Consider the following 72,089-nt stretch of genomic DNA (forward strand, 5'->3'; position numbering starts at 1 on the left):
GGTAAAAGTAGGGTGGGGTCAGAGCCCGACCTTTAGGGAATGGTATGTGTGTGTGTGTGTGTGTTCTTTCCCTGATCCCTGGCCCTGTTCAGTCAGATGCAGAGCCCCCCGTCAGTTAGTCCTCTGAGGAAGGATCTGACCCTGGACACCTTGGCAGGCTGCCCTGACGTGGCTGCGCGCCAGTGCCACTCTCTTGCCAGCCTGGTTGTAAGTTTCTTTGCCTCCACCTGAGTGACCGTGGGCACTGCTGCTTCTTCTCGAGCCCCTGGGTGCTGCGGGGACCACAGCCCCCCCGTTGGAGATATGAAAGGCGGACTAGAAACACAATCAGAAATAATTGTTCTGCGGGGTTAACCATTAACCCTGCTCCAGCTCTGCTCTCCGCCGGGTCCCCCCACTCACTCCCCCGGGGCTAGAACTAAACCGCGTTCAGTCCCGTCAGTGACGTCCGATCCCGTGTAGTTCACACGGCGGCTCCCGCGGAAGGGGGCTCCTGGCTGGGACCTGCCCCTCTGCAGGGAGGGATGGGGGCAGAGCAGCGCTCCTGGGGCTGCCGGCCAGCATAAAGGGCGTGCAGGCAGCTGGGCGTGTGGCGCGCGCGAGGCGCTGTGAACGGGGGCCGATCTCATTGGGATGGAGGAGCCATGCAGCCTCCTGGGACTATAGGTTAAGCCAAACTGCCCCCGACATCCCTCTCCTGCGGCAGTCACTCTGCTTCGTGGCTGGGGTGGCTGATCTGCAAGAGTGGCAACCGGAGTCTGACTCCTCCAGGGCACCAGGCTGCTTGGAGGGGGAGGAGGAGGGCTGGCCCAGGGGCTGATGTCCTTGTTGGTGCCCCCTGCGCCCCCAGCCCTGCTGAAGGCGTGAGACGCCTGTCTGCCCCCCGGAGGGGGCTGCTGCTCGCATGGACGCGGCTGGGGAGATGTGCCAATGAAGAGCATGGCTAAGGCGCCGGAGGGCGAAGGCGACTCCTTCCTGCAGCCCTCTCAGAAGGGGTCCCCCGGGCTCCAGGAGGATTGCTATGCGGGCCTGCTGGGGAAGGCCTTGCTCTCCTATCCCGACCAGGGACTATGCGCCCCGGCGCTGCAGCAAGCCAGTTCGCTGGACAGCCGAGAGCAGGGCGACCTGGAGCCTGGACTGCCCATTGGGATCAAGTCAGGTAAGAGCGCTGCACCCGCAGGGGAACTGCTGTGTACCTGTCCTCTGCAGAGCATCGGATCGTGCCTCCATCTATCCGCTCTCCGCTCCCACCTGCAGGCAGAGGGTCTATTGCAGTGTCTCCATAGGGCGGGGTGCGAACGGCGGGTTCCCTGCGCCCCAGGAGTCTTAGCTAGAAAGGTGTAGTCCTGGATCTGAGATTGTCTGTGTCATCTCAAAGCCAGAAGTGTAGTGCCTGTGCTATACCATCCCTGGCATACACAACCGGCCACATTACACAGATATCGTTCGTGGTTGGCAATTGTATCGATAAATTAGATGAACTCGATAGATCTCTCTACCTAACCTAATTCATCTCAGAGTAAAGGTTATATCTACGTAATACACCCGCGTGCGGATATCTAGATCAACGTACATACAGAGATATAAAATCAAAGGAAGGGAATTCAGGATTGAAGCAGGGAAATCGAAATACTCTATAAAATGGAAATGTGATAAACAAATGTAATGATGCACTTGGGTTTATTTTCTTTTCCCCCGACACTCAGAAATACATTTTAACAGTGAAGCCCTTTCCTCGGAAGAGGAGGATACAGATATTCATGACAGTAAAATAAAATCCTTCGACAAAAACCTGTCTCCGAAGAAAACCATCACGCAGATTATGAAGGATAAAAAGAAACAGACCCAGCTCACCCTTCAGTGGTAAGGCTCTTACCCATCTACACACAGAACACACCTGGACTACAAGGAGTTTCTTTCTTTCTTTCTTGAGGGGAAAGCTAATAATTAGTTACAAAGTCTGAGTGCATAAGGGTGGTAAAATCTGTGTAAGGAAAACGTTTCCAAAGGAAGTTACGTTACTACTTGCAGAAAATGCTTCTATTGCTGCATATTGGTAAAATGAATCAACAATTAAGATTTCGGGCCACAGAGGGAATTTAAGTATTTGTTTATCCAATAATGAAATTGGTCTCTGTAGCCCATTTTCACAAGATTTGCCATTTAATCTGGTGCTGTTCTGGAAAAAAAAAAACATCTAAAAACAGCTCACAAGATATCTGAACTAGATGTGCTAGGGAGTATATAGGTGGCTTTTATCAGCTTTAATGCAGACTGCAGTAAAACGTGGTGGAACTCATCTTAGGACCCTGTCTCTGGAAGTGTAAACCTGTTCACGAATACTTTCAATGCTACTGATTTATCGCAGCTGAACATACAGTCTGATCCAAACCTCCGAAATAGAAATCAATTGGAAGCATAAAGATCCCAACGGAAATATTCTCTTCTGGTTACCCAATAATTCAATATTAACCAGCGTCTGATTTACAGCTGCCGAGCACCAGTTTATTTCAATACGGTACTGTTATCCCTCCCTCTAAAAATAAATAGCCGATAACCTTGAAAATCACGAAGATGAGTAATTAATTAAGACACACATTTCTGAAAGGAGGGGTTAATTGTCATGCCTTTGGTAGTTTTACTGAATTGTAATGCAGCTGGTCATTGTTCCCAGATTGGGAATCCTGATGTTACTGTATTTTATTTGGCTAAAGAGAACACCCACGTAACAGCCCTTATTTGGGAAATATTCCCTTCGGAGCATTGTTGAAGTCAGGGAAATATCCCACTGAAGTCAGCGAGATCTTTGTTACAAAGTGCAGATTTAGCTCTAGATTACTTCCTCTAATGAAAACCATATAAAGTAAACACAGGACTGCATTGCTACCGCAGATTTCTAAGGCTAATTTAACCTAGGGAGTGAGATGTAAACCGATTCAATAGAGGTTTCTACAGAAAGTCCTTTTATGCATGTATGTAATTTGAGCGAAGAGGAAGCTGTTATGCGGGAATGGTACTGACAGTATGAAGGGTAGAAATGGGCCGGGGTGAAATAGCTCCCAGACTGTGAGCTCACAGGTACCCCCACACGCCATATTCACCTAGTACAAGATGAAAGGACCAGGCTTCGTTTCTTTCTTTGAAGTACCACCTCGGTATCCATCACCGCTAGCCTCTGTCACTTTTAAATGACGTGGCAAGATATTAAAGAGATGCAGGCTCACACCCGTTCAAATACGAGTCTGGGAAACAAAAATAACCGTCCTCTAGATGAGGTTGTGCCTGAATTCCAGTTCAGCCTCTCTCTAAATAAGCATTTCCAGTTTCTCCTAACGCTGGATTTTTAGATAGAAGTTGCATATTGAACTAGCACAGGCAGGAAATCAGGATCTAGATTTAGGCTCTGGATCAATCAAGAGTGATTGGGTTAAAATGATCCTTCGGGGTAAATCTATTGCATTTCAGTGAGTAACACCAAGGGGGAATTCCTCCCATCATTTTGCAGTGGTGATTTAATTTTCTTTCTTGCTGGAGAAGAAAGCTGCAGTGCTCGTTGTCATACATAAAGCACAGCAGATCAGAATAAGCCTTTCAACTCCTCCATCTTGCCGAAGGTGCTGTACTGTAAGTTACTGACTAGTAAGCTGCAGTGAGAGTTCTCAGTACATTTTGCAGAAAGGGCAGTGGAGAAGAATGGAGGAAAACGAAATGGGGAAACATAAGGGGTGGCTTTTCATTCTGGTTATTGTTTTTACTCTGCAGGCTGGAAGAAAACTACATCGTGTGTGAAGGAGTTTGTTTACCGAGGTGCATCCTTTATGCACATTATTTAGACTTCTGCAGGAAAGAAAAGCTAGAACCTGCCTGTGCTGCAACATTTGGGAAGGTAAAGAGCAACTGTCTGACTGTCCATTGTTTGTTAGACTAATTCTTCTACCAAATCATGTTTAACTCCTCCCATGTTATCATGACTCTCAGAAATGAACAAATCCTTATGCTTTCTACAGCCCCTGTGTCTTTGAATTAAATTGGGTCCAACTAAACCTACATTGCTCCCTCTGAACAGGGACTTAGACAACAACTTCAAAGGGATGAAATTAAGATTCTTCTTGATTTGCACTGTGAAATCCGGAAGAGACATTCTCTCTCTGGGCCGTTGCTTTGCAATGAGATGGATGTGGTTCTTCATAGAAAAGGTGCAGCCTGTGGATCTGGTATAGAACACATGGCTTTATACTTGGCAGCCTTTAGTGCAATTACAGAGAGAAATGCTGTGAGGTTTAGTAGGAGAAGAGTTAAGAGCAGAATGAGTTTCTAAGAGGGAAAATGTTGAAACCCCCCCTTCAACCTCACCCACCCAATTAGTCCTAAAATCATTTAATCAGAATCAGAGATATGGACTTTCCAAATTAAATCCCATACAGTTAGAAAACCAAGAAGGCATCACAGATCAATTTTGTAAAACACCACTGATCCACTCAGTTTGCTTACAAAAATGCATTCGTCTAATGAAATACAAGTAATGGAAATCAACTCCAGATCATAAAATGTTCACTCCTCACATTTTGTTACCTGCATTGGATGTATTTGAGGAGTTCCCATCTCACATTGATTAAATGATTTCAATGTTATTGGGAGAAACAACAACTTTCCACTTAAATAGTACTTTTGTTGTGAATTTTATTTCCTTGTCTTATGGGATCAAAGGACTTTTCATTTTGTACATCTACTGCCTTAAGCCTCATTGAAACAATTATTGGTGAGGAAAGATGATTAGGGCACTAGCCTAGGATTTGGGAGACAGGGTTTAAATCCCTGCTCTGCCACAGACTTCCTGTGTGACCTTGGGTAAGCCACTTAGTCCCTCTGTGCCTCAATTCCTGAGCTATAAAATGGGGATAATAGTACTTCCCTCCTTCACAGGGGAGTTGTAAGGATAAATACATTAAAATTGTGAGGCACTCTGATACTGTAGCAATGGGGGGGGTCATTTAAGTATGAGAGAGAGAGAGATTTATATGTCTTAACCTTCAGATTGCACATTTAAGATGAAAAATCAATCCATTACAAAACAAAATATCGAAGGGCCAAATCCTGCCATCCTTACTTAGGATTAATGGCAGTTTTGTTTGGGCCATTTTTTTTTTAACCACTGTCTTGTCAGGTTTCCATTAGTATTGTATAGTATGCATCAAGATGAATCCAGAGTGATTGTGTTTGAGTCATCAATGAAAGAGAATTGGAGCCAGGCCACCTGAATCTTATTTCTAGCTTTGTCTCTGACTCTCTGTGCAAGCTTAGAAAAATTACTTGCCCTTCTGTGCCTCAGATTTGTAATAATACTACTTCCCACTGACTGAAAAACTAAACCAATCAGTGTTCACAACATGCTTTGAGATCCTAGGTTCTATCCAAATTCAAATATTCACCTGCAGAGAGTGGCATAGCACACCCTGTGGATCTGTGATACCCTGTCAGAGAGATGGAAAGCATTCAGTCATTTTATCCTACTGTCAATGGAAATCCTTCTGTCACTGTATTTTATTCAGGCAGAGATTACAACCAATAAAGAGCACCCCCTCCCATAGCCTGGCCACAATCCCATTGGGAAGCATAGGCCCTGCTCCCTGTTAGCACCCCCATTTGGCACTATCTGTCTGAAAGGGAGTAGGTGGGGGTGAGGACATAACTCTTCTCCCCCTCTTCCCCCCCATATATACCAGCCAGAAAAACTGGCCTGCCAGGGAAAGGAGCGCCCACTGCATCCTCTTCTCAGGCAACAGAGCTGTCCTGCTGCTGGCATGAGTCGGTCTCTAGATCTGACCCCGAGGCCCCAGCAGGTGTAGTAGGGCTAGGAGTGGGTGTTAAAAGCTACCCCCATCTGCTGAAACCTGAAATCAGCACAGTGTGATGTCATTTCTCATGTGGGTGTTATTAGATCACCCCAGCAGTTTCCTCCCACCCTGAACTGCTCAGGTGGGACAGACATGATTTTAGAGGTCTGACCTGCTGCTGCACTGAGGTGGGGTAGTTCTCCCTGAGCTGGCTTTCTCCAGCCTTTGCAGTATTGCAGCTTAGGGCTGGGGTCGGGGGAGTGAGAGGAGCCATCACAAGCAGCCATTTGCCCCTTCCCTATTTCCAATGGTCCCCAATTCTGTCATCCCCTCTACACAGCCTTGACTCACTCTCCAGAACTGCTGCTTCCCTCTCTCCTCCCCTGTCCAGAAGCACTCTCAAGTACTTTCAGTCCCCTGGTGCGCTCCCTGGTCAGGCCTCTCCTCTTTCCATTTCCAGTGCAGACACCTGGTACCTACCTTTCTTCCCCAGGCCCTAAACACCTTCCAGCCCACATAGGCTTGGTGCCTTCCTTTCTCTCCTAGAGCCCAGACACACCACACAGTACCTGCCGGAGTAGAATCCCTGCTACTGGTCCTTTTGTTCCACCTGACGGCCTCCCTAGAGGCTTGGGGCAAAGGATCCAGTGCATCTTGTGCAACTCATTGAATGGGTTTCTCCTGAAGACAACTAGGCTTTGTGGTGACACCTAAGAGTGAGACTGGGAAGGAGATCGTGTGTGTGTGTGCGCGCGCGCACACGTACACACTTATGGGGAGATCTGGAGTTACAAAGTGGGATGACCTAGGTATTAAACCCCCTAATCTTTCAAGTCACCTCTACTCTGGGCTCTAGAAAGCATAAGCAGTTTGTTTGATTGTTTGAGGATCTTGATAGCATTGAAGTAACGCTTCTTATTCATGAATCACAAATGTAACAGTTTTTGGTCTCTGCAGTCTCCTCTTATACTACAAGTCTACTCTTTATTTTTAATATGTTCAGGAGTAAATATTTATCCACTGTTCAACATTTGCTTTTTCAAGACAAACTTTTCAGAGCTGCTGACAAAGGAAACATGCCCTTGAGAGAAACTAATATACCTGACTTTCTCATTAGACCATTCGCCAGAAATTCCCCCTGCTTACTACACGGCGGCTTGGGACAAGAGGCCATTCAAAGTAAGGCACAATTATCCATGCATCCACATAGCGTATAGGCTGTACAACATGCAATACTTCTGTGTCTGTATTTTATGCATTAAGCCACAAAATCTGCATTCAAATTACTAGAGCTACCTATGACATTTGGTGTGTGTATGTGTGTGAGAGAGATGGAACTGAAAAACAGTCTGAATTTTAGAAAAATTATTGCGTGCATGATTTTTAAATGTAATTGCTTTTTTCCAGATTTTCCATTTTTGTGGTGTTTCCAAACTTTTGTCAGATATTTGTTATTCTTGCTCATTTTTGCTGGGAAAATTGCATCATTGAATTATGATTGTTATTATTCCGGTTTCCAAACCTGGCAGCTTTTCACTCCCACTTCCAAATTACAGTAAAGCTTCAACTGAAACTACTAGAGACAGGCATCTAGTGCTAAACCTAGAAGAAAATATACAAATGACCTTTGTTAAGGACAGTTTTAGAAGGACTGTGAGAAGTTCACAATTGTAACTGCAGACTTCTTCAGTCTAATCAACCGGTTGATTTGTATAGCTGGTGTGTGGACTGTTGTGCTTCAGGAGCACAGCATGTTGGTTTTTTACATGTGTGTCTATGATAAGTAAGTATGATGCCTAGTGTGTAAATGATGTCAGTGTTCATCCTGGACTTACATTTTTAGCCCTAGGCAGAGCAGGTGTAATATTATGGTGAATCTCATGGTATGACAACACCTTTTCCTTTTGAATATCCCAAGAGCTTTGAGGAAGTGTGACTGAGTTTCCACAATGTGATTTTGGTTCAAGAATGTAAAAAGTGTGTCTTTCCATGGATTGTGTATGTTCTTAAGGACATAATGAGCTATGTAGTGAACTGATACACTAATACATGATGAAAAAGCAAATTGGACAGATGCAGAGTGGTCTAAATAATTCCATGATGCCCAATCAGTGAATAACCAGGAATCAGGTATTTCAATAAACTCTCTTCCATTCAAAGTAAGGCACAATTATCCATGCATCCACATAGAGTATAGGTGGTACAACAGTGGGAAGTTAATGATGCAACATTCTGTGTTGTTTAAAGCTGACTGTCTATGAGGCTGTACTACCAGGGAAGACTTAAGATTGTTAGAGTGATCTTAAAAACTAACTTCCATACTTACCAATATTTGGGTTTTGTAAAGTTTACACTTAAATTAGAATTTTGGGGATTTCAAAAGTGAGGGGGACACTTTTCTGAGGAGAGGGGGTTTGGTTAAACTTTATTGTTCTTAGAAGACATTGTTCAAAAAAGTTAGCAGTCCTCAACCTTGAGTTCAATTTAGTCAAGTTCTTATCTGTGAATTTCTATTGGCTTCAGAAGAAATTTTTCCTAAGAATGCCCATGTTGCTATGAGGAACGTTATGGGATATAAATGGTATCCATGTTTCTGTGAATATATCTATCTGCACTAGTCCATAGTTATTCAGGCCCTTATTCAAGCAAGTGCTTAAGAATGCATATGCCTTCAAATACAGGCACAGTTCCAGGATTACTTTCATGCTTAAAGTTAGGCATGTGTTTAAGGGCCTTCCTGAATCAGAGTATAGGAAAATAGACTTGACTCAAAGAAGAGATCACAATAAATTGATGTTTTATTGAGGCAAGACTGAAAAACAGAGACAAGTAACAAGGAAAAAATTAACAAAGATGGAAAACCATAACAATAATAGTGATAAAAAAAACTCTTGGGAAAAGACTCTGTGTGAAAAATTCTTACCTTCCTATTTAGTAACCTGTGAAACGAAGCACAGGAAATAAAGGTGATTTGCAAAAGGAAAACATAAGGTTGTGTTCTTCTTGAATTATTTATACTATATGGCCTGAAGGATGTTTGGTTTGTTGTTTTTTAAAGGTTTTTTTCCCCTGTTGCTTATTTTTTTGCTTTAGACTTTAACTTAGAAATGTCAGGAATGGCAAGTCAGTTCCCTGGCTTTTTGGAGCGCTCACTGGAGATATCATATATGGAATTTAGCTTTGGGTTTAATCAAAGGTGGGGATGAATTTCAATTTCAAATAGTTAATAACAATATATTTTTTCTCTCTTGAGTGTTTCTCAGGCACTAAAGTTAAATAAGCATTAACAAAAACAAACCAAACCAAAGTGTTTTAAATAGTCTGAATAAAAATCACTTCCCATCTCTACCAACTCTACTACACTAGCCTCATTTCTCTCATGTCATAATCCTACCAGTTTTCCAATGGTCCATAGAGTTTTCCAGAAAAAATAGGGTAGACAAGACCTAAATTTCTATTGTAAAATGACGGGGGGAGGGGGGAAGTTAGAGTTGAGGGAGGAAGCCCAACAACCTTTCAGGCTTTATTTACCTATCACAAAGAAAAATAACAAATGAAACACAAATTCATTTTTTCCCCATTGCAGGTCACCTTTAAATGCTGAAAGGAGGTTTTTGGAGTAAAGTTGTTATTGGAAAGAAGCCTGTGTTGGTTAAATGTCCTAGGGGCGTGGGGGAAGGGGGAGGAGGGTGATCGTGCATTGTCTGTTTTAGTGAAATCTCTTATTGTAGTAGTAGCTCAGTCATGGCTACAGGCATCCTAATGTAAGTGTGGACTGATGTATTGTCCCAGAACTTTGTTTTGTAACTGATCTCATACAGACTTCTAAATTTATGGTCTTGGCATTGTATGCATAAATAACTAAGGCCTTGGCTACACTTACCCGCTAGTTCGGCGGCTGGCAATCGAACTTCTGGGTTCGACTTATCGCGTCTAGTCTGGACGCGATAAGTCGAACCCGGAAGTGCTCGCCGTCGACTGCGGTACTCCAGCTCGGCGAGAGGAGTACCGCGGAGTCGACGGGGGAGCCTGCCTGCCGAGTGTGGACCAAGGTAAGTTCGAACTAAGGTACTTCGACTTCAGCTACGTTATTCACGTAGCTGAAGTTGCGTACCTTAGTTCGAATTAGGGGGGTAGTGTAGACCAAGCCTAACTAGCTCACAAATTCCCCAGACTAGTGAAGTTCTTCTAAAGGCCGACATAGCCCAGTGAATCTGGAGCTTAGGTTCATCCATTCTATTGCTATTATAAACCAGAAAATACTAGAAAAAAGTCCCCAAACTGCACCTCATTTTTTTGGACCTGTCATATTTTGCCCAAAACCTTCAAAAAGGCTTACCAGATTTTGCCCCAAACTTTCAAAAAGGCAATTCTGCCTTAAGTAAATATCAAACATCTGTGAAATGTCAGGTGGTTTGATTTCTGTGAAGTTGAGGGGGGTGTTTAAAATATGTATTTATAAATGGGGATCTAGCTCCAGCATTAATTGTGTAGAGACGAGTGTCACTGCCCAGACCTCTTTTCTACGACACGGTACAATATTAGTACAGAAATACAGCTCATCCAGCATTTACTCAGCAGATTGCACAGGCTCACTGACCTTGACAGTATTAATGAGTGATGTTTTCATATGGATTATCTGCTCTTGAACAATTTCTTTGAATGGGTAAGGTGCCAAGAGGTTTCGCTCAAACATCTGGCATTGGGATCTTCTTTTTTTATCTTCTTTTTTGTTCTGAAAACATCATGGGCCTGATTTTCATTTACACTGAGACCTGGTCTACACTTAAAAAATAGATCGACCTACTCATGTTGCTCAGGGCTGTGAAAAATTTCACTCCCTGAGCACCATAGTTGAGTCAACCTAACCCCCGTTCTAGACCTGGATAGGTTATTGGAAGAATTTCTCCATTAACCTAGCTACACCTCGCAGATAGGTGGATTAACTAGATTGATGTGAAAAATTTCATGCCCTGAGTGCCATTGTTAGGTTGACCTAACCCCCACTGCAGATGACAGCTAGGTCAGTGGATGAATTCTTCCATCAACTTAACTATCGCCTTTCAGAGAGGTGGATTACTCTGATGGAAAAAAAACACTGATGGGAAAAAACCCTTCCATTAATGTAGGACTCTTCCATTAATGCTGTAGCGCTTGTAGTGTAGACATAGCCTAACTGCTCACTAATGAAAGTAAGCAGGTCACCACCTGGGCTTGAGTGAGGTTAGGGACTACTGGGCACCACATTATAATACAGACATGTTGGTGGGGAGCAAAGCTGGGTTCTTTTGATTGGACACAGTCATTTCCTTGCACTCAGACTCTTTCTTTTAAAGAATGTAACACAATGGAGTTATTCCAGTTCTAAGGTTTAAATTCTTGTTTGTTATTTTTAATTGTATTACTGTAGCATCTAGAAACTCCAGCCATGGACCAGGGCACCATTGTGCTGAGTGCTATACAAATATAGAACCAAAAGCCAGTCCCTGCCCCCGAGAGCTTACAATCTACTATTTCAAAGACCCCCCCCCCCCCACTTTCCATGAATAAATTATCTCACAATGTGCTTCTCACCTCATATATGTCAGGATAGTGATTGAGCACAGAGCTGACAGAGAATGACAATTTCATTTCTCAGCAGCTTTCGAGATCCCAACATTTGTTTTCATTTTGCACTGGAAGGTTTTTGTGACAATAGAATTGTGGCGGCAGAGAGGCAGAGATGTGTGTGTGTGTCATGGTAGGGAGGGCACCCAGGTCCAAGTCCCTGCTCTGACTGATTGAAAGCAGAGTTTTTCATCCCAGATCCCTCTGATTTAGGCAGCATAGAGTCTTTAACCTGTCTCACTCACATCCCAGGACAGTGCCCTAACTGCCCTATAGAGTGTAAGAATCTTTCTTTCTCTTCCTGGATCCCAAACCCCATTCTGATGAAATCTTTGTTGAAACCAAAACTTTTTGGCTTAGATGAAAGAGCATGTTTCACTGCAGAGCAGGCTTCAGTCAGCACTCGTCATGACTACCCCATATTTCCCATATTGCTGAAGGGGTGGGGATCCTGGCTAGATCCCAGCTAGATGGGAGGAGACCCACTATAGAAAAGGTTGTAAACACTGTCTCAGATTAGTATATAATAGTCTGTAAGCACTTTGGGGCAGGGACTGTGTCCTCTTGTGTGTTTGGACAATGCCAAGCACGATGTGGCTGCTCCCAGAATAGAAATAATAAACAATAATCACCATGATCTGTGAATTACCTGTGACAGCTACTCAGGAAAATGTACATACTGTGTAGAGTAGACACACAGGAGATTGTGTTTGAGCTCAAGTTACATTTTAATTTCTTTGTAGACTTTGATCGATGTTAAATCTTAGCTTTTATCCATCATGTCTGAAAACTATTATCTTATTTATTAGGAATGATTTAGTGGGTTAATAAAACTGATATGGCAGCTGGCCTCGTGATAACAAGTTATTGCAAGTCCCTGAACAGCTTAATCCTATCATTTCCTTATCAGCCATCATTTGTGTCAGTGTACGCTAAAATCAGGGCTACTAGCTGCACAGGAACATATGTTCCAGCAGACCTATGAAATAAAAAAGGAAAGCAGTTTAGTCTGTTTCTTTTTATAGTTCTGTTGAGAAAATCAAGAAATAAATCCTTCACCGTCATGGATCTTATTTTATTCCTAATACATCATATACAATATTGTAAATATATAGTTATGCAGTTGTATATTTTATATAATGAATGAGAATTCCACATTTGTTAGGAAAGAAGGACTATTTTTGTAGGAGGTTAGTTTGAAAATAAAAAATGGCAAGTGTTTAAAGTTGCTGAGAGATTTCGGATATTAGAATAAGATCTGAGAAGTTGCTTTAGTGACAGAGTGCAAATGAGCAAGTCAATGATGCATATATTATAATGCACTTAACATTTTTTAAATACGGGTGATATCTCTGTATAATATTTTCTCTAATCCAATGTACAACTCTTGTTATTTAATTGCTAAATGATAAAAGTTTGATTTTTTAGAACATATTCTCACACATTTCATATCAAACACTCCCAACTCTTAAATCTCATCTAAAATAATTTCAATTCAATGGGAGAAAAATGTCCATGAGCCCAGAATGAAAAATTTGCATCTGAACTTTGCTGAATGTCAGGAATGTTCAGATCCAGAAGTTTTGTTCAGGCCCATCTCTTTAATATAGAATATATGGAATCCAATGGCTGAAAGAAATTTCATTACTTCTATCCATAAGAGAGATCAGCTACAGAAGTTTATGCTATGGAGGTATGATCCTTAGCATTATGACACTGACTGGTGTTATTTAGGGCCTAAACCACCTGTTGATATGATTTTAATGGAATGGAATGATTCAAAATAATGGAATGATTCAAGCAGGTGGACATAGTTCTGAGCTATGTTAATGCATCTTTAAAATTGGGCTGCTCACATGTACTTAGTCACGTCACCGATCCTCAAACTAATATACTCATGGCAAAGAACCAAGGGACATGGTAATAAGGTAGGTGACAAAATCTTGCCCTTCTCAAGGGTCAATGGGTACCATGGTGTTTTGGTGGAGTTACTTTTACTCATAAATTTCAGGTAAACAATGAAAGCAGTAATGTGTTTAGCAATGACCATTTAGCATCACATTTCCTTAGCTATAAAACCTTGACTGCTGACAGCAAAGCTGGCCATCAGCAGAAGTAGTACTTCAGTTGGGATTTGCAAAGCCAAGTAGATAATTTAGACACATAACTCTAATCAAAATTGCCTTTCATGGGAGTTGTATCTAAATCCCCATGTCAGCTTTGAAAATATAAAACCTTCATCTTTTACTGTTCCTAGCCTTCCTCATCCCTCAGGAGAGCAAACAGTGAGAATACAATTTTATGCTAAAAAGAGCAACAGTGCTGAGTTGGGAATGCTTATCAACTTATTCAGAGACATCCAGGGCCGGCTCCAGGGTTTTGGCCGCCCCAAGCAGCCAAACAAACAAACAAACAAACAAAAAAAGCCGCGATTGCGATCTGCAGCGGCAATTCGGTGGAAGGTCCTTCGCTCCGAGCAGGAGTGAGGGACCGTCCGCCGAATTGCCGCCGAATAGCTGGACGTGCCACCCCTCTCCAAAGTGGCCGCCCCAAGCACCTGCTTGGTAAGCTGGTGCCTGGAGCCGGCCCTGGAGACATCATCAAAGAAGTACCACTTTGTGGAGATAGCTCCTCTACAAAACACTTAAGCATGTGCTTAGTCTCATTGAAGTCAGCAGGACTACTCATGTGCTTAAAATAAGCATGTGCTTAAATATCATACTAGATCAGGGCCCAAATTATGTAGCAGAGCACAGCAGTTTGGTATAGATATACTGTCCATTGGTAGATTGGGATCATCTGTAGCAACACAGGGATCAAGTATTTCATTAGTAATTGTATCTATCCCAACACATTGAGGCTTATATGGTAGCAACAGGTTCAACAATGGTTTTCATCATGATATTGCTTACATTGAGTTGTTTTGTTATACTGGGAAATGATGGTCTAGCTCTGATGCACAGACTGAAAGGTCAACCCTTTTCTTGAAAAAGTTGCATTTAAAACCTCTGTGATGCCATAAAATTAGGGTCTCTTTCACCTTCCAGGACTAATAATACAATGCTGGATCACTTCCAAAGCAAATGGTCCTCTTCCTCTTCTCCTTCATATGATACTTTATGGTGCTTTTACTTCTTACTTTAAAAGTGATTTTAGTACTTTGAAAAGTGTATGTATAGGGATCCTGTTACTAAGGTGGGAGTATCAGGTAAATGAAATTCTGTAATGCTGGTATGGAAACACTGTGCTATTACCTCTCTTAGGCTTCTGAGTACATGTAAAGTAGAAGTTTCCAGGAGCCTACGTGGTCTCAGACTGAGCTAAACCCTTCAGATTGAGCTAAGCTACAGGAAGACTGGCAAGATAATATATAGGGAAAAGTGGGGTATGGACTCCAGCTCCAACCCTTTCTCACCACCGCTTACCCAGTGACTCTCCAGATTCTACCAGAGCAGAGGGACGTTGGAGAATCAGAAGACACAACCCCATTTTATACCCTCCCCCCCACAATCAGGGCCATTGAGTCTAGACATCTGTGAGACCATCTAGACTTCCCACCAGTGCAGGATTGTTTCGTCTCATACATTTACTAGAGTTTTGTCCAGTCTAGTTATCAATGTGCCATGTGATGGGACTAATCACCCTGAGATGCTTTTTCTTCCTCCCTCCACTCCACCTCTTCTGCCCATCAGGGATCTTGCTATTGCCCACCAACTCTGGCCCTTAAGAATTTCTCCATCTAATTGTCCCTCCCTCTAGGTATCGCCTTCCTTACTGAACATTTTTTAAAACATCAGGGATGAAGGGGTTAATATGGAGAGTTTGTAAACCAGGTTATAACTTTGGGATCCTTCTGGATGAACAGTGCTATATAAATGTAAGCTATTAGCTTTTATAGATGAGGAAATGATGTTGATGTAAGTGATACTAATGTGACACTAATGAGTCATTTTTGAACACATTACTACTTTTATTGTTTATACTTGAAATATACAAAGGGGAGTCAATCTAAATTTTCCCCTCAGTTAAGCTGATGTAACTCCACTGAGTTTGGAGGGTTACGCCAATGCAATTTAGGCCTGGTCTACATACAAAATTGACCAGTTTAACTAAAAATTGTGATTCTAAACCAATTTACTTAAACCAGTGCAACTGTGTATTATGTCAAGAGTGTCCACGTGAGGGGAGTTACACTGATTTAACTAGTGAATCAGTGCATGCACTGTGGGTGGGCAAGGCCTAAGAGGAGAATCCAGCCAATGTGAGGATTACGGGATAGTATTTCTAGATATGGGCAGGAGGCTGAAAACTGACTCACAGGGTAGACAAGAAGCATGATAGTTGTTTCAAGCACCTCATCTGATTGAAAATGCTGCAGCATCACATCCGGAAAGAAGTAGTCTGAAAGGTAAGCTGATTATAAACCACTTCAAACTTTCCAGGGACTCAGATACTACAGTGGTGAGCATGATATAAAAACCTAGATAGATGGATCAAACCTGACACTTTAACCTTCACCGGGAAGCAAACTGAAAGCCACTGCTGACTATAGAGCAGAGATGAGATATAACATTGCAGGACATAACATTTAATAAGTGGGGAGTTGCATTCTGCACCAGTTGAAAGTCTAAGTGGGTTTTGAGTGTATCCTGGTAGGTGAAGGAAGTAGTTTAGCTGTGGTCTTTGGGCCAAATCTTGAATACAATGGTAATATTCCCATTGCCTTCAGTGGGACCAGGATCTGTCCCAGTGACATGACAAATAATTTTAATTAAAATAGATTCTAAGGAAAAGTTGAATTAAGTACCAGTTTAGTTCCCTGTAGACCTTTATGTGTGTCCTCCACAAACGTAAGTAGCCCTTTTCTTTTTCACAGGTATCATTACTATGGAATCGGCATTAAAGAAAGCAGTGCGTATTACCACTCTGTGTATTCTGGAAAAGGGTTGACAAGGTACAGTAACATGACTTCTGAGACTAAATCTCTGCCACTGTATTTTGAAATGATGTTCCGCAATGATCTAATTTTAATCTTATCTATCTCTGTAAGGTAGTCACAGGACACCTATCACTATAGTATAGAGGCACCAGTAATATTGTTCTCTCATGTTTTTAATGCCCCTGGTTTGGGGAAGTAATTTACTCCCAAAAATCCAAGGTTAAATTTTTGGACACAGTGGGCCAGATTCCAGCTGATGTAATTCAGCATACCCCTGCTGAAGTCAAGGGAGCTATGCCATTTACACCATTTACACTAGCCCACTACATTTAGAATAGTGAAGCTCAATTTTCAGAGCATTTTGCTTACACATATTTGTGTAAAGAGAAGAACAGGAGGACTTGTGGCACCTTAGAGACTAACAAATTTATTAGAGCATAAGCTTTCGTGGACTACAGCCCACTTCTTCGGATGCATATCTTCATATGCATCCGAAGAAGTGGGCTGTAGTCCACGAAAGCTTATGCTCTAATAAATTTGTTAGTCTCTAAGGTGCCACAAGTCCTCCTGTTCTTCTTTTTGCGGATACAGACTAACACGGCTGCTATTCTGAAACCTTACATATTTGTGTGGCAGTTTTCTCCATTTGCCACCCAATGCAGCTCACCATTGTAAAACTGGCAGGGAATGGTGTGAAGTTGGCACCTGTGGGCAGAAAGGTGGGTTTCAGTGTAGATTAATATTTACTGGTTCTTTTACTGGCAAATATCAAGCTGAAACCTAAACCAGAAGCTCTAATTATATTTATTTAAGGGACAGCTAGCAAGATCAATAAATTATGATAGCTGCATGTTGGTTTACCAAACAAAGATTAATAGTTCATAAAACAAATGTCTCAGTTCACATATGGCTTGAATGAAGTCTTTCATTGTCGATGAAAATACAGACATGATTGGGATTGTGTTAAAGGAAAAGGGAAAATGAGTTCATGGGCATATATAGAAAATTCAGCCGCTGGCAGCTTCAGGTTATCGCCCAGAGTCCCTGACATAAGAAATAGGGCACAACAGAAAACATGAGGCTAATGGTGGCATTGGTCATCTAAAGAAAGGGGGATCTAAAGAAAGCAGTTGCTGGATATAATAAATCTGAACCTGCCATTTCCTTATCCAGTATTTATCAAGGGCTGCGGGGGTGTTTTTGGCACATTTGTAGATGAGGTTATTTTGTAATGCAGAATTATCTTGAACAAATTGCTCATTTAATTGAGTGAGAGGTACAAAGGGGGCCATATCACTAATGGCGCTGGGCAGTATCTCAGCCAGAGCCATGCACCATTAGGTTCAAGCCTGTAGCCTTGCAAGCTCCATTGCTGCTGAGTGAAAGAAAATGGAGTTAATGCAAACGTACCCAGGGCCAGCTTTTCAAAGGAGTTTAGGTGCCTAACGGTGCAGATAGGTGCCTGGTGGGATTTTCCGGCACTACCAGGTGTCTAACAACTATTGATTTCAGTATGAGACTAAAGTGCCTTGGTGCTTTTGAAAACCTCACTAAGCACCTTTCTGCATCTTTAGGTGCTTAAATACCTTTAAAAATCTGCCCCTCCCACCCCCGTCGTTCAAAGGAGGAAGCGTAGCACACTCCTACCAACAGCACTGTGGGAAGAGCAGCTTTACCTTGTGACTGGGGCTTTGGAGGAACACACCCAGCAAAAGCTGCCCAAGTTATGTGCTAAAATGATGGTGTCCCCTTGTTGCTCTGTCCACAATATACATCTAGCTGTGAGGCCACTTAGCTCTATCTCTGTAGGCAGTGGAGTGCTTCTGCCTACCCACCCTCTCTACTTGCCTTCTGGTATCTGGCATCAGACATGAGGTTTGGAAGGAACACACATTTCCCCTTTCCAAGACACTCACTGCCACTCCCCTGAGCCATTTTCCCTGAGTCTGGCCTGTGCGGGCCTTGGGTCACCTCTGGCCATGTCAGCTCCACTCCCTGTCCCCGGCACATCTCAATGGCTTGAAACCACAATACCTCTCCTGTCACTATAAAACTTCATGTTGTCATTGTAATCTTACTGCCTTGCAGCTAAAATAAGGGGGAATTCTATTAATTAAACAAACCACAGCTGACTTGTTTTCATCATTGTGCAGATCCTTGTAAAACCTTGCTACCCGGGATTCTCTAACGTAGTAGATCTAATTCAACTTGAGTTTTCTAGTGGCTGCACCTAGGGTTTGCTTCAACACCCAATGAAGCCAGTGGGAGTCTTTTCACTGACTTCTGTGGCCATTGGACCAGGCCCATAGTACACAGAATGGTGTCTATACTGTTACATATTCCTGACAGTTATTAATGATCTTTTTTTCCATCAGAGATACATCCCTCTTGGATTGAAACCATTCTGAGTTCTAGGAAAGTAGCTAGTTTCTGGCAAACACTATTTTATGCTGTTAACGTTCTTCTCAAAGGGGAAAGTCAAAACTCTTTTTTTCTTTCATTTATTTTTTATTACTCTGATTCTCTGCTAGGGCAGTTCTAAAATATTCTAGATTTGGGGCCAAATGCTTCCCTGACTTACAACCTTTTGTGAGGTTCTGACACAGGTTTGAAGTCTGAATGGAACCTGGGCCTTAGACTTTTCTGTTTGGTCACTGCCCTAAATTCTTCACTTTTAAAAGACTGTCTCCCATGGCTTTAATGATGTTCTCAGGAGCTTGGAGACCAGTAGAAGTTAAGGAATAGAGCTAATTGTCCAGGCATGTTTATTTTTCAGGCTCGCCATGATCATTTTTCCATCCAGTGCAGTGTGTGTGGGCGGAGTTGTTGTTGTTGTTTAATTAAAATAACCACAATGCTCAATTTTGATGTATTAATACAATCTATTTGTTTTCAAAGGTTTTCTGGAAGCAAGTTGAAGAATGAGGTAAGCACTGTGCCCTGTTTTCTCTTACTTGTAGTCCCATTATTCATAATAGTACTATTGAATAGGGAGTGGTTCCCCCCAGCCCCAGTTTGCTTGAAAATTGCAACAGTGCATTATAGGGTAGATTGTGTGACCTTTAGTCATGCTGCTAAGCATGTGCTCCCAAGAGAAATCCCAAAGAAGTCAATGGGATTACACTTGTGAATAAGGGGTTTCAATGTAAGGGTTGTATAGTCTAGCCCTGGGTGTCTGAGACCATGCAGTCAAGTTTCAAAACAAACTAAAATGAATGTGACCAGTCAGGATTTAGTGAAAATTTTGCAACTCTCCTTCCATTAAACTATATACTGTCTTGAAAATATCATAGAATCATAGGACTAGAAGGGACCTCGAGAGGCCATCTAGTCTAGTCCCCTGTACTGAGGCAGGACTAAGTACTAGACCATCCCTGGCAGGTGTTTGTCTAATCTGTTCTTAAAAATCTCCAATGATGGAGATTCTACAACCTCCCTAGGCAATTTGTCCAATTAGTTTTTGCAGAAAGGATTTACAAAGATTGCATGAGATGTCACTCTCACCAGCAACATGGAAACATTGAAAAGATTGTAAAATCTTATAGGTACAGTCTAAATGAAACTTGGATGAACATTGAGTGCCAGGCACATTGTTTACCTCTGGTATGTTTTATCACATTTTTTAGTATTTTTTCTGTACGAGCAGATATCAGAAAAGTCTTTTATCTAAACCAGTTAGTGTGCCATTAGAGTCTGGTTGGTTAATTAGGCTGATAATATTGCTGTCATTATCTTAATGTTAAATAGCCATTAGAAACAGATGGTATTAGAATGAAAGGGCAGGTGGCAATGGGTTAAAATATCAAACCTAGACGTGGGATACAGTCATATAAATCCATTAGCACAATGAAATGGTGCAAATGTTTTTTCTTTAAAAAAAAACTTTTATGCACTAATTTCTTTTAATCAAAGCTTTTAATACATTTAATGGGTAATTGCATAATAAAGGCACCCAGATTGCTCCTGTTATCAATTTAAAAAAAAATCTTGATGCTGATAGGCAATTGGAGAACTGCAGAAATATTGACTCAAAACAGTGTTTTAACTGTCTAATGTTTAAGTCAATACAGAATTTAAACTTCTATCATTTCTTTCATTTAGCTCTTTATCTGTGTTTGAATAGGTTGATGGGACAGGCACGGTGCTGTTCAAATAACATATGTCTGTCATTCTTTGCTTTCTGTTTTGTTTTTTTAATGACAAAATAAAGACTGGAAGTCTGAAGTGTTCATTCAAATCTGAATTTAATGTATCCCAAATGCAAATGCACAGCCTCAAATGAAACAGATCAGTGTAAGAATGTAAGTCAAAAGATTAAAAAACAGGGCAAATAAGTGGTGGACAACACCTAGCTTCAGTTCTTGGTATTCTGAATTCATTTAATTTGAGACTGACTCAGATTGTTGAAATCTTTATGTCTGCTTCAGTGGACACAGAATTACACACTTTTCTGTATTTCTTTGCACTATGTTTATGTACACCCATTAAACTTGCTAATTCACGCTAGCGTGAAACTCACCCATATGCAGAGGGCTAGAACAAGGCCAATTTAAGTACCACTTACATTCTCAAATCAGGGTTTAAATGTGCTGGCCCAGTACCTGGGCTGAATCCCACCCAGTAGTGACTGAGGGAACCCATTCAGAATGAGTGGATTCGTAAAGGTGAAATTCCTCTCATTGCAGAAGACCTGTACAAGGCTCTGTGCACTGAGGACTAAGTGAGTCAGAGAGGGAACACGGGGACTTGTGCATGCAGTCTGACCAGGGGTAAATGTAATCCTATGTGAGCAAACACAATTCAATAAGCCAGGAGAGCATCGCAGAATGTACTTTGTCCATTTATCTTGACCACTATCATTTCATTTTCCTCATGGTATTTCATAATGCAGCACTAAGTGTACTGTGGTATATGTTGTAAAGCTTAGGAAGTCTTAGTAACGTCATACTTCACATTATACAGGGTGCTACTGTTCAGTCTTTGCTGAGAAGTGGGCTGAGGCAGCCGGGTTTTTGTGGGAATTATAAAGTCAGCAAACTAGTGAAGTGTAGATTTGTCATGTTTTATCGTACAGTCAGTATTTGAACATGCAGGCTTGTCATTGTTTCATCATCTGCACCTGCCGTCGCTCTGAAAGAGATAGGCTAGCATAAGCATTCGGGGCCACAGTACTAGCCCTGAAAGCTTTCCTCTCGAGGTATAGCCAGCACTTGTGCTACCTTTGGCTGTGATCCTGCCAGGGCTTACAAGATTCAGTTAGGTCACTGCTTGAATGGGAGCCCTGTAGGGAACATCTAGGAACTGAAGAAAGTGGTAGTGATAGCCCAGAAGGGAGGCATTTTCCCCTCTGAGTTAGTACTAAGCCAGTGGCCCTGCAGAGTAATTGGCGGCATGGTGTTCTCAGAATACTATCCTCCAAGGAGATGTAAGCCTGACGTCATGACCCCTTGTGCTTGTTAACAATCTCACAGCATTTCTTTTTTTTTGGTAAGAGAGAATTGACCTTAGTATCCTGGCCAAACTACAGCTTGGTTAAGTGTGTTTTGCCTCTCTGTACTATATCTGTCAGGAATTTATTCTTCACTTCCTGCCCTTACGCGCAGTCCGGGAGACCTCAGTCAAGCAAAACTAGGGACTTCAGTGCTGGGCTCTTGAATTGTTTCATAGTATTGCAGTAAATTTGTAATGAACTATGGTTACACACCCCTCCAGACACCACTATCTTCAGCAGGGATTGAACCAAAACCACAGGCCACTGCCATTTGACCGAAGGAGAACTCCTTCAGATGTGAGAAAGCGGCAAGGCACAGAGCTTAGTTCAGCTCCTGAGAGTGAATGAATGGGAATCACATGTATGCAGGTTAGACTGATCTGGGAACCTTTATAAATGAATGGGAGCTTACCTCAGAAATGAGCAAGGAGCAGAGCTGCTCTTTCACTTATCCAGCCAATACCAAGAAAAGGTCTTGGTATTTACAGTCTCATAAGTGTTTCAGGAGGCAATTCGAGTCTCACTGTGAAAACTCCCACTCATTTAAATGGAATAGGATTTGGCCAGTGCTTAATTTGTAATGGAAGAGGTGCAATTTTTTTGCATTCATAACTGATGCAGCAAGCCCAGAAGTGCCAGGGCTATGAACTGCCAAACCTAGAGGTGCTGGGGCTCCACCCAGGCAAGCCATGGCACAAATTAAGCACTGCATTGGGCCCATACTCTCTAAAGGGTCCATTCCAGAAAAAAATGTTTCTAATTAATCTCTGATATAACTCAGTTAAAGTCAATGGAGTTGCACCAAAGATTAATTTAGCCCAATAAGACCACCTGGTCTTACAAAGCTTTGTGTATGTTTTATGTATGTCCATTTAAACACAAGAGATTATGGTCTGCTTTCACTTGTAAATCGGGAGTCAATTCTTTGAAGCCAGTAGAATTCCATGAGGTCAGTGGGGTGATTCCAGGTTTGTACAACTGTGAAAGCAAAATTTGATGGTGTTTAAGGTTAGGCATCTTACTGAACAGTGACCCAAGTTTTGAAAAGAATTATCTGACTTTGGAATTTTGGAAGAATTATCTGACTTTAACCAAAGTTTTGGAATCTTTGAGAGTCTCATGAGATATAACATTAGTTAAATACTAATTGGTGGTGGTGGTGTTGGTAGTATTACATATTTCTAATTTTACTGTATTTTTACACATTTCAGGGTGGCTTCACTAGGAAATATTCTCTTAGTTCCAAAACTGGAACGCTCCTTCCAGAGTTCCCCAGTGCTCAACACCTTGTGCTTCAAGGGTGCATTTCTAAAGAAAAGGTAAAATGGGAGATGCTTCTTTCTTGACTTGCAGACCAAAAACTGTCAGAAAACTTTTCTCCATATCTCACTCAGCCTTTGAGGATCACAGTATTGACATGAAAGAGCCAGAAATGTCCACAATCAAACAGAGTTGACTGATTTATAGAAGGGGCAAACCTTTACTAATGTCGATTAACTGGCTCACCATTGGAAAGGTGGTTGAATTATTTACCTATTAACTGACCTAGTATTTTACAAACTGATGGTATGTAACAAGGGGAGGGCAAAACAAACAAATAGTTGGGAGCTGTATTCATTCCAAATGCCTTTGGATTTTAAAGTCAATTTTTACTGATTAGATTGGAGCAAATAATTCACAACAAATAATTAGGTGAAATTTACCTTTCCCCACCTCCCCTCTTCATCAACTGTCTATGAACAAATCACAAAATGCCATGTGTGCTGATTATTTGAAATTATTCATGAATTTTCTAGCAAATAATTCTTGGTCACAATATTGTTTGAATTGCACATTTGACTGTAGCATGGGAAGTTTGTCCTGTGTGGCTCAGTTACAGAAGTCCGATGGTATTGTTGCTGTTTCCTGAATGGATGATGTATGTAACGGAACAACACAGTGTACATTAAAAATTGTGAATTTTACAAGTCAATACACAATATTACCCCATTCCCACTTGCACTTTAACCATCCAATAAACAGTTCTGCATACATAGCCCAGGGGTTAGTACATGTGTTATATGTCTGATCCATGTAGGATTTGAATCTGTTAAAAGGACCCTAAGTTGCAGAGCTAAGATCTTTAGCGCAAGCTGTAAACTCTGAAAGTTGCTGGTTCAGTCCCCCAGTGTTGGCCAAGTTGGTGGCTGCTGTACTAAGATTAGGGGTCTCTGAGACCCTAATGGCCACTGACCGGCTGTTGCAGTGCTGCCCATCCCCCTTCTGAGCCATCCCCTCAGGGGAGGAGCTGGTAGGCTCATGCCTACTTGTTCTGGAAGAGTGAAAGGAGTGGAGGCCTTGGAAGACCTTGTGCCTCTGTTATGAAGAGCAACATGTAAGAAGCCATTTGCAGTGCACAACAAGTTTCATTGGTCCTCTACAAAATCCAAGACCTATGCTATATATTGTTGAGAGCCACCTACTAGCATATAATCCATTAGCTAACTATTTACATATGGATAGATGTCTCTCATTTATAGACCACTCCTGTAACAGCAGTGTCTGAGGGCAGCAGGGGGTGCCTAGCATACTCAACTGGCCTGCTCCCTCTGACCTGCTGTTGCTGCCCCATTTTGACTCCTTTCAGGGCAACAACAAAGCAGAAGCTCTCATGCTGCTTTTTTGGCTAAAGAAAAATATATTTGCTACAGTTGAGAAGTTGTATTGATCATGGGCAGCATGTGAACTGCTGGCCTGGGGAGGCTAGCCCCCAGCCCTGCCCCTTCCACACCCCTCCCCCCACTGGAGCCCAGAGCCCCCACCACCGCCACTGGCCCCCGCCCCAGGCTAGTGCACCCAGCCCCAGAACGTCCCCAGCCCCTGGAGCGCTGGTAGAGCTGGCACTGCAGCTCCAGCCCCGGAGTGCTGGGAACACGGGTGGCGTGGCCCCAGCGCCAGCCCCACAGCACATGGGAAGAGCCGATTCGCAGAGCGAGAGGCAGGAGGGGGACTGGGGGCAGAGCATGGGTGGGGCAATGCCTGGTTGTTTGGGTAGGCACAACCTCCTGCAGCCTATGATACCCGCCATCCATGGTATTGAGAGTTTAAATCAATTTAAGTTAAACCAGTGAAAACTTCTTATCTAGACAGGCTCTCAGTTGTGGTTAAAATGAGCTGTAATACAGCCTAGTTCAGCCTCTGCAGATGGAGCTAGCCAGGTAATAACCACATCACAACCTGTGCTGAAGCCATGGGCACTGTTTTGGCTGTATTGACAGAATCTTGCTGACTGCTGCACCATAGTCTGACTCTTAGAGACAGGGAGGAAACAAATATTGCATCCAAGACAGCTGGAGATCTATGAAAATGTTTACAGGTCCAGAACAGAGCTCAAATAGTATCTGAAAAGGATAGAATAGGATCCCTTTCTAGGTTTTTAAAGTGAAGGAAATGCCCAGAAGCTCCTCAGATACCATGGTGATGGGAACTGCTATAAAAACCTACACAGATAGATAGTTAAAATGCTAAGAAACTTAAGTGAGTGGAGGTTCTGAAGGTGTAGAAGCTGGCATTAGGTGTTACAACTAAAGTGGGATGAAATTTTCAAAGTTTGATTTTTTTGATGAAAAATTGTCAAAATTATAAATTTCTACAAAAAATTCCATGAATACATTGTTGACTCTCCCTTTCATCCTCCATTTTCCACACAGTTGTAGTTACAATTGTAGCTGTGTGAAAGTCAGCAGGTTCATTTCGCACAGTGATCTGTACACATCTTTTATTTTTGTTTCTCTTGGCACATTCCCCTCTTTTCCCTACACCAAAAATGTGCAGAAACTAGGGCTGTCAAGCAATTAAAAAAATTAATCACGATTAATTACGTGATAGAAAAAATTAATCACGATTAATCTCACTGTTAAACAATAATAGAATACCATTTATTTAAATATTGTGGGATGTTTTCTACATTTTCAAATATATCGATTTCAATTACAACACAAATTACAAAGTGTACAGTGCTCACTTTATATTTATTTTTTATTACAAATATTTGCACTGTAAAAAACAAAAGAAACAGTATATTTCAATTCACCTAATATAAGTACTGTAATGCAATCTCTTTATCATGAAAGTTGAACTTACAAATGTAGAATTATGTACAAAAAATAAATGCATTAAAAAATAAAACAATGTAAAACTTTAGAGTCTACAAGTCCACTCGGTCCTACTTCAGCCAATCGCTCAGACAAACAACTTTGGTTACATTTTCAGGAGATAATGCGGTGCGCTTCTTGTTTACAATGTCACCTGAAAGTGACAACAGGCGTTTGCATGACAGTGTTGTAACTGGCATCGCAAGATATTTACATGCCAGATGCGCTAAAGATTCATGTCTCTTCATGCTTCAACCACCGTTCCAAAGGACATGCTTCCATGCTGATGATGAGTTCTGCTCAATAACAATCCAAAGCAGTGCGGACCAACGCATGTTCATTTCCACCATCTGAGTCAGATGCCACCAGCAGAAGGTTGATTTTCTTTTTTGGTGGTTCGAGTTCTGTAGTTTTCACATCAAAATGTTGCTCTTTTAAGACTTCTGAAAGCATGCTCCACACTTCATCCCTCTCAGATTTTGGAAGGCACTTCAGATTCTTAAACCTTGGGTCGAGTGCTGTGGCTATCTTTAGAAATCTCACATTGGTACTTTCTTTGAGTTTTGTCAAATCTGCTGTGAAAGTGTTCTTTAATCAAACAACATATACAGGGTCCTCATCCGAGACTGCTATAACATGAAATATATGGCAAAATGCTGGAAAAACAGAGACATACAATTCTCCCCCAAATCGTTCAGTCACAAATATATTTAGCGCATTATTTTTTTTAACGAGCTTCATCAGCATGGAAGCATGTCCTTTGTAATGATGGCTGAAGAATGAAGAAACATATGAATCTTTAATGCATCTGGCACATAAATATCTTGTGATGTCAGCTACAACAGTGACATGCGAACTCCTGTTCTCACTTTCAGGTGACATTGTAATTAAGAAGTGGGCAGCATTATCTCCTATAAATGTAAACAAACTTGTCTCTCTTAGCGATTGGCTGAACAAGAAGTAGGACTGAGTGGACTTGTAGGCTCTAAAGTTTTACATTGTTTTGTTTTTGAGTAAAGTTATGTAACAAGAAAACCTACATTTGTAAGTAACACTTTCATGATAAAGAAATTGCACTACAGTACTAGTATGAGGTGAACTGAAAAATACTATTTCTTTTATCATTTTTTCAGTGCAAATATTTATAATAAAAATAATACAAAGTGAGCACTGTACACTTTGTATTCTGTGTTGTAATTAAAATCTATATATTTGAAAATGTAGAAAAACATCCAAAATATTTAATAAATTTCAATTGGTATTGTGTAACAATGTGATTAATCACGATTAATTTTTTTAATCGCAATAAATTTTTTTGAGTTAATCACATGAGTTAACTGTGATTAATTGACAACCCTAGCAGAAACTATGCAAACCTGAGTTCAATCTGGGCCTTGGTATGTTAGAAAGTTTCACAAACCATAGCAAACTTTCTCTGAATATGGATGATCAGGTAAGCTTTGTCTAAGGTCAGGCTTCTTTGGAAATGTTTTGCACAACTCTAGTTACAAATATTACCAATTTTTCAGACACTGGGACAAATTCCTTTGTCAGTCACACCTCTGCAATGCTATTAAAATCAAGGAGCAATACACTAGAGATGAATCAGCTGCATGACATGAAAGGAAAATTCTGCTCTTTAAAGCTTTGCTCTTGAAAGGTGATGATTAAACTTTGACCCAGTGACTGACAGCTTTTTTCCCCATTTGTCCACCCAATGATGTTTCAAAACACTCCTAGACGCCTATAGTAGCCTAATGATTAACTTGTACTACTCTTGGGAATTAATCCTACTTTCAAATATGTGGGTATACTTCACCACCTAACTTGGGTAAACTGGCCACTGCCTATGTAAACTTTCAAAATATATTCTGCACATCTGATACATGATTGGGCCTTAAAAGTGTTGATGCAGAATTAGAGATGGGCTCCTCTTTCATTCTTATCAGTTCTAGAGCTGTACCCACTGTTTTCTGAAGGGCATGCACTTTCATTCCTTTTATGCTAGAAGGCTGATATACTGTACTTCAATGCTAGCAAAAGACAGCAGAAACCTACTTCATCACAGCAGTAAAGGAGAGTGGTAAGAGATCCTATTTAATCTTTCTGTCTTCCAAAACAGGTAGATACCCTTATCATGATGTACAAAACACACTGTCAGTGTGTCCTTGACAATGCAATTAATGGGAACTTTGAAGAGGTGAGGCTGTTTGAATACACATTCTTGGTTATATATGCATAGGTAGCAGAAAAGACATTATTTGTCTCTGTGTTTTGTTTCCTCTCCCCAGATTCAGCATTTCTTACTACATTTTTGGCAAGGAATGCCTGACCATCTTCTTCCCCTGCTTGAAAATCCTGTTATCATTGACATCTTCTGTGTTTGTGACTCAATACTCTACAAGGTGAGTTAAGCATTCAGTTTTGTGGATAAGCTGGGTCAATCTACAGCTATTTAACAGGAGGTGTTTGAGTAAAAATAAGGTGTAGAAGTTAGAACAACAAGATTCCTGAGGCCTGACTCCTCTTTCTCACACCTCTGTACATCAGCAGCATCTTCACTATAATCATTAGCATAAAACTGGTGTCAGAGCAGAATTTGTGCTGACTTCATTCCCTCCTCGGCTACCTACTTGCTGTGTGATCTTGAGTAGGTCCCTTAGGACCAAATCCTGAGGTTCTTACTCAGGTTTTACTCAAGGAAATACATAGTAACTTCATTGTCTGAGTAGGACATGGATAAAAACTTTTATACCAGTATTTTGATATCCATATTAGGAATTGTATTGATTTCAATGTTTTGGCAATATATATATATATATATATATATATATATATATATATCACTCCCCTAATCAAAATAGTTAAAACAGTCTAAAAACTTTGTGGAGACCAGGCCTGAGGGAGGCCCTTAGCATTTGGTATTTGATCTCTCTCTTATTCAATTTTTTAGCACCTGTAAAATGGAAATAGCCTCTTTCAGACACCTGTGTGGCAGCTGTTGGGTGCTGAGCTCTTTTGAAAATCTGGCCCTTACTTAATTAATAGCAGTAAAGCTCTTTGAGATCCTCAGATAAGAGACATCACATAAGTACAAAGGCTTATCACTATCTTCCTGATAGGTTTCACAGTTGCTACTGAAAATCAGAAAACATCAAAAGTAGTGTTTGTGGCAAACGGAGAGGTTTGGGTCTAGTTAGCGTTTCTTGACTGGATAAAAATATGAAAAAAATCTGCAAGATGCAGGGAAAGCATTTCATAGAAGCATATCAAGCAGCAAACCAAGCAGCAAATTTGAGATTCATGTCAATTGATGAAATCAATAAAAAGTGTAGAAGGTTAGCATAAAGATATGACAGGTTTCAGAGTAACAGCCGTGTTAGTCTGTATCCGCAAAAAGAAGAACAGGAGTACTTGTGGCACCTTAGAGACTAACAAATTTATTAGAGCATAAGCTTTCGTGGACTACAGCCCACTTCTTCGGATGCATATAGAATGGAACATATATTGAGGAGATATATATACACACATACAGAGAGCATAAACAGGTGGGAGTTGTCTTACCAACTCTGAGAGGCCAATTAATTAAGAGAAAAAAAACTTTTGAAGTGATAATCAAGCTAGCCCAGTACAGACAGTTTGATAATAAGTGTGAGAGTACTTACAAGGGGAGATAGAGTCAATGTTTGTAATGGCTCAGCCATTCCCAGTCCTTATTCATAAAGATATGAATTACTGCTCTTGGACTGTGCCACTTAACATCAGTTCCAGTACAGAACATTTGTGCCTTGAGTTTATCATGGGTTTTCTGCTTAAAAACACAGTATCTCCATAAGTATTGGTTACAAATTAAACTAAGATTGAGCGAAAAGGGAAAAAATATTACAAAGCGCAGAAATCAAAATCTGGAATAGTGGAATTCCCCAAAATGTCATCACATTAAAGAATTTGCTATTCCTTCTATGTCATTTTCCCTAGTTCTCGTTTTCAAGCATTAAAGGTGTTCTTGGCATTACAATTGTCAAATATAAACTAGCATTTTATTGTATTATTTTACCATTAAAATTATTAGTATAAACAAATTTTGTTTTATTACATGACATATAAGAAACCCTGTGTTGAGCCAGATAATTAAAACCCATCAGAGAAGCTGATATTAAGTGAAAAGAAGAACAGGAGTACTTGTGGCACCTTAGAGACTAACAAATTTATTAGAGCATAAGCTTTTGTGGACTACAGCCCACTTCTTCGAAGAAGTGGGCTGTAGTCCACGAAAGCTTATGCTCTAATATGCATCCGAAGAAGTGGGCTGTAGTCCACGAAAGCTTATGCTCTAATAAATTTGTTAGTCTCTAAGGTGCCACAAGTACTCCTGTTCTTCTTTTTGCGGATACAGACTAACACGGCTGCTACTCTGAAACCTGATATTAAGTGCTGTTTCACCCCAATTATTCCACCAAGGGACTAGAATCCCGCCCCCCACCAAGCCCCTACTTGAGATTGAGTCCCAGGACCTGCACCAGACCCTGAAAATCCTCTGGGCTCCACCCATACAAGAGGAAGGATGGTCCAATGCTTAGGGGCACTAGCCTAGGGTTTGGGAGACCTGAGTTCAAGTCTTTTCCCCAGCACAGACTTCCTGTGTGACTGTAGGCAAGTCATTTAGAGTACTTCTACGCAGGAAGTCTCTGAGCCAGCATCCCTCCCTCAGCTTCAGAACCTGTGGTCCAGTCTGAGTTGCAGTGTCTACAGAGCTATGTCAGATACTACGGTGATGGGGGCCATATATGTACCTAAGGTATTTCTAAGATAGGAGCAGGGCTCTGTGCTCTACAGACAAATTGCGAGAGAGAATCCCTGCCCCAAAGAATCTAAATAGCCAAGAGAGGCAAAGGCGGGGAAAGGAAATATCAGTGGCCCCATTTCACTGAGGCAAACTGACTTGCCCTAGGCCATGGAGAGAGTCTGTGACAGCCAGAAATTGAACCCAGCTTTCCTGTAACCCCCAAACCACCCTTCCTGTCCATAATGTTATCATTGCTGAATTTAACACTAGCAGCTCGTTCCATAACAATAATTTTGGGTGTGACAAAAACAGGGGAATCTTTGAGACATTTCTGGAGCAGACCTCTATGAAATGCATTATTATAACTAACTTGGTATGCCTCCCTTGATCAGAATAAAGGCAGCAGATAAGAAAACATGAAAATGCTGTAAGCTTCAACTTTTACATTAAAATATCCAAAACTATCAAAGCAAAGAGAACCCTATTTTAATGTCCAGTTCTTTTCTCGTTACCTGGATTTTTTTTTTTCTTAAGAGTCATGAGGAAAGATTCAAAGAGGTGTAAATGGAAGAGCCCTCCAGGAGCTTACAATAGGAATTAAATTTCCCAGAAGTTAAATTTCTTTGTATGAATGTGTTGACAATGGAGGTGTAAAACAATTTTCTATTACCTTGTTCCAGGTCCTCACAGATGTACTCATCCCTGCAACAATGCAAGAAATGCCAGAAAGGTGGGTACTTGACAGTTACTAATGATGCTATAGTCTGGGTAATTGTTAGGCAATCAAATGCTCCAGAGAGAGATGGAGTAAGCAGCCAATGTTACGATAGAATTCTAAGGTGAGAAGACTTTTACTCAGTTACAACATTAATCATTAATTTTAAGGACCTTTCTAAAATGGTGCAGTACAGGACAAAATACAACCTGAACTGATGGAATGTATAGATGTAGACCTGTGTGTGTTTTTTCCAAAATATTTTCAAATCTGACCCTATTGGTATGTTGCTCTCTGTTCCTGCTGCTGTTTTTCACATTACAGCTGTAATCAAAGTAGACTGAATGATGATGCCATTTTAAAATTTCCAATTATGGGGCCCAACCTTGCAAACCCTTATTTGTGTGAGTGGCCCTATGAAATCAGTGGGACTACTCACATGACTGAGGGTTTCAGGGTTCGGCCCGTAATCACTATTGCCACCGTAGGACAGATCTTCTCTTGCACCAAGCTCCTAGGAGAGTGGTGAGGAGAGAGCTGTCAAGGAGCCAGTTATGGCCCTTATTTTAGGTGCCAATATCGACCACCTCCAGTGCCAGCCTTAATTATGGCAGCCTCAGGCCTGCTCTAATTTATACCAGTTGAGTATGATCCCTCTGGGTATGTCTACACTGCATCTGGGAAGTGTGATTCCCAGTGTGGGTAGACAGACTCCGGCTAGCTCTGCTCGAGTTAATGCACTAAAGGCAGCAGTTTGTATGTCTCTGCCATTCTCCTGCCATGGCCTATATCCCAAGAGTTAGCTAGACCATCTAGCTGAAAGAGGAGCTCTCAGCTGGACAGCTAAGGCCAGATTCCAGCTCCTTCATACTACCTGAGTGGCACAAAGTAGCCAGTTTGGGGAAGAGAATCTGAAGGGGAAGGGAAGGGGATGAAGGTAGATGGGGCAGCAGCTGGAGAGGCATATAGGTTGAGTGGAGGTTCTTTGAAGACAAAGGAGACTAGAACATGCTAGTTATGTGAGATGAAAGCTTAATTTCCACTATTTTCAGAATACTATCATGGTTCTTGCATCACACCCATCACCATGATATCTAATTACCTGCCATCAATGCCTTAAGAATGTGATTAGTATCTGTTATATGTAGATCCTCTCCGTTCTTTTCCCCCAGGGGAAAAATTGTTGGTGATTATTTGTCTGTCTAGGTCTTTGTGCTGCTGCTATCTCTGATGGCCTTCGCTGTTCAAGCTGTTCCCCTTAAACTGATGCAATGTAATGTTTTAGCATAATGTTGGCCTTTCTTTAATATATCGTTTTTATTGTAGTTTATTGGCAGATATAAGAACTTTTGCTAAAAACTGGGAACAGTGGGTTGTTTCATCTCTAGAAAATCTACCAGAAGCTCTGGCAGATAAGAAACTGCCTATTGCACGAAGATTTGTTTCCTCTCTGAAACGACAGACATCATTCTTACACCTAGCTCAGGTAAGCTTTGGAGACCAGACTGAGAATTTGAATCACTACAAAACACTGTAGAGTGAAAGGTTAATGAAAAATCTTCCCATTTTTTGACCAGCTATAGTCATTGGACCCATGAGTCTGCTACCATTTCAGGTGACAACACTGTAATCCCCACAGGATTTTTCTTTGCAAATCCTTCCATGCTTTGGCAAGCAAATTATGAAGTGGAATAAAAGGGTATTTGTTTATTCCCAAAGTGGAAAATATCAAATGATCTTTCTCCCAATGATGACTTCCTCAGTGCAATGGTTAGTGAGTTCATCACCTTTTGGATTAACTTGTGATTTACCCATGTAAGTGGTGCTGGCTCTGCACCAGTAACATGCAGTCATTCACAATTATGAAATACCATCATCTTATTATCTGGTGTACTATATCAGAGGAAACATTGTCTTGTGGTTAAGACACAGGATTCTATTCCTGCCTCTACCACAGACTTCCTGTATAACCTTGGACATGTCATATAATTTCTCTGTGCCCCATTTTTCCCATATGTAAAATGAAGACAATAGAAACATCACAGTGGAGTTGTAAAAATACCCTGAGAGCCTCTGATGGAAGGCACTTCAGTAGAACAAAGTATTATAATGTATATGTAACTAAGAAAGGGGAAGGCTAAGAGTTAGTTAATATGGAATTTGAATCAATTCTCACTCAGTCATGGCAATTCTATTTGGTCAATGTTGAAATAATTGTATTCTTGTGGTGGTATCTAATCATAAAAAAGACACATCATTCCTCAGCCTAAAAAAAGGAAGGAAAGAGCTCACGATCCTTCCTCTTCCACAAATTATTCAAGTTCTTTCCACTGGTGCAGATTTTAGCATTTAATCCTATGGTCTCTTGCAGATTGCCCGACCAGCCCTCTTTGATCAGCATGTGGTGAATTCCATGGTGGCTGATATTGAGAAGGTAGATTTGAATAGCATTGGGTCTCAAGCTCTTCTCACAGTCTCAGGCAGCATGGAATCTGATGGGGAAGTCTACACTGAATGTAAGTCTGTGGTAAGATATTTTGTAAAATACAAAAAAAATCTTGCATTTTATGCTTAATTAGTTAGTGTGAAGATGGACTGAGGAAAACGTCTTTGCACTTACAGGTTTTGAGTTTCCTATGCTAATTCAGGATTCACCTCCAAAATTTTTAAAAAGCCATTAAATGGTCCCAATGTGTCCAACAAAAGGAGAAGCTTTTATCAAATTCTGCATGCAAATATCAACCTTGAAAATGGTTTAACACAGTTGTGTCAGCTATTGGCATCCCAACTGGGCATTTTTAACATGATTGTTGAGAAAATGATATCTATGTTATCTGATAATTGTCAGAACTCTTTTTAAAAGTTAGCCACCATCTGCACAGGTCAACACATCTGATTTGTTTCTGAAAAATGTCTCTTTAACAGCTCATTTGATAGTGAAGATGGGGCATAAGGGTTCTAAAGAAACACATCTAAAAGCATATTTAATACTTAATTGTAGCTTTATTTAATAGCTACTAGAGCTAGATTACATTGCTTGCATAAAAAACTTTGTTGTTGTTGAAAATGGCCTTTTTTCTAAAATAAAAAATGTCAGTAAATATATCCTAGACAATGTCACAAAAACTAGATAATGGAAAGAGCTACAAAATTTTGAATTTTTTCACACAACCATTTTTCTATTTTTTTTTACCTGTTCTTATAGCTACTGGCTCAGAATAAAGGGATTTAGCCACCTTCTCCTCAGTGCCTGAATATACTATGTGGTGACAAAAGATACTTTTTAATCACTTAAGGAACATGTTGGACAAAATCTGGCAGAATTGAGAGCAACAGCATCTGTGTTCTTCTACATTTTGTTACTTTGATCATGAAAGGTTGAACGAAGTATATGTTGTTCTTTCTTTTATTAAAAAATGCCTCACAATTTAGTCATATTTTCACTTTAGTTGCTCTTTTGTTCTCTTGTTTTCTTTTTATTTATTTATTTACTATTTTCCTTTCTGTTCTTGCTCTACTAGCAGAGTGAAAAGAAAGATTAGCTGGGAATTCACTGGACAGGTAATGAGACACTTTCTAGAAAAGGAGAATCTTGGAAGGGCTAGTAGCTTAGTTTTGCTGTCGAGAACCTAAGAAGTCAGAGAAACCTAAGACACAGTGAAAGTCATCCATTGTTTCGATCATCCATATTACAGTATGATAAAGCTGTTCTTTGTCCTGTTAAATTTAGAATTAGACATGGGTCCAAGAACAGATCCTGAAACTAATGAAAAATGTCAGTATCTCAGTGTGTAATTTTATTTTATGGGAAAACTCTCCATTTTCTCAAAGTCTCCTATTATTTGCAACGTGGAAGAGCTTTTTAAAACAAAACAAACAAACAAACACAAAAAGCTAACAAAGAAGAATGTTTGCTTCCTTGGTGAATTTTCCATTCTTTCAATGCTCTAATTCTTTCCTTTCCTTTCCATGCTACAAAAGTGTCAATGACTGGTGAGTGGCTTTCTCTCATATTCAGAGGAGCGAGCAACGATGTGTTTTCCTTTTTACATGGTAGATGACTCTATTACAGTGTTCCAAGAACTGAAGGACCTGCTAAAGAAGAATGCCACTGTGGAATCATTTATTGAATGGTTGGATACTGTGGTTGAGCAAAGGGTTATCAAGGTACCTTTCAACTGCTCTGTCTGATTCAGGGCCAAATCCTGCTCCCCTTAATCATGTAAGCAAAGTCCCACTGACTTCAAGGATGGGATTTTCAAAAGCACTCAGCATTGGGCTAACTCTGCTCTCCCTGAAGACAATGACTTTTCAATGAGACACATCCTCAGCTGGTGTAAATTGTCATCAGTCCATGGAAGTCAATGGAGCTATGATAATTTACTCCAGCGGAGGATCTGCTCCAATAAAGTCAGAGTTAAGCCAGTACTCACTGCTTCTGAAAATCCCACCTCAAGTGTTTTATATATGAAAACCACAATTACATATGACTATGACATTAAAATCAGCACTTCCATAATGATGTAAAAATAAATAAAAGATACACACCTTACCTTTGTATATATGACACCAGTGGGACTGCTCAAATGAGTGTGAGCAAGATTTGGTCCTCAGAGATGCAGATCTTTGTTTCTTTCTAAATGATATTTATGTGACATTAAGTGTGGTGTAAGATAAAGTAACAGATGGAATCAGCAGGGGCTAATCTGCAGAAGAATTTCTTGTATGAAAAGAATGACCACATGGAAAGTGCCTCTGTGATTTTAGGCTGAGTGCACTAATATTACTCAAGATTTTGATGGGAATTATTTTTATAGTGAATTAAAAATCTTTTGCAAAGCAAATTTAAAATAATAAGAGCAGGGCCGGCTCCAGCTTTTTTGCTGCCCCAAGCGGCGAAGTGGGGGGAAAAAAAAGAAAAAGCTGATCGGCGGCACTTCGGCAGTTGCTCAATCGCGCTACTTCATTCTTCAGCGGCAATTCGGCAGCGGGTCCTTCACCCCCTCTCTTCCTCTTCGGCGGCACTTAGGCACGGCAGCTCAAAGAGGAAGAGAGCGACTGAGGGATCCGCTGCCAAATTCCCACCGAAGACCCGGACGTGCCGCTCCTTTCCATTGGCTGCCCCAAGCACCTGCTTCCTTTGCTGGTGTCTGGAGCCGGCCCTGAATAAGAGTCAAGGTTTGTGTAGTTAAATTAAGATTGTTATGCTCATCTGTTACCAAACACACGTATATTTTCAAAACAAAATAGTTTAAATTTGGGTCTGCCTTACCTGTCAAGACCTGCATTCAGAGTTCCAGGTTATATCTGAAATAATAAATGACATCCTAGCTTGTGACTCAATCTAGAAGAACAGACAGATGAGGAAAATTCAGTGCTTCAGGTGATAGTGAGATCAATGATCTCAAGTCAAACACCAAATCCTGAATCAAGCCTTTTCAGTGAAAGAGGAATTTTTTTCAATTATTTTTGTTTGAAAATATAATGATTTGTAATGCTAACGTCTTCTGTCATCGTACTGAGCTCCTTAATGTAAGTGGGTACATAAGAGAAGGCAGTGTGATCTAGTAGATAGAGCACTGGACTTGGACTCAGGAGACCTGGGGTCGATTCCTGACTCTGCCACTGACCTGTGGGTTGACCTTGGGCAAGTCATTTCCCTCCTCCGTGCCTCAGTTTCCCCATCTGTAAAATTGGGATTAATGATATTAACCTACTTTGAGAGCTACTGATAGAAAGCATTATATAAGAACTAGGCATTGTTATTATTAAGTACAATGCTGAATAGAGAGCCCTTAGAGATGAATTCAGCCCTCAGATAATATAACAGACATACTGGGTCTGACCAATGGTACCTCTAGTCCACTCTTCTGTCTTCTGACAGTCACCAATGCCAGATGCTTCAGAGGGAATGAACAGATCAGTGATCCATCCCTTGTCATCCACTCCCAGCTTCTGGCAGTCAGAGGTTGAGGGACACCCAGAGCATGCGGTTGCATCCATGACCATCTTGGCTAATAGCCATTGATGGCTCTATCCCCATGAACTTAGCTAATTCTTTTTTGAACTCAGTTATAGTTTTTACCTTCACAACATCCCCTGGCAACAATCTCCACAGGTTGACTGTGCATTGTGTGAAGAAGTACTTCCTTTTTGTTTGTTTTAAACCTCCTGACTGTTAATTTCATTGAGTGACCCCAGATTCTTGTGTTATGTGAAGGGGTAAATAACACTTCCTTATGCACATTCTCCACACCAGTCATGATTTTATAGACCACCATCATATGCCCTCAAGTCATCTCTTTTCCAAGCTGAAAAGTCCCTGTCTTTTTAATCTCTCCTCATATGGAAGCTGTTCCATTCCCCTAATCATTTTTCTTGCCCTTCTCTGTACCTTTTCCAATTCTAATATATTTTTTGAGTCAGGGCGACCAGAACTACACTCAGTAATCAAGGTGTGGGCGTACCATGGATTTACAGAGTAGCATTATGATATTTACTGTCTTATATACACAAATGCACAACTCCCACTGATTTAAGTGAAGGTTGAGCCCTCTTATCTGAAGGCAGAATTTGACTGTTACAATCTAAAATGTGATGTGGGATTTTCTTTTAGACAATCAGTGATAAACAAGGAAGGCAGAAAAGATAGGAGATCATCCCCCCTTTAGCATCTATTATGTAATGTGATACAAAGGCAAACAGGTATGGCTTCCAGGGTTGTTTTCCCAGGGTTAGGAAAAAATAAACCCAACCAACAGTCCCCTGTAGGAGTTGAGATTAGTTGAGTCAGAGCTAATCATTTACAGAACATGTAATCCTCCCATTGCCCTCTACCTTCTGTTCATGTTAAAGTGCAGTCACTGTCAAATTCACAACACCGCTTCTTTCTGTTTGCAAAAGTGACAGGTTATGTTAGCACATGGAGCAAAGCCCTGTCAGGCTGAAGTGACAACAATGAGCTGCTAGTATTAAAAGCCCCAGAGTTAGGATATTGGATATATCATTTTGTTGTTTGGCAAGAGAGATGGCCCACTGAATATTATGCATATGAAGTTAAAGTACAGGGACCAATTACAGCTCTTCGTTTGTATATGGCATAATACAGTGCAAAGAGTTTTTTCCTCTCTAGCTATACATGTGTAGAGTGGTATTACTATCTTGAGTGCTAGGACAGGAGCCCAGCAGAAACACCATTCAGCATATCACAGCCCCAAGGGAGGCCTGGCTGGGTCCCCAGCCCCCTTGCACTAGAGAGAGTGCACACTACTCCTTTCTGAAGTACTAAGTATGTGCACTGCAGAGCATGTATCATGCAGCCAAACTGTCCTGCCAGACTGGCCAAGATATCCTGTGAACTGCCAAACACACACCACTCTCCTGTCTCCCCTGCTGTGTTGTGTGGCCACGTGCAAAGGCTGAATAAGATTCCCTCTGAGTAGGAGTCAACATAGTTTACTTATAGAGTCCTCTTTCTTCCTTTCTCTTTTAGGCAAGCAAACAAAATGGAAGGTCATTGAAGAAGAGAGCTCAAGATTTCCTTCTCAAATGGAGCTTTTTTGGTGCCCGAGTGATGCATAATCTCACCCTAAACAACGCATCAAGTTTTGGTACCCTGGGATTTATTAAACCCCTCCTTTATGAACTACCTGCTTGGCATGCTATCCAGACTTCCCAAGCATGTGGAATTGTCCTCTGGCTAATGTTTCTCTGACCACAGCCCAAACGATTATACTGTATACATTGCCAACTGCATTTTTAAAGAACATCCTTAGCAGTAATTAGTTGGTACCCTAGGATTAATGTTAATTTTTAAAGGTTTGATATTTCTTTGTCATTTTTGAGCTAGTGCTAGGAGTTAATTTCCCAATATGTAAAATGGGGATAATGATACTGACCTCCTTTGTAAAGTACTGAGATCTAAATAACAATAATATACCACTAATAATAATTATTAAATGTACTATATAAGGACAAGGTAATATTATGATTATCTAACTTGGCAATAAAATGCACAATCATATTTCCCAAGATAAGAGGTCCAGATAAGTGATTTTAAATAAGAATAATATATCCGAATCAGTTTGGCAAAAATAATTGTTTTTCACATTGAGCCATTTTATAAGGAATTTAGTAAAATAGCTTTATGGCTTAGCTCTGGGATAATAGACATCAAACACAGCATCCTGCTCCTGTTTGTTTTAAGATCTCAAGTTCACACTTCATATACTTTGAAGCTTTTAACATTTTAGCGTCCTTCACAACGGATATTTCCAAATTAGAAATTTTTTCAGCATGAAGTGAAAAATCACATTACAGTGAGCACATCATTTCTCAACTGATCTCTGTATTGGATGTTACATTTTTATCTTTCATTCAAAGGATATTTGAAAAGGCTGTAGTAGGAGATCTGTTTTAAATGTGGTGTTTCCTTGAAATCAGCTCCAAGACTCTGTCGACCATTGTCTGGTTATTTAGTACAAGACAAACAGAAATAGAGCAGAGTCAGGCTCATTCTAGCGGAGTGCAGCCTTATCTACCTCCAGTGTGTGCCCTCTTCTTGTATAAAGCATGTCTCACTTTCATCAGTATTTTTCTTTGATGTAATTAGAGGCCAAATAGCCTACAGGACAGTAAACATATTGAGCTAGGTGGGCCAGTGCAAACAGAGATTAGAGTGAGAAGTTAGGCACTATTCCTTGTTGGTCTTGGCAGGTCATTTAAAGTCCAACAATTATTTGTTTGTTTCACTTGCTTCTTGTAAAGTGTTGAGAGATGGTCACAAAGATAATTTTGCTACACTCTCTCTTCTCTTACTCTCCCCCCCCCACCGCCCAAGGTTCTTTTCATTTGATCCGTATGCTACTAGATGAGTACATCCTGCTAGCCATGGAGACCCAGTTCAACAATGACAAAGAACAAGAACTCCAGAATCTATTGGACAAGTATATGAAGAATTTGGGTAACTTGATTGTTACGTTTAATTCCTTTTGTTTTTATTTATTTATTTAAGTCCTGACTGTGAAAAGATGTATGCACATACTTAACTTTTAAGTACATGAGTAGTCTCACTGACTCCAGTTGGACTCCCCATATGCTTAAAGTTAAGGTCTTTACAGGACTGGAACCTTATTTCACCTTTAGGGTAACATGTACATAGCTATTAAACACCCACAGCTTGCCCGGGTCAGCTGTGGGGCTGGAAAATTGCTGTGTAGACATTTGGGCTCAGACTAGAGCCCAAGCTCTAGGACCCTGCAAGTGGGGAGGGTCCCAGAACCCAGGCTCCAGCCCAAACCTGAAATGTCTACTCAGCAATGTTTAGCTCCACAGCCCAAGCCCCACAAGCCCAACTCAGCTTACTCAGACCAGCTGTGGCCATGTTGCAGGTCTTTTATTCCAGTGTAAATGTACCCGGTGAAGTATTAACATGAGCAAAGGCACAAAAGGAATTTTTAAAGAGCATTTTAAACATTCCTAGCTATCATTCTACTTCAACATTGACACTTTTATCATACTCCAGGCACTTTGCTGTGAAGTGAATAAAGCTGAGTAAAGCTCAAGAAATTGCATTTGGACCAAATTCAGGTCTCATTTATTTACACCATATAAATCCAGAGTCCTGGGCTCAGTGGAGTCACACCAGTCTAAATGAAATCAGTCTGCAGCTTTTTGTTTCTTAATGGTCAAATGCCGCTCTTTGATACTAGCAGTTCCCATTGATTTAATCTGAGGGGGGAAATTGGCCTTTTAAAATTATTATTATTCAGCTTTACAGAGTTCTGTGCTATGCAAAATTTGCATTCATCCTGGGGACTCGGGTGGGACTTGAGGACCTGAAGTGAAATCCTGGCTTCATTGAAGACAATGGCAAAACTCCCATTGACTTCACTGGCGCCAGGCTTTTCCCATGGTGTGCAATGAACTTGAGAAGTACTGAAGAGAACAAGTACTTTTTGCCAGGCAACACTATAAAATGTATGAGCTTAATGGGCTTTTGAACGCCCCTCCTCCACCTTTCCATATGATTAAGGATTAAATGTTATGAGCCTAATTCATTCCTGGTGTAACTCAATTGACTTCATGGCTGGAGTGTTTCCACTTACTTCGATGACATTTCCAGAGGAATGAATTTGACCCAAGTAATTACCGGTATTGCTTCATTTAAGAGCAGTTCTTCTGTTATGATGTAGGTCTATGGACATAGAACACAATGGAAGGCTTTTGAGCAGGGAAGGGGAAAACTAGGGTGATACTAATAAAGTTGCATATATGACCATGTAAAAATTGGAGGCTTTGTAGGATTTTTGTTTTAAAATAAGTGACCAAACAATGTTAATGAATCACTAACAGGCCCCTGGTGTTCTCATCAGCCGGTTCACATGCTGATGTACATGGACAGTGAGTTTACGTGCTATATATGCATACAACAACAATCAAGAATTTTCTTATACTTTTCCAGATGCAAGTAAAGCTGCCTTTACCGCATCACCAAGCTCTTGCTTCCTAGCAAACCGCAACAAAGCTGCTACCCTTCCTAGTGACACTTCAGTCAAAAATGAGTGCCTTGCAGAGCAAACGTATGTGTCATTGTCAGCCAACCAGCACAGCAGTTTATATTCTGGTTTGAACCCCTTCTCCACTGCGGACAGTGAAAATATGCAGCTAACAGGTATTAACCAATTTTTAAGCATAGAGAAAATAATAGGGTAATAAGGAAGAGCCAACATGGATTTGTCAAGAACAAATCATTGCAAACCAACGTAATTTCCTTCTTTGATAGGTTTATTGGCTTTGACAGGGTTATTAATAAGAGGAAATCTGTAGCCATTATATATCTTGATTTTAGTAAGGCTTTTGACACATTCCCATATGACATTCTCATAAGCACATGTGGTCTATATGAAATTACTATGAGGTGGTTGAAAGACCGTATTCAAAGACACAGGTGCTGGTTTTTGTTTTTCCCGCTGGGTGCTCCACCCCGACTCTGCCACGAGGCCCTGCTCCTGCTAGGCCTCTTCCCTCCCCTACTCTGCGACGTCCCCCTGCCTGCCATTCACTCGTCTAATCCTCTCCCCCAAGCGCCTCCCACCAGCCACTCCCACATTGACAGCCAGCCTTGGGGCCCACCAAACAGCTGATTGGAAACCAGCCCTGGTGCCCGACCAACAGCTGATCGACGGCCAGCCTTGGGGCCGCAGAGCCACTGTGGCTGGTGGGGGCTGAGCACCCCCTATTTTTTTCTGTGTGTGCTTGAGCCCCAGAGCACCCATAGAGACAGCACCTTTGCTCAAAGAGTAGTTATCAGAGGACTTATCAAGTCGGTTCCTGCAAGGGTCTTTCCTGGATCTAGTACTATTCAATATTTTCATTAATGACTTGTCTAGTGAAGTAGATAGTACGCTTATAAAATTAGTGAATCACACCTAGCTAGGAGGGGTTGCTAGCATTTTGGAAGACAAGATTACAATTCAAAATGACTTTGACAAATTGGAGAATTGGTCTGACTTCAACAATGTGAAATTCAATAAAGACAAGTGCAAAGTACTTCACATAGGAAGAAAAAAATCAATCACACAACTACAAAATGGGGAATAACTCAAATAGCTTAAAATTATCTAGGGTTATAATGGATCACAAATTGAATATGAGTCAACAATATGATTCCATTGGAAAAAAGTCTAATATCATTCTGGGGTGACAGGAGTGTCATATATAAGATACAGGATGTAATTGTTCTGTTCTATTCAGTACTGATGAGGCCTCAGCTGGAGTAATGTCTCCAGTTCTGAGCACCTAACTTCAAGAAAGATGTGGACAAATTGGTGAGAATCCAGAGGAAAGCTACAAAATGATAAAAGGTTTAGAAAACCTGAATTTTGAGCAAAGGTTAAAAAAATCGGGCGTGTTTTAGTCTTGAAAAAAAAAGTAGACTGAGTAGTGACCTGAGAACAGTCTTGAAAATTGTGAAGGGCTGTTATAAAGAGGACGGTGATCAATTGTTCTCCATGTCCACTGAAGGTAGGAGAAAAAATAATGGGCTTGATCTGCAGCACGGGAGATTTAGGTTAGATATTAGGAAAAACTTTCTAACTATAAGGATAGGTAAACATTGGAATAGGCTTCCAAGGGAGGTTATGGAGGTTTTCATTGGAGGTTTTTAAAAACAGGTTAGACAAATGCCTGTGAGGGATTGTCTTGTACACTTGGTCCTGCCTCAGTTCTGGGTGCTGGGTTAGATGACCTCTCAAGGTCCCTTCCAGCCCTATGTTTCTGTGATTCTATGCATCAGGCTCGTCTCTTTACTGATATCATTGCTCTTTTAGTCTATAGTTACTAAAGGGGGAAGAATATTGTGTAAACTTTATGTAATCAACTGGTGATTGTGTTATGGGTCCCCCTCTAAGCCAATTCACAGAGGATATGTGTTGTTACAGTTACTAGCTGCAGAGCATTTGCTCTGGAGCTGGGGCTGGAGCAGCTCATTCTTTAGCTCTAGAGTTCCCCAGTTCAGTCCTGGTATGTTAGCCAGTAAGGGGTGGCTGTCACATTAAGTGGAGGCACATCTGAGATTTGAACCACTGTGGACCTCAGATGCTCAGAAAGAGCTTCCTTTCAGCAGTGGATAGAAGCATCATTGTCTCAAACATTTGAGGTCCACAGCAGTTTGAATACCAGAGGTGCCCCCCTCACCATTTAATGTGATGGTTGCCATGTTGGCCAACACACAAGGGATTGAACTGAGGGCCTCCAAATCCTCTGCAGAGTAGCATAGAGGGGAACCCATAACACACACTCATCACTGTGTTATATTTACAGTTTTAGAAAAACCCACTCTAGTCAGCATCTGAGAATATCACAGCATGAACACTACCTAACACTAATGTTTGTTTCTTTCAGGTCAGCTGGAGCTTTCTCAAAGCACTGGTCATCTGATGACTCCACCCATTTCCCCAGCCATGGCCAATCGAGGAAGTGTTATCAACCAGGGCCCAATGGCTGGGAGACCGCCAAGTGTAGGCCCAGTGTTATCCACACATTCACACTGCTCTTCCTATTCAGAGCCCCTTTACCAGACTTTGTCACAAACCAATCAGAGCTATTATGGAAGCAATTCCAATTACCAGGCCATGTTCAGGCCCCAGACTCCTACCCCTTCAGGAGTTTATCACCACAGGGCAGAGCACAGTCGATTTGCAGCCTTGAGTGAGCAACAATTCTCCAGAGACTACTTCAGTAGCAGTTGTGCTGTGTCTCCATACAATCCCAGGTCTCCCTCCAACTACGGTCCCTCCTCGACTACTCAGGACACACACAATATGCAGTTTTTGAACACTGGGAGCTTCAATTTCCTGAGCAATTCAGTGTCTGCTGCCTGTCCAGGAGCAACATTTCCCCCTAATGCTTCCAATGGTATGAATCTTTATAAGCATCTTCCTTTCTCTTGAACTATCTATTCATATCCAAAGGCAATACTTGCTCTTTGTCTCCTCTCTCATACATAAGGTGTTCTTCAGTTCCTGTTCACAACTTCTATCCTCCTGTGCACCCTGGCTGGTTGCCACTGCTTTGATGACACAAAGCAGTTGTAAAGACAGGGTAACTAGCTACTTGAGAATTGATTTCCTGATTCCTATTGCCCAGGGGGATCCCCGGGTGGCCTTCGCAGCTCCTGTGCTAACCTCCCTCTAGCAGAGTTGGCCTGTTGAGTGTAAAGGGGGCATGGTCCATGTCTCTGTGCTTCAGCAATCTCCACTGCTGGAAGAGCCCCTTAGGCAGTTGGTATCAAACGGAGCAACCCTCAAGTTGCTCTTCTTTATACCAGGTCAATCCAGTGTCCAGCCAGCCCCCAAGCGAGGGTAGCAAAACAAAAGTGGCTTAAAGCACAGCTTGGTTGCAGTTCAGGGTTTTGGTCCTAGTGTGGATTGCTGTGAACTTAAAACAGTGGCCATGTCCCATCCCAGAGATGTGGTCGGTGAAATGATTCCTATTGGGACTGTGACCTGTAGATCAGTTTATGAGGTGATTTTGGGTCCTTCAGGATGAAAGGCACAGCGCATATGCAATACCATTATAATTAGAATTTTCTTTCCTTGTATTTTTTCTTGGCCATCCATTTCAAAATCTATTTACTATTATGGGTCAAATTTTCAAAGGGGCAGAACTGAATTAAGGATATGAAGCTGAGTAGTTGCTCCTCTGACTACTTGATTGTGGATGAGATAGGTTTGACTCTGACTTTACAGTGAAAGATTCACTCTGTGCCGAAACCTTTTTAGATTCTCTTCTCTCTTCATTGTACATAGATAATGCCTTAATGTTTAATAAGCTGTGTGCCAAGGAATTCACTAAGCTACTGTAGCTAGTTAGGGAAAACTTAAAAGAAGTGGATTTTACATAATGGATTTATTGTAGCATAATGACTACAACCAGTCACTTGTAGCTAATTTATATTAGTTCTATAAATAATCCTTGTTTAGCTTTTCATATACATATTCATGAGAACAAAACAAGGATAAATAGAAATTGAAGACATGGTGTTTGGAACTAGATCCAGATATTTGAGCTAGGGTTTGAAGTTTGAATTCAAGGCCATATAAAAGTTAGTGCTTTGGTTTGCATTCCACGGTACCAAATCCTTGTAAGAGTGGCTGTTCTAGTTAGCTTTTCTCTACAGCCTGACTGGAACCAGAAAATTGGCCCCTTCTGGTTTTGGAGCTGACCTGGAACAATGTATTTCAACTTGGAGATGCTAATCCTAGACCACCTAAAATTCAATGGGTTCAGTTGCAAGCGTTTGGTTTTGACCCATCTCTGTTTTTGCACTTCAAGAGCATGATCTGTCAGCGGTTCTCAAAGCACTTTACTAGCATTAATTAAAACCTCACAGCGCTTCTGGGAAGTACTATTACTTCCATTTGACAGATGGGGAAATGGAGGCACAGAGGGGTAATGGATTGCCCAGGTTCGCCCTGATAGGCACTAACAGAGATGGCTGTAGAACCCAGATCTTCTGACTCCCAATCATGCAGTTAAGCCACTAGAGCAACCTTTCTTTTTTATGCAGTTATTTTATTTTACTTTTTTGTTTTTTTTCCCTGTCAATAGGATACTATGGAAACAACATAAACTACCCAGAATCCCACAGACTTGGATCAATGGTGGATCAGCATGTTTCTGTAATCAGTAGTGTAAGCAGCATTCGACCACTGCCGCCATACAATGACATTCATGACCCACTCAACATCTTAGATGACAACGGAAGAAAACAGGCAGGCTCATACTATACAGATTCCTCATCTTCAATAGTCTGTCGGACCCCCATAAGTAAGTACCTCTGATGATCAAGTAAGCACTATGAACCTGCTAACACCTTAATACAGTGTAGTCTGTACACCTTCGCCAAATCCTGTAGTCCTCACTTAAGGCAAAACATCCACTGACGTCAGTGAGTTTTGCCAGAGTGAGAACCGTGTGATCCCAAGGTGTTTGGAAAGGTAAATATTAAGAATAAAGGACTAGTTCATCCCCCTTTAACTCCATGGAAGTCAGCTGCATTATACAAGGCCTTATTTTCATTCAAATTTATTAACGGGGTCAGAAGAACTGCAAGGAGGATGTAAATCACAGCATAATTAGACTCTATATACATAATATGTATTTGCTTCTAGACCCCAGCTATTTAATTTCCTTTCCCCACTTTTCTGCATATCTTGTGCAATAAACTGCAAAAGATGCAAGAATAATGTCTTCTGTTTTAGATGGATCATGTGTAGAGCTGGTCAGGAATTTTTCAACAAAACTTTTTTTGGTTCAAAAATGTGAATTGGGTGAAACTGAAACTGTTCAAGCTTCAATGAATCTCCCAACTCAAAAAGAGAAGGTTAAGGAGTGGCTTGATTACAGTCTATAAGTATCTACAAGGGGAATAAATACTGAATAATGGACTCTTCAATCTAGCAGAGAAAGGTATAACACAATCCAACGGCTGGGAGTTGAATCTAGATAAATTCAGACTGGAAATAAAGTGTAAATTTTTAGTGATGAGAGTCATTAACCATTGGAACAATTTACCCAAGGTTGTGATGGATTCTCACTGACAATGTTTAAATCAAGATTGGATGTTTTTCTAAAAAAATGTTCATTAGGAATTATTTTGTGGAAGTTCTATGGCCTGTGTTGTACAGGAGGTCAGACTTACTGATCATAGTAGTCCCTTCTGGCCTTGGAATCTATGAATTTATGAATTCACATGACACCACCAAAAAAATTTTGGGGGAAAAGTTTCTAAATTGCCATAATATCCAGTTTTGACATTTGAAACAAAAAGTTTCAGATTTCGGAGTCGAAATAACTTTTCATTTAGAAATGTTAGTCATTTAGACTTTAAAAAAGTTTAAAAGGTGGGTGCGGGAAGACTGACATTCAACGTGATGTTATCACGATGAAATCTTTTCATTGACCCTAACTGAAAAATATTTCTGACAGTTCTTGAAAAATTTCTGAGATTTTGATTTTTTTGTCACCATTAGGATAGGAATTTTTTTCTAAATCTCAAAAATGCTTTCAGGCCAGGAAATTTGTTTTCTGCTTAGCCCTAATCACATGTCACTTGCACTCTATACTAGCTCATGCCTTTTCTTGAAGTTTCCAAACCAATGCAGTCTGAGTCTTGATAATTTTTATTGGTGATGTTCCCTTTTTTAATGGTTAGCAATATTCAAGACTTAACAATATTGAAATGCTCAGGGCTGTTCTCCACACGTGGTTGAATATGACTATGACTGCCCCATCTCTCTTTCTGGCTCCTCCTTGCCCACTTTCTCTGGGAGAGCTGCATCTGTTTGCTAGTTAAACTAGTTTTGACTAAATGGGCCATGATTTTGAAATATGCAAAACATTTTGTGGAACTGTGCACTAATTCTGTGGATGCACATGCCAGCCAGATATCCCTGTTGGCAAATCTGAAAACACTTAATTTGCTATTGGCACATACAGTCTCCTGATTGTGAGAACAATCATGGTAATAGTGTGAGCAACAATTTGGCCAAGACAGTCAGACTTAAAATGATTCCCCAAATCTAGGAATGGGCAGCTGCCCACTTATCTTGCCACTTAACTGTGCCCTTGTTCTTTTCCTTGCAATAACTTCTTAAAAAGCTGTATTCACCTATGCCAGTCACAAAGAAATCCCCAAACAGAGTTTAACTATGGTTCTTCTGAAGACTTCCAAATAGCCACTGCTGGCTGGCTTCTTTAAGAGGAACTTCAGCATGGAAAAAACACTCCAGGGATTGTCCTCATCAAGAGCTTTTTGTGTCCTGTGATGATATTTGCCAGCTGGAAGCTTTGATTTATTACATCTAGAGGTAGTGATGCAGTCTGAGGTTTGGTCAACACTATCACCTTATGTTGGTATATCTACGTTGCTCAGGGGTTTGGCTTTTCCACGATGCAGTTGTACCAACCAGACTCCTGGTGTAGGCACGCTATGTTGACAGGAAGACTTCTCCAGTCAACTTAGCTACTGCTTCTTGGGGAGGTGGGGTAGCTCCTCTGATGGGAGAACCTTTCCCATTGGTGCACGTAGCGTCTTCACTAAGCGTTACAGTGGCATAGCTGCACTGGTGCAGTGCTGTAAGTGTAGACCAGCCTTAAGAGTCAATACTGGAATGAATGATGCTAGATGGGGGAGGAGGAGGAATAGCAAACATGCTTCATTTTACATGCCTTGTGTTAGAGATGGGCTCCTGCTGTGAAGTTCAGCTGGATTTGTAACATCCTAAAAATTCAGGGATGTTCCTTCAGATCTGGGATTTTAGCTTGTCCCTTTAGAAAGAGAGGAGCCATTTGGGATATTCATATCTGAATCCAGAGTGGTTCAGATTTCAGCCCCCACCCCACATTACCCATGTTTAGAGAGATGGCATGTCTGAATACAGGCTTGTATCTAATTAAAGTAAACTGTATATTAAGATAGAGAGAATCAAACAAAAAACGTGCAGTGACAGTTACCTTTCTTTTCATAGCTTCAAATATGCAAACTGCAATATCTGCATCCTCCTCCCAGTGCATGTATGGAACATCTAACCAGTATCCTTCTCAGGAAACGCTGGACTCCCATGGACAGCCCAATAGAGAGATGGTGTCATCTTTACCACCAATCAACACTGTCTTCATGGGAGCTGCTGCTGGAGGCACCTGAATTAGGAGTGGCATTTTATTTTTTTACATTTTTCCAGTTCTAGCCTCTGATGGTTTTATTAGTTGTCAAACCCCATCAATGACTGGGATGAAAAAGTATTAAAAATTGGTCATAAGGAACCCATCCTGAAGATATTAACACCCAAACAGAAAATGAGCTATATTCAGATTTGTGTCCTGCACATGAATTGCTCAGAAATTGTCATCATCAATGCGGTTCTGAAGTCATAATTTCAGAGTGAGCAGAAGGAACCAGTGATTCTTGCAAACATGTGTTGGCTGTGAAGAAATAATTATTCCTATTTTTAATTTATTAAATACACCGCTTCAGTCTTTCACGTAAACCATTTTTGTATAAAAATTGTTTATTTAATGCCTGTGATGCTTGTTATTTATTAGGATTGCAGAGTCACTGTTTACTTTCTCTTGTTTGACAAATAGTCAAATGTATGTTTTCTACCTCCTATGGAAATGTTTACAAGGTCAATTTTTTACTGCTTCAAATCAATCTAAATCAAAATTCTCAAGTTTTCTACTGTTGTGCATTAAAATGTCAATTTCAAATGCTTAGTGCCTTATGCTCCTACTTCATGTTAAAGTTAGAGTCCACAAGAATTAGCCATGTTATAGGGCAGTTTTTTTCTTTTAAAATAATAATAATAAAACTTTAAACACCTTTCGTATTTAAATCCCACCTTTAGAGACTGCAAACATTATCCTCTAAATATTTCATGCCACTGCCTGATATTGTGCCAGATAACTGACATTAAATGGAAACTGTGCCACAAAATCTCTTGGAATTCTGAAAATATTTGTGCTGTATGGGTACAATCCAGTGCTGATTGAAGTCAATGGGATTACTGTCATTGTCTTCAGTGGGCCTTTGGCTAGGGCTCTGTGTACCCAACATGAATGTAGTGGAGATGATCAAAACATATTGCAAAACTCCAGTTATGCTTTAATAACTCTCCCTTTAAAAGGGTCACGATTCTGTAGGAGTGTTTGTGAAGGGGGCAGGCAGCAGAGCCGGATTTAGTGGCAAGTGACCTAGGATGCCGGGCTTGGGGGAGAGGTGGGGGGGGAGTCTAGGACTGGCCCAGCCCATGAGCCTCTACATACAGCATTTTCAAAAATTCTATAGAAAGGGGGCACAACAGTGAGTGGAGGAAGGGATTTATTGGAACATCTGTTCCTACACATGACCAGAGCAAAGAACAGATGCAGAAGCATGCAAACCACGTATCAGTCCTGAAATGGGCTACAAATGCAATGAAAAATAAGGTATTCAAATGTTTAACAAATGGCGGGGAGGTGCCAAAGATGCTCCTCTCCTGGGGCGCCATTAGGTCTTGGGCTGGCCCTGGTGGGAATAAACACATAACATTAACCTGTCATCATATACATTTAAGAGGAGACAGTATTACGGTCATCAATTTTGGCTGGATGTATTCCGTGAGGGTTCATCACATGACATAATCTTTAATAAAAGATTAACCTTTAATTCCTGGGACTACAGGACAATCCTGGAAGGTTGGCAACCCTAGACAGTATCCTACAATAATGGTCTCAAACCACGGCATTCAGATTTGGATGTAAAAGCAAATTTCCCAGATTTAAGGGGCTGTTTAGTTTTATTGGTCCAGTTCACACAACTCAGATGAGGATTAGAACTTCCCCATGTGTTGGAGCCACTGGGTTTTTATGGTGGGGCGGGGGGCTGGAATGGGATTATGATGCAGTATTCAGTTTAGTTCCATCTCATGCATAACTTTAGTTCCTTTTTTTACCATATCTTCTGTCATGGAAGCCTGATTGCAGCAGAAAGGCAATAATACAGGCAGAGTGAGTGCACATTTATCTGCTATTTTCACAGCATAGAAAATAACCCTTGTGGAAAACATCCATTTAACTATCATGGAGCAAAGTAATAATCACCTCGCATTTTAAACACTGCAATAAAGAAGTGCATAAAATATAAGCCTCTGGAACAAGCCATAGTACTACTTAGCGCACCCTCCTCCAGCACCGTATTCCATAATGGCAACTGAGCTAGGCAAGCTGAGACAGGATTATACATGTATTGGCTGCAATAGCGTAAACGAGAAAAATATTGTGATATGGCTTTAAGTCATCTCTGCTAATGGTAGCGATGCTAGGCTCACTATACCAGTGGTTCTCAACCCATGGGCCACATGTAGCCCAATTAGCACACAGCTGTGGCCCAGCTGTGTGCTAAAGGCCGCAGGGCCCGCATGGCAAGGTCCGGGATGCCAGGCTGCCCCTCCGGCACAGCAGGGTCTGGGTCCACCAGGGCTGCACTGACCCCCATGGCAGGATCTGGAGCTGCCCTGCCTTGCCGTGCCGTGGGGTCCAGGGCTGTCCTGCCACCCAGCCCCCACAATGGGAGCTGCTCCTGGCCCCACTCTGTGGAGGGATCTCTGGGAAGGGGCTGGGGTGCTGGGCATAGGGCAATTGGGGGGGCATTGTGGTTCTCAACCAATGGCCCAGGTAACACCTCCACAATGATAAATAGGTTGAGAACCACTGCACTATACACAACTTATATGTTGTAAGACAAATGAGAGACTTGAAATGATGTCACACCATGCCGAAAAACTTAACTCAAGTTTGGATGTCTTTCTAAAATATATGCTCTAGCTCAACGAGAAGCTATGGAATTACTGGGTGAAATTCTCTGACCTTTGTTAGACAGCAGATCAGATTAGATGGCTATACTGGTCCTTTCCGGCCATAAAATCTATGAGACTATGAACATGTAACAAAGAAAGTAGAGCTGCAATCTCATCTATGTTATTCCCCCATCATTGTGCTGATTTACTATAGTTTATAAATTGGTATTTTATATAAGGTTTCTTTCCTTTCATACAGGAGGCAGTGAGCAGTTAAGGGGAAGTACTTAAATACAGATTTCAAACTCAATATACGGTGCCACAAAGGTAAAAGTCTCATGAGGCTGCACCACAATGGGGATTGGCCAAATAAGAGAGAGAGTGCTCCTATGTCTAGGGTCTATATACAACCAAAGGGGGAATTGTTATCCAGAAAAAGGATATGTGTAGTCCACACTCTAATGAGCACATGTGTTGCTCTCAGCTGGTTGGTGCAACTAGCCAGCAATGATAAATAGCGTATGTCAGGAAAGTGGTAAACAATGTCTTACCCTGTGATATGACAGCACAACTTGGGACATCCTCTCTTCAAAAGGCAAGATATCTCTTTGATGGATGTGCTCTTGGCAACTGGGGCTTACATGTGCTGCATGTGCATGCCCATAATGGTAGGAATTGGCTCTTATTAGGCAGGCAGTGGTACCCAATGTCTCATTTGAATATGTTGTGATTTACATGCATAACTTCTTGTCACATTCATTTTCTCATACCAGCCCCTTCACATCCAGATGCTAATTAAAGGTTTTGTCATTAAAAAGGTTGTAAATCAGTTTTTAAACTAGGAGATGGGGGAAAGCCGACTGCTGCAGAGGAGCATGTGGATCGGACAGAGTCTTCTCTTAGGGGAGAGTCTAATGATAGAGAATCTCCAGGTTATAGTCAGGTGCAGAGGATGGAAGAGGATAAAGTAGGGGCCAGATCAGATGATAAACATTCACATAAAAAAGAATCTAACACATCAGAAAAGGAAAGACAAATAAACAGTGACAAGTTTTTAAAGTGCTTGTACACAAATGCTAGAAGTCTAAATAATAAGATGGGTGAACTAGAGTGCCTCGTGATAAAGGAGGATATTGATATAATAGGCATCACAGAAACCTGGTGGACTGAGAGCAATCAATGGGACACAATCATTCCAGGGTACAAAATATATCGGAAGGACAGAACAGGTCGTGCAGCAGGGGGAGTGGCACTATATGTGAAAGAAAATGTAGAATCAAATGAAGTAAAAATCTTAAGTGAATCCACATGTTCCATAGAATCTCTATGGATAGAAATGTCATGCTCTAATAAGAATATAACATTAGGGATCTATTATAGACCACCTGACCAGGACAGTGATAGTGATGATGAAATGCTAAGGGAAATTAGAGAGGCTATCAAAATTAAGAACCCAATAATAGTGGGGGATTTCAATTATCCCCATATTGACTGGGAACATTTCACTTCAGGATGAAATGCAGAGATAAAATTGCTCGATACTTTAAATGACTGCTTCATGGAGCAGCTGGTAGGGGAACCCACAAGGGGAGAGGCAACTCTAGATTTAGTCCTGAGTGGAGCGCAGGAGCTGGTCCAAGAGGTAACTATAACAGGACCGCTTGGAAATAGTGACCATAATACAATAGCATTCAACATCCCTGTGGTGGGAAGAACATCTCAACAGCCCAACACTGTGGCATTTAATTTCAAAAGGGGGAATTATGCAAAAATGAGGGGGTTAGTTAAACAGAAGTTAAAAAGTACAGTGACTAAAGTGAAATCCCTGCAAGCTGCGTGGGCACTTTTTAAAGACACCATAATAGAGGCCCAACTTCAATGTATACCCCAAATTAAGAAACACAGTAAAAGAACTAAAAAAGAGCCACCGTGGCTTAACAACCATGTAAAAGAAGCAGTGAGAGATAAAAAGATTTCCTTTAAAAAGTGGAAGTCAATTCCTAGTGAGGCAAATAGAAAGGAGCATAAACACTGCCAAATTAAGTGCAAGAATGTAATAAGAAAAGCCAAAGAGGAGTTTGAAGAATGGCTAGCCAAAAACTCCAAAGGTAATAACAAAATGTTTTTTAAGTATATCAGAAGCAGGAAGCCTGCTAAACAACCAGTGGGGCCCCTTGATGATTGAGATACAAAAGGAGCGCTTAAAGACGATAAAGTCATTGCGGAGAAACTAAATGGATTCTTTGCTTCAGTCTTCAAGGCTGAGGATGTTAGGGAGATTCCCAAACCTGAACCGGCTTTTGTAGGTGACAAATCTGAGGAACTGTCACAGATTGAAGTGTCACTAGAGGAGGTTTTGGAATTAATTGATAAACTTAACATTAACAAGTCACCGGGACCAGATGGCATTCACCCAAGAGTTCTGAAAGAACTCAAATGTGAAGTTGCGGAACTATTAACTAAGATTTGTAATCTGTCCTTTAAATCGGCTTCTGTACCCAATGACTGGAAGTTAGCTAATGTAATGCCAATATTTAAAAAGGGCTCTAGAGGTGATCCCGGCAATTACAGACCGGTAAGTCTAACGTCAGTACCGGGCAAATTAGTCGAAACAATAGTTAAGAATAAAATTGTCAGACACATAGAAAAACATAAACTGTTGAGCAATAGTCAACATGGTTTCTGTAAAGAGAAATCATGTCTTACTAATCTATTAGAGTTCTTTGAAGGGGTCAACAAACATGTGGACAAGGGGGATCCAGTGGACATAGTGTACTTAGATTTCCAGAAAGCCTTTGACAAGGTCCCTCACCAAAGGCTCTTAAGTAAAGTAAGTTGTCATGGGATAAAAGGGAAGGTCCTTTCATGGATTGAGAACTGGTTAAAAGACCGGGAACAAAGGGTAGGAATTAATGGTAAATTCTCAGAATGGAGAGGGGTAAGTAGTGGTGTTCCCCAAGGGTCAGTCCTCGAACCAATCCTATTCAACTTATTTATAAATGATCTGGAGAAAGGGGTAAACAGTGAGGTGGCAAAGTTTGCAGATGACACTAAACTGCTCAAGATAGATAAGACCAAAGCAGACTGTGACAAACTTCAAAAAGATCTCACAAAACTAAGTAATTGGGCAACAAAATGGCAAATGAAATTTAATGTGGATAAATGTAAAGTAATGCACATTGGAAAAAATAACCCCAACTATACATACAATATGATGGGGGCTAATTTAGCTACAACAAGTCAGGAAAAAGATCTTGGAGTCATCGTGGATAGTTCTCTGAAAATGTCCACGCAGTGTGCAGAGGCGGTCAAAAAAGCAAACAGGATGTTAGGGATCATTAAAAAGGGGATAGAGAATAAGACTGAGAATATATTATTGCCCTTATATAAATCGATGGTACGCCCACATCTCGAATACTGCATACAGATGTGGTCTCCTCATCTAAAAAAAGATATACTGGCACTAGAAAAGGTTCAGAAAAGGGCAACTAAAATGATTAGAGGTTTGGAACGGGTCCCATATGAGGGGACATTAAAGAGGCAAGGACTCTTCAGCTTGGAAAAGAGGAGACTAAGGGGGGATATGATAGAGGTATATAAAATCATAAGTGATATGGAGAAAGTGGATAAGGAAAAGTTATTTACTTATTCCCATAATACAAGAATTAGGGGTCACCAAATGAAATTAATAGGCAGCACATTTAAAACAAATACAAGGAAGTTCTTCTTCACGCAGCGCACAGTCAACTTGTGGAACTCCTTACCTGAGGAGGTTGTGAAGGCTAGGACTATAACAGGGTTTAAAAGAGAACTAGATAAATTCATGGTGGTTAAGTCCATTAATGGCTATTAGCCAGGATGGGTAAGGAATGGTGTCCCTAGCCTCTGTTTGTCAGAGGATGGAGATGGATGGCAGGAGAGAGATCACTTGCCTGTTGGTCTACTCCCTCTGGGGCACCTGGCATTGGCCACTGTCGGTAGACAGGATACTGGATGCAGGCCAGCTAAAATATTAAACTACTGTAAGATGTAATTCATTACTGACAGCAGGAACAGTAAAAAACAAGCCTCTAATATTTAAATAATAATCTAAATGGCTCAACCAATCAAGATTACTTTTATATGGTCAGAAGACTCAGAGTTTGTTATTTAATTAAAAATGGGGCAAATTGCATGGGATTTGATATCCTAGCAATTCAAATGAGCAATTGGTGCCTTTATGGCCTTATAGTCTAGTCAAAAGTGTGGTCTGGTATATTTAATGCTACATCACTTAATGTGAATTTCCTTCTAATATCAATCTAAAGTTTGCTTATGTGAATTCATATTATTCAGAACTTTTTAAGATTCTTATTTTTGGTATTGTAGCATCATTAAAGAAGTAAATAATAGACTCAATGGAGAGTGATCATTTGGAAATACTGTATAATTTAGTTTGAGCATATGTTGTATATAAATTCATGTGTCATTTCTAGTATGTATATTCCAGAAAGTCAATTCAAAGTGATAAAAACTTGCAGGTATAGATTGCATGTGACACAATTATTCACTGGCAAATGAGAATATTCCAAAAACCAAAATCTGAGAACCACTCCTCAAAAAAGGGAGCTGAGAAATGACAGTGAACTTGGACTGTACAGTATATGAGTGGGCGGATGAATGAATTCCTCAACTCTGCTCTCTGTTCAACAATAAAACAGATAAAAATACAAGTAACAGAGACCCAAGCAGCAATAGTAATACCAGAGAAGTAGCTGAGAGTTCATAGATATGGGCCCTGATGCTGTCCTTAATTGTGGGGGCCTGGAAAGAATGTATCTCCAGAACTGATAGAGAGGTGTACTACTGGTAGTCTGAAAATAAGTTGACTGTGGGATTTTGCTCCACTCTCAGTACCAGTGAACAGAGTCTACCCCTCTCTACAAATGCACTATGGAAAGTAAAGGGAAACTACAAAAGAAGATGGAACTGCAAGGAAATGGGCCTGTCTCCATGGCTTTGTGGGCCATGGCTTGTGGAGAAACTGATCCATCTCCAGAGCAGGCATAATTGTAAATTCACAAGCCAAGACCACTGTCAGAGTCCCTCATGGAAAGGTGGAGGTACAGCAGAGCCAACACCTCTCTGTGTCACACCTATTTGGCACCACTAGCAACAATCTGTTAGGAAAAGAATTAAAGATGGGGCAGAGAAATGCAAGAACCTGGGAGAAAAAAGAAAGTCATCAACTCGGGTCACCATTGACCTAGCCCTGGGACATAGAATGATAGACATTATCATCAGATGGGGAACTTCACAAGCGGTGTGACAAGTGCCACTACCAACCAATTGCCAACACAAATGGTCCCAGTTCAAACAAGAATACAGAGAGCCAGAAAACAGTTATGGCTGGGAGGCAAGAAAGCCAAGCCAGGCAGCCCCTTCACTCCACAAACGTATGCAGACAGCAGCAACTAGCTTGGAGAGGGAGATAGTACAGAGGACACAGACAGAAAGCATAAATATTCAACTCACAGATATCAAGTCTCATGATCTTCCATTGTAACAAAACGGGGATGATAAGGACTGCAAACATACAAAAACATTGATGAATGGGTGGAAAAGAAAGGAATGCATGGGATACAGTTAATAAAGTGACAGACTAGGGGTAGAGAACTATCAGGAACTGGGAGCAGACAGGACTGGGCAGGCCAAAAACAGAACACACAGACACTGTTACCTCTGTGGGGTTAACATACATGGAAATGATAAGCAATATTTCCTATTGCTTCACCATTCACATGAAGAAATACTCTGCATACCAATTAGCAGAAGAACATTAGCACTAGAAAAAGCATACCTACCAGTCACTCCCTGGTTGGTTCCTTTTCCATCGAACTACCCTGCCCCACAGAAGAGTCAGATCCTTTCTGGTTGTGCACCATCCTGATTATACATCAAGGTAGTACAGGCAGATACATTCCTCCTGGATTTCGAAGCAGGCTTTTTTGCTTATGCTGAATTATCCTGAGAAAAATAGAGCCCTGTCGAGTCATTGCCCCCCAGAGTGTCACCATCACAAAAAGGAAAATTATAGTGATGTGCCCAAAACCTGGGTTCAAATACCCCCCCCACAAGAATATGGAATCTAAACCTGGATACGGCTTCAAATATTATTATTGCCATCCTGGAGTCAGCCAGAAATATAAATTCTAGAGCTGGCCAGAAAATGGGGCATTACCCTCTTTTCCTCCCCCCCCTCCGATGTCCTTTTCTTTGTAAAACTGCCAGACATACAATTTTCTATTTTTGACAGTTTTCAAACAAACAATTTTGGCTACAAACTTCCAAAAAAGTATTTTTTTTTGGTCGAAACCCCCAAAATGTTGGGGTTGGGGGTTTTGGTTTTCCAATGAAAAGTGGAAATTTTCTGTGGAAAAAATATTCAAACAGGTCTTGAGCCTAAAATTTCTGGCCTACTCGTGGATGACAGACATTTTCTAGGAAAACTTATCAGTGAGAATACTGCTTCTCAAAAAATGGCATAATTTCCAAGATGGACATCAGCTATGAACTTAAAATAAATCAAAATTCAAATGAATGTAGTTCTGAGGGGTCCACTGGGACTCCGGCACCTATGATGAACTATATAAAAAGCCTCCATGCTCTTGTGAGTTGCATAAGATGTCTCTGTCCTATTGCAAAGATCAGTACCTTTGGAATCCCGGATAAATAAAATGTCTTTGCTTGCTTTCACAATAGCACAGCGCATGATCAGCAGATGCAATTGGAGAATGACGAGACGGTTCAGTGCACAAAGCAGCAGTACATAGATACCCTTATGCTGATAATTGACTTTGAATTGGCGAAGGAGGCAACTGGTCACTGTCTCAATGGTCATTAGTACCACATACACTTGGAAAGGCTATATCTCAATGGGAAATAGAGGCATTGTCCGCACCCGGGATCAGCATGATGTCCCAGGTGCGTAAGCATCTGCAAGCTTGGGTGGATCACTTCTAACAGCTTGGCGCACAACAGGAGAAACTGCTCAAAGCTCAACATTATTGACATAATGATGGTAATGGAAATGGAACTGGTGAATGCAGCTTCCCAGAGGCAGGGAAGCTGCATATCCATGTGGGAGATCCTGCCCACAAATCCCACTGCCACTCTCCATGGTAACAGGGCATCTGCGAGGTTCAGCTTCTCCAAAGGGATTGAATCATCAAAAGTGAGGCCTTCAGCCCACCTTTCACTTCTGAGTGAGGAGCAGGTTTGGGAATGAGGGTGATAGGAGGCAGAAAAATCAGGCCCATATTGTGCATTTCCGAAGGCAGAATAAGCAATGCTATTGAATAAGCTCAGTAATATTTCATATGTTTAAAAGCCTCCATGTGTATCAAATTCAGGTTCTTGCTACGTGCAGGTTTTTCCCGCTTACAATGAGAGCACAGATAGACACCCATTTGGAAATGCATAAAAGATTATATTAAGCGATTGAAATAGGAAAATCTACTTCCCTTTCTCTTGGCTTAGTTGATTATTATCCTTGATCAAATAAAGGGCCACATGTTCACATTGCCCTTATGCCCTGGTTGCTACAGTAAAAAGAGACATACAGTGAAATTCTGCATTTAAAAAGAGATTGATATTCTATGTTTTTTGTTTCTTTCCTGTACTGTACATTCATAATAGTAAATTAATAGCATATTTCTCCCATCCTATCATTCACCTTTGTGTGGAAGGTTTATTCTACAAGACAGTCACCTCCTTGAATCAACTGGCAAAGAAAAACAATTAAATCTAATGTATAAAGTTTCATCTTTTAGACAATCGACACTCCAATTAAAATCTGTTGTAACTATAAAAGAGAGGTGGACAAATCACAGCCCTTGCCACACAAATGCAGCACTTGTAGTTCTCTAATCTGGAATGTAGTCCTCTCTAATATGGTCTCTACCTGCTCTCATTTTTAATAGAGCAGGATCAGGCCTCAGAGACTAGCTGAGACTTTTAGCATCCTTTAGTGGAATCTTCATATTGAATCTGCTTTTTTTTATATAGAGTAGGTATGTAGCCCACTGGCTAGTGTGTAGAACATGGCCCCCACTGTGCCAACCTACGGCGGATATGAGTTCCTAGCCCTCAGCTACTGGATCTAAATCTTGAGTTCATATTCATACTTTTAGCTTTAAGAACATAAGAATGGCCATACTGGGTGAGACCAAAGGTCCAGCCAGCCCAGTATCCTGTCTACTGACAGTGGCCAATGCCAGATGCCCCAGAGGGAGTGAACCTAACAGGTAATGATCAAGTGATCTCTCTCCTGCCATCCATCTCCACCCTCTGACAAACAGAGGCTAGGAACACCATTCCTTACCCATCCTGGCTAATAGCCATTAATGGACTTAACCTCCATGAATTTATCTAGTTCTCTTTTAAACCCTGTTATAGTCCTAGCCTTCACAACCTTCTCAGGCAAGGAGTTCCACAGGTGGACTGTGCGCTGTGTGAAGAACTTCCTTTTATTTGTTTTAAACCTGCTACCCATTAATTTCATTTGGTAGCCCCTAGTTCTTATATTATGGGAACAAGTAAATAACTTTTCCTTATTCACTTTCTCCACACCACTCATGCTTTTATATACCTCTGTCATATCCCCCCTTAGTCTCCTCTTTTCCAAGCTGTAAAGTCCTAGCCTCTTTAATCTCTCCTCATATGGGACCCGTTCCAAACCCCTAATAATGTCAGTTGCCCTTCTCTGAACCTTTTCTAATGCCAGTATATCTTCTAATGCCAGTATAGCTTTAGAAGTGAGCTGGTCCCTTCCCCACCATGGTCACCACAGGTACAGACCTCATGCTCCTGAAAAGTTGCTCACATGGTGTTCCTTTGGGTGCCGTTGCCATTATAGCTCTATTTCATATCTATTTTTGAAGTTGTCAATATGTTTATGTTTTTATATTTGGAGTCCTGTTAAAGCCCAAGTTAATTGTTTTCAGTTTCCATTAGAAGACTCTCTGTGTTTTTTTAACATTATTAGAGACAACTATTAGTGTTTGACATAGTGAACAAAGCTAAATCATGTTTCCATGATTTTTCAAGAACATTCACCTCCATGCAGCACATCAGCGTTTAACTCCCTCTAAAGTCCTAATCTGAAAGGTGAATTTCCACCCTAAATGCATAATATATTGTAGGTGATTGCTAAACAACTAATAATAACAACTATTAATATAAAAAGGAATTTAGAGGATTTGGCCAAATGTTCAAACTTTGGTGTGACTTTTTAACTTACTCATGTATTGTAAATCTGTATTTAGGCACTTATGTACCTTCACACGGAGAAAACACTGTGCGCTAAAGAGTTCTTCAATCTAGCAGCAAAAGGTGTAACAAGAACCAGTGGCTGCAAAGTGAAGGCAGACACATTCAGTTAGGAAATGAGGCACAATATTTTTTTAACAGTCAGGGTGATTAATCATTGGAACAAATTATCAAGGAAGTAGAGGATTCTCTATTTCTTGAAGTCTTCAGGTCAAGACTGGATGCCTTTCTGGAAGATGGACTTTAATGAAACACAAGTTACTGGGCAGAATACAGGAGTAACTGGGTGTCATTCTCTGGCCCGTGTTCCGCACGAGGTCAACTAGATGATCTAATGGACCCTTATGGCTTTATAATCTGTGAGTCTATTAGATAAGTGGTTTGATTTTCAGAGGTGCTGAGCACCCTCAACTTCCATAAGGTCAATGGAGATACAGGCATTCAGCATCACTGAAAATCATATATTTCTATGGGCAAATAGGAATTTAGGTGCCTAACTCTAGATACCAAGGCCTAGATTTGTAAAGGTATTTAGGTACTGCTGTGCTCCGAGTTGCAAAGCCTAAGTGATTTAGACAGCTAAGTTATAATGTATAATAATTAATGGAGATATCCCATCTCTTAGAACTAGAAGGGACCTTGAAAGGTCATTGAGTCCAGCCCCCTGCCTTCACTAGCAGGACCAAGTACTGATTTTGCCCCAGATGCCCAAGTGGCCCCCTCAAGGATTGAACTCACAACCCTGGGTTTAGCAGGCCAATGCTCAAACCACTGAGCTATCCCTCCCCCCAAGTTCAATTTTCAACAGTGACTCAGGCACTTAGCAGTCTCAGACTCCCGGACTCGGGCTCCTAAGTGCCTGTGTTTCTTTTGAAAATAGGACTTAGCCAGCTAAGTAACTGAGGTCTTACAACTCTGAGCAGAACAACATCTAAATATCTTTAAAAATCTGGGCTCAACGCCTGAAAAGGGTTCCCTTGAATCAATGAATTGACAATTGCCAAGATTTTCAAAAATAGGACACTAAAGTAGGTGCCTACGTCTCTATTTAACTTCCTACAGAAATGACCTGATTTTCTAAAGTGCTGAGCACCCAGCATTTCTCACTGACTTCCATTACTCAAATGACTCTATCAAGTAGTAAATGCTGAAGGGCTACACGGACCATAAACAAAACAAATGTCAGTTATTTTCCTTATCATTGTCATGACATGTTCATTTGCACACATATTACTAACCATTTTCTCATAATAATCATTGTTAAAATGCTTTAGTTTGATTTTCATCATGGCAACAATAATACCACCACCACCACATTGGGTTCAATCCTTCTCCCAATGAAAGTCAATCAGTCAAAAAACTGCCATTGATTTAAAAAGCAGTAAGGACTATTAAAGCCCAGTATCAGCATTTGAATCCCAGTATCATTAAATAGGTCACACACATAGTATATTAAAACTGGCTCACAATGAACTAATTATGTGGGGTTTGGGGGCTTTTTAAAAATTAATTTAGCTGGAATTTCTCACATAGTTGCATTCAAGTCACACTGTTCAACTTTTCATCAGCCTCCAAGAATTATGGAGACATTTCCACTTTTGGTGAGCAATTTTGTGAAGTGAATCTACGACCAGGCAACTTAAGATAGATGAGAGATTGACCTGCTCTATGTCTCCACATGCACAAATACAAACGTACAACTGCTAGCATGGTTGCATTGTTTAACAGTAAAAAACCTGTCTCTGTTAAGCACCACTTTATCTGCTGTCCTCGAGAAGAGCTCCTGAGACAAAAATGCCAAACAAACCTGGGTTGAGATCAAAGCATAGGCCTCTGCATCATGTGTGATCAGCACGTCATACAGAAGAACAATTGGATACCTGATATTCAGTACATACACCATGTGACATATCTGATGTCACCACTTTAATCTGTGCTGATAGCAACTGGTTCTGTACCAGACAATGTAGAACGACAGCACAAAGTGAGCACTGTTAAAGTACAACTTTAAAGATACTCTGCCATTTTTATAAACCACAGGCCATTTGCACCTGATAGATTCCAAGACCAGAGGGAACCACTGTGATCATCTAGTCTGGTTTCCTGTATAGCACAGAGCATGGAACCCCACAATAATTCCTTTTGAACTTTGCACTGATTTATAAAATACATTTTTGCTTTATTAACAATTGAGAGGTGACAGAGTAGCCAGGATATGGGCTGAAGGAGCTCCCTCCAACTTCCTGGAAGTGGGAAGATGGTTAGTAAAACACAAGACCTGGGGTTTGAAATGAGGGACAGTAAAATAGGGCTAAAGAGAATTTCTAATGGAGGGTTCCAAAAAGTTGTTTGAATGAATAAATAATAAAGACAAATATTTGTAAGCAAGAATATAAAATATTTATTTTACATTTAATGGTGTGGTCTGGCAGTAGTGATTAGTGGTCAGAGCAGGGGACTAGGAATCAAGACTCCAACCTTCTACTGATATCTTCTCAGCTGTAAAATGGAGGGGGGATATTTACATTACCTGCCTTTAGTTATTATTATTTATAGTTTTATTTCAGAACATACACTCAACAAGAGGCCGCCCATGACCTGAAGAGGGTACAATCTAAACAAACAAGTCAAAGGATGGGAGAAAGAAAAGACTACTACACCCATTTTACAGAGGCTCAGAGAGATCTTAATCTCTGGTCTACAATTAAAAGTTATACCAGTATAACTATGTTGGTTAGGGGTGTGATTTTTTACTGAAGAAGTTACACATGTAAAAAACCCTAGTGTGAACACGGTTATATTGGTATAAAAGCGCATATACTGGTGTAGTTTATTCCCTTTCCGGTATGGGAATAAGTGATACCAGCCTAGCTCTTTTATATTGAATAAATGTGTCTACAGTAGGGGGTTGTATTGCTTTAACTATACTGGTGTAGCACAACTTTTATGTGTAGACAAGCCCTAAATGACTTGTCCAAGGAAATCACAGGGTGTTAATGTTTGTGAAGTGTTGAGCGCCTCAGATGAAAGGTAGTGTACAGACTACTCAGACACTAAGGTGATGGGGCTGGCTGGCTGGACAGACAGATATACACACTATTATTGTTATTGTCATTCTTACCCCAGGTTCAATTTCTCTATTATTTTACCAAGCATACAGAGTCCTTTACTCCTCTGTGGGGGCTACCCCCATTGCCAGACACCATGCTAGCGCCAAGGGGGAAGCATAGGAGTGGGTGGAGCTAAGCTTCCATCCCCACCCTCACAGTGTGCTGGCCAGCACAACTGAACCAATGCGGTGGGGGAAGTAACCCATGCCAACAAAAGGGCTGGCACAGTTTATTACTGTCCTTAAACTAGGGGGTAGCAGGGACCAGGATTTACGGTTATAATTATAATCCAGCCAAAGGCATTTTCCTCAACACCACTGTAAGTCTCCTGATACACTGTTTGAGCTTTTGCTTGTTGTCCTAGAGAAAGGAAATTATCGTCATTTTCCCTATCGATGGTGGCATACTAGCCCCATGAAACAAGAGGTTGTGAAATCTACTTCTTTGCAATTAAAAACATTATGGAGATTTTGTACTTTAAAAGGGATGGGGGTGGGAGAAATCACCCTTGTACTACAACAGATGGTTTAAATGTGGCGATTACAAAATCCTGAAGTTAAAATAGTTTAATTACAAAGTCAATACTGCCTCCAACCTCTGCTAAGGCTCTTGTGTAAAAACAACAGACGGCAGAGTGCAAACGGTAGGACAATGTTTAACCAGAACTTTGCATTAGCTACTGAGGCTATAGCTCTCCATCAGGCCTTTAGTAAACTGACGATCAACTGATTTTTCCCAGTTTATATTTGTTAACCATCTCTGCTTTAGTATCAAGGCATGGCAGCTAAAGGGTAACAAACAAATCTGAGATAAACGGAGAGACTTTACTGAAACATGAGGCGCAATAGCCAGATTGTAATTTTAAAGAAAGGCTAAGGCCCGGTTTCTAAAAATTGGGCTCCATCTTCCAGTACTGTGGGCATATAATTTGAGGACGGTTTGACATCCAGATAATAATCAGGGCCCAAATGGAATTGGGAACTATTAAAGAAGGGGAAATTAGCAAGTATTTTAAGACTTATTATATGATAAAGCTCTAGTTATATTAAAGAAAATGTAACATGGTATTTTGAATTAAAATGACTATTAGGAAAGTTCTGATTTATTTCATACTAGGGATTCTGATGAAAAAATTAGAGATATAGGAAGAAAGAGAGGGGAATTTTTTTTGGAATTATTTTAAATGGCAGGAATTTTATTTCATTCCTCCAGAAAAAGCAGTATAGAGGGACCCTGAACAACACATTCTAGAGTTTAGTCCATACGATAGTGCTAAATTCAACAGCTGAGAACCTATAGTCTTGTTCTTTACTATCAAATATACATACCATACATCTTCCTTAACAATTGCAGAGGACATTATACACATAGAGGCACCCAGCTTTTTTATTATTACTATAGCCTTGTATATGAAGCCAGAAGAGGCAGAAGTTGCCAGTACAGCAAAGAATTGCTTCATGCTACAATCTTGCCGTATCTGCACCTGCCATGTCGTATCATAGGATATTTACATTCACGTTATACACACTCCATGAGGTACTGCTCTAAAACCACGTGAGTGTGATAAATATGCCCAACAGTTTGGTGAAAAGGGAATCAGATTCATGCCATTCAACAAAAGTGCTGCCAATTGTGGGCCCAGTTCTGATGCTATTTCTCCCCATTGACTTCAGTGGGACTTTTCATGGAGTATGATGCTTGTCAACACCAGTAACACAGAAATGGACCCCAAAATGAGAAGGGAAAATAGGGCCTGATGCTCTTCTTGCTAACACAGATTTTATACTGGGGTAACTCCATAGACTTAATAGAGTTACTCCTGATTTACACTGATGAAGGTGAAATAGGAATCAGGCCCTTGATGTGTGAATTTTCCTTTGCTCATTCCCTTTTGCCTCTTTCTGTTAAACTTGTATAGTGAGTAGAAGACAGAGGATTCAGGTAGCTGAGGACATATTTGCTAAGCAGAATAAACATTTGACAATTTATCTGTTATCTTTATGATCTTAATAAATGTCACCAAGGATAACTTGTGAAACTCTTCGAGTTATTGGACTCAGCCTTTCTTGGTGCTGATTGGCTAAGACTTTGTGGGAGGAGTCTTCCTCATGACAAGGGAAAATGTTCATTAGTCCTTTGGGTGGAAGGGGGAACAGCCTTAGGGCTCAATCCTGCAAATGCAGGCCCATTCCAGCCAAATACTTCTATACATGCTTAACATTACTTATCTGAGTAATCCCGCTGACTTCAAATTGAAGCTTAAGCGCTTCGAGGGACTGCAGAGCACAGAGAATTCGTTCCAATTCTAACACAGACAAAATTTATACTGGTGATCTACTGGCAATAGAGTCAATGGCAAAGCACCGGCAACACAAAGGTGTATTGGATTAATATTTTTAATAGAAACAGAAATTTATAACTTTCCATAAGAGATGAATACAAGAGGGCTGTTTATTATTTACTTGGGCTTATTCTTACAAGCTCTAACTCTAAATAAAATATTTGCAGGTTTATTCCTGCAGTTTGCATATGTATAAGCTGCGGGACAAGCTGACCCACTCCACCAATCAAACAAAAAGGATCTCCAAGTGAGATTTTCATCCAAATCCTTATCCTGGAGCCTCAGTGAATCCAAGTTACAACCAAAGGTTGATACTTACTGAATTAAATGAACAATAAAGAAACCCTCACCTGAGGATACACCAACATCTTCTAGCAAATATGACAGCCTTTCTGCCATCTGAATACCAAATAGCTGTTTAGAATGTTTCCTAGGTTTCCTTCGTCAATTCCCAGTCCTGTCTCCTTTCTCAACCCTAATCACTTGTTTAGTAATTTACAGCCTATTGGACAGCAAGAGAGGCTCTGCTGCACTCTGTCCCACTATGATTAAGGGTGCCTCCCATCTGGTAAGAATGTTGTCTCTTCAACAAGTTAAAAGCAACATGAAAAAGGTGACATACTTTTGAAAAACTGGGTCTAGTGATTTCAGCTCAGAATTGCTGTTTCTAAACAGAGGCATGTTTCAGATTCCGCAGCGAGGTTGGCTATTTTGTCTTTCTGATCTGCCTCCAACCCAATTGGTACTTTAATTTGGAATGTCATCATCATTACTGGATGTGGACCCCAAAAGTTCCAGTCATGTTAATACACTGTTGGGTGTGGCTGTGAGGTTACTCCCAGAAGTACAGTACTTCTGAGAATCTTGTATAAAACAGCTTCTAAGTCAGAGTGCCAGTAACGCCAGACATCAAGCACAATCAAAACACCTTCTTTGATCCATCTATAACATGAACCATCCAGATTTTACCTTTGTTTACTGTACAATACTTTGACTTCAGTGGGGATTGCATGAGGAGTATATCTGGCAGAATTGGGCCCTTATCCTTTGTGTTTACACATTTATGCCCTGGAATATCAATGCATTAACAATTCTTCAAGAGAACATTACACCTGTTAGATAATTGAAGACCCCTGAATTCACCTAAGAACATAAGAATGGCCATACTAGGTTAGACCAATGGTCCATCTAGCCCAGTATCCTGTTTTCTGATAGTGTCCAGCACCAGATGCTTCAGAAGCAATGAACAGAACAGGGCAATTTACTAAGTGATCTGTCCCCTGTTGTCCAGTCCCAGCTTCTGGCAGTCAGAGGTTTAGGGACACCCAGAGCATAGGGTTGCATTGCTGACCATCTTAGCTAATAGCTTCATGAACTGATCTAATTTGTTTTTGAACCTGCAGGACTATACTTACTGTATATGAGTGTATCACGAGGATCACGGTCATTATTAGTTGTATTATGAAAGTACCTAGCAGTGCTGCCTGTGACTGGGACCCCATTGTGCTAGAGGCAAAATGGGAAGGTTTGGGAGAGGAAACTAAGGCACAGAGCTTTGCTCAAGGTCAAACAGCAGAGCCAGGAAAAGTACTCCGGGGTCCTGAATCTCATTCTGCTGCCCTGTCCATTAGAACATACTGCCTCTCAAAATGTAAAAAGGAAATTTTGCCCGAGGGTCACATCCAGGAAAGCTGATAATTTCATTGGAAAAGCCGTGGTTCCAACCTCTGCCTTTTTCTGACAAACATTTACACAAAATTGCCCCATGACATTTCTGCTTTTGTAACCCATTAAAAAGTGATGCTGTAGCACAACATGATCAAATAACAAATGCTGTGGAAAAGCCATAATTCTATTTTAAAAAAAGTCTTTGTTTTGTCAAAGCCTTTCACTGATGTTGGCAACAAAATTATTGAAGTCTGCAATGAGCTGTTCTCTTGTCAAATAAGCCTTCTTATGAGCAGTATTAAAATGTATATCTGTTGTTAAATTAAACACTTTGGGTTTATTAATGTTTCCTTTCCTCTCCAAATTTCTTTGTTGAGAAGAGGGGCCAGAGGAAATGTAATAGCAACAGGAGGATGTGAAGTATAGCTTGGAATACATTAAACATATGTTGATGGGCCATTAGCACAGTTTGTAGATACTGCCACCTGTCCCTTATACCACTTGCTATTACTTTAATAGCTGAAAACATACTGCAAGAGAGGTGTCAAATCCCATTAAATCTTTACTACTGTATTAGAAAGAACTTATGAGCACATGCATGCCTTATTGCTAAAAGGACTTTCCATTAAGGGCTTGCTTATTGTGAAAAAAAACCTCACTAAGAAAATGGCCAAGGACTAAATGTCACTTAGTGTCATTGAATGTTTAAGAGGAAGATCTTGCCGTTGTAAATTTAAATTGTGGCAATTAATCCTTTGCTTGTTCCTCTCATACTAGTGAGTGAGTTCCAGGAACCTCCTCTGGTTCCTCTAGAAATACTTTCAAATACATTTACAGCTTTACAAAACACTAGTGTCTGCAGTAAAATATTGTGAGATCTGAAAGACTAATTTGTCAGCTGACTGGGATGAAGGCGGTCTAGCCTACTGGGCAGAGCAGGCATCAGGAACCAAGGACTAAGGTCAGAGCTGGAGTTAGTAGTCAGAAGCTGGAGCCAAGGAATTAGATACCAGAGCTGAGGGTCAAACCAGAGTCCATAGTCAGAAGCCAAAGCCACAGGTCAAGCTGGAAGGCAGGAACCGGGGTGAGCAGGATATCAAGCAAGGAAGGGTTCATGGCAAGGATAGGACTGAGGCGAGGCTGGATGCAAGGCAGAAGCAGTAGGAACAAGGTAACACAGGAGCAGGCACAGTGGTGGGCATAAGCACTGAGCAGCCAGTGAGCTGCTGCTGGCTTAAGAACCAGCCTGTTGCCTCCTCCAGCCAATCAGGTGATCTGGCCAATCAGATGGCCAGCTGTACTGATGAGGCTACCTGGAGATTAGTTGTGCTGCAGGCCCCAGTTCCTAATACTGTAGTACCTGCCCCCCAGCCCAAGGGTGCCATCTTCAGATCCCAGGACAAGCACGGTGGAAGGAGTGCAGGAGATCCGGAGCATGGATGTGTTTTGCAAGTTCCCATGCACGTTCATCTGGGCTGTCCCATTCAATTAGATACTTTAGTTTTCTTCAGACTCAGGAAGAGTTTTGAATCTGCCAGCCCACATATTCTTCTTGTCCCTGAACAGTTATAGGCAGAGGAGAGAGACTAATATGGAGTGGGAAGGGATTCTTGACTAATGATTTTAGAAGAAATACATGGAAGACTAGGTGAGTCTTGAGGGAATCTGGTAACTGTAACTTAAATGTAATCACTTTAATCTATTTCGTGATCTGGAAAGTCCCCAGGTACTTATGGTCCAGCTTCACAGAAGGGCAAGTCAATCATAGATTCTGGGTGGACAACCACACATTATCCCCTGCCCTGAAGCCAAGTATTGACGGGGGGACTTGTTGGCATACCATTTGTAGGTTGCTTTGGTGACTTCTAACTGCCTCTGGATTTATTGGAATCAGCTGGACGTGGGCTGTGAGTTCAGTAACAGTGGGCATGGATGATTCAGAGAGGATCTCTGGATGAGCATGAAGATGGAAATCAGAGTTAGCAAAGAAAGGAGTCTGCTTGGTGGAGGCATTTGTAGCATTACAGTAAGCAAACCTGGCGTGAGGGATCAAGGACATGATAGTTACGTGATGATAGTTTAAGAAGCAATGTAGGTACTGATTGACTTACTCAGCCTGTCTTTTGGTGGTTGGGTGATAGGCTGTTGACGTTAGGAAATCAAAACTCAGACATCGTAGAAATTCTTGCCAAAAGCAGCAAATAAACTGGGCTCCCCAGCCAGATACCATGCTTGTAGGCAAATGATGGACATGAAAGATTTTGCTCACAAACAGGCGGGCTGTCTCTTCAGCAGAGGGATGCACCCTGCATGGAACAAAATGTATCATCTAGGTTATTTGATCAACCAATTGATGGCAGTGTGGGCTTCGGAGGGTGGTAATTCATGATGAAATCCATAGAAATGATGGTTCAAGGCTGAGGCAGAGCTGGAGGGAACCCAGCAGTCTTGAATGGGTGTGTGTGTGTCTTGGTCCGGTTGCAAAGTTCACAGGAATCTACATAGGATGCAATAGAGGTGCATGCAGCAGAGCACCAAAATTTCCTGGAAACAAGGTCTTGGAACAGTTGAAGTGGCCTACTAACAGAGTTTTATGGTAGAATTGTAGGACTTGAAGCTGAATGGCCCCTTTGGGTGCACAGATGCGTATTTCATGGTATAGGATTCTGTCCTGGAATGCAAAGACTGGCAGTCTTGGTCCTGGTCCTGGTCTAAGGCTTGATGGGTTTGGATGGCAAATGGATTGCTAAGTAACTGAGAGCAGATGGAGGGTAACAAGTCTGAGGCTATGTGCAAAGATGAAGTTAGAACACTTGAGATTCATGAACGTAGGTCTGGTCTACACTAGAAAATGAATTCAACATAACTAGGTCACTCAGGGGTGTGAAAAATCCACAGCCCTGATTGGTGTAGTTAAGCTGACCTAAATCCCCAGTCAGACAGCACCACAGAAAAATTCTTCTGTTGACCTAGCTACCACTTCTCAGGGAGGTGGATTACTTACATGGATGGGAGAATCTCTCCTGTTGGCGTAAGTAATGTCTACACTGAAACATGACAGCAACGCAGCTGCAGCTGTGCCACTGTAGTTTTTTAAATGTAGATAAGTCCATAGTCTTCTTACCAGGTTGTAGTACTCATCTTTCATGACAACACATCCGCCTTCCTGTTCCTTGTCCCAGGCTGGTAGGTGACAACAAACTCAGATTGTGCAAAAAGGACCAGCGTACCTGCAGTTGGCTTAGATGCCTGGCCATTTTTAGGTATTGCAAGTTTTTATGATCCATCAGAACTTGGACTGGGAACCTACCCCCCTCCA

The 72,089-nt window shown here is 41.0% G+C and overlaps 1 protein-coding gene across 2 annotated transcripts; it reads left to right on the forward strand.

Moving 5' to 3' along the window:
- Window positions 1-591: 591 nt before the first annotated feature.
- On the forward strand, window positions 592-50,277 carry RFX6 (regulatory factor X6). Of its 2 annotated transcripts, none has more exons than XM_024114578.3 (19): window positions 592-1,159; window positions 1,707-1,863; window positions 3,763-3,886; window positions 6,952-7,013; window positions 16,318-16,395; window positions 19,279-19,306; window positions 23,083-23,190; window positions 28,127-28,204; window positions 28,296-28,409; window positions 31,471-31,520; window positions 32,832-32,991; window positions 33,877-34,021; window positions 35,563-35,672; window positions 38,998-39,115; window positions 40,345-40,467; window positions 41,968-42,177; window positions 44,409-44,921; window positions 46,617-46,835; window positions 49,538-50,277. In XM_024114578.3, exons 1-19 carry the CDS (start codon window positions 931-933, stop codon window positions 49,711-49,713), a joined length of 2,802 nt encoding a protein of 933 aa, XP_023970346.2. In that variant the 5' UTR covers window positions 592-930; the 3' UTR covers window positions 49,714-50,277. The 2 variants fall into 2 exon arrangements, with proteins under 2 accessions (XP_023970346.2, XP_065444459.1); XM_065588387.1 differs by having other exon boundaries at window positions 35,578-35,672.
- Window positions 50,278-72,089: the final 21,812 nt, after the last annotated feature.

This window comes from Chrysemys picta, chromosome 3 (genome assembly GCF_011386835.1).
Source record: "Chrysemys picta bellii isolate R12L10 chromosome 3, ASM1138683v2, whole genome shotgun sequence".
NCBI lineage: Eukaryota > Metazoa > Chordata > Testudines > Emydidae > Chrysemys > Chrysemys picta.

Excerpts from the sequence above, each read along its gene's own strand:
- RFX6 (XM_024114578.3), top strand. The coding sequence starts at position 931 with ATGAAGAGCATGGCTAAGGCGCCGGAGGGCGAAGGCGACTCCTTCCTG. Across the intron at positions 35,673-38,997 it reads TTGAGCAAAGGGTTATCAAG|GCAAGCAAACAAAATGGAAG; the intron begins GTACCTTTCAAC and ends TTTCTCTTTTAG. Across the intron at positions 44,922-46,616 it reads TCCCCCTAATGCTTCCAATG|GATACTATGGAAACAACATA; the intron begins GTATGAATCTTT and ends CCCTGTCAATAG.